This window comes from Miscanthus floridulus, chromosome 13, assembly GCF_019320115.1.
Source record: "Miscanthus floridulus cultivar M001 chromosome 13, ASM1932011v1, whole genome shotgun sequence".
Taxonomy (NCBI): domain Eukaryota; kingdom Viridiplantae; phylum Streptophyta; class Magnoliopsida; order Poales; family Poaceae; genus Miscanthus; species Miscanthus floridulus.
In genome coordinates, this window is record NC_089592.1 from 54,506,636 (window position 1) to 54,578,724 (window position 72,089).

The 72,089-nt window shown below is 43.4% G+C and overlaps 1 protein-coding gene, 1 non-coding gene and 1 pseudogene across 3 annotated transcripts; all 3 read left to right on the forward strand.

The window, feature by feature from the left end:
* The window catches only part of LOC136500384 (sulfate transporter 1.3-like), a 10,699-nt pseudogene extending 5,695 nt beyond the window's left edge, over positions 1–5,004 (forward strand).
* A 23,204-nt stretch (positions 5,005–28,208) lies between these two features.
* Positions 28,209–31,691, forward strand: LOC136500980 (uncharacterized). Of its 2 annotated transcripts, XM_066496470.1 has the most exons (10): positions 28,209–28,683; positions 28,757–28,895; positions 29,083–29,204; positions 29,558–29,761; positions 29,862–29,921; positions 30,314–30,452; positions 30,562–30,680; positions 30,839–30,903; positions 30,993–31,063; positions 31,191–31,326. In XM_066496470.1, the coding sequence occupies exons 1-9, from the start codon at positions 28,252–28,254 to the stop codon at positions 31,021–31,023; spliced, it is 1,311 nt and encodes a 436-aa protein (XP_066352567.1). In that variant the 5' UTR covers positions 28,209–28,251; the 3' UTR covers positions 31,024–31,063; positions 31,191–31,326. The 2 variants fall into 2 exon arrangements, with proteins under 2 accessions (XP_066352567.1, XP_066352566.1); XM_066496469.1 differs by having other exon boundaries at positions 30,839–31,063; positions 31,191–31,691.
* A 694-nt stretch (positions 31,692–32,385) lies between these two features.
* Positions 32,386–32,471, forward strand: TRNAY-GUA (transfer RNA tyrosine (anticodon GUA)). Its single transcript is given in 2 exon segments — positions 32,386–32,422; positions 32,436–32,471. It is a non-coding gene; the product is annotated as a tRNA-Tyr (tRNA).
* Positions 32,472–72,089: the final 39,618 nt, after the last annotated feature.

Sequence of the window (72,089 nt, forward strand, 5' to 3'; positions counted from 1 at the left end):
AGTCGATCACTCACCAACGTTGCCGACCACGACACTGTCGTTGCCGAGCACACACTATGGCTAAAGGTAGAAGAAGGGAGGAAGAACAGAGCACACACAAGCAACAGCGTTGGCCGGAGCTCTGTAAAGGAGATGGTAAAACTGAACTTGCTCTCTTTACTGAGTTGCAGTGGCAAACTATATATAGAACTTTACCCATCTAGTCCTAATACAACTGTCATGCTGTTACACTGACTAGATGTGACTGCAGTGCCGACTTTCGCGTCTGCCCCTGCTGCTGCAACAGTGCGGTAGGTGAGCCGTTCGGTGCCTGCCATGCAGCGGCTACAGTACCACAGCAGGGAGCCTTTTCGGTACCGCCTTCCCCTACCGTGCGTTCACACAGGGAAACAACAGATTACTTAACACTTACATCTCCTCTACCTTAAAGACCGATTAACATTTTTTTAAGTTGCCATGGAACTGACTTAGTGTTGCTCGTCTCTGGATTTTTACCAAACTTGGATTTGTTTTCAATATAAACAGTCAACCATCGCTACTGTCTTCAAGTTTGAAAAAATATATGTGAAGGCAAAGCTGCGAACCACTGTAATTGTCCCTGAAAGGTACTTTCATAAAAGTATAATTGCACTCGTAGGTTTTATAATTATATGTAGTTCTTGAAACGAGTAGATCAAGTTTTGACCGGGTCATTCTCAACTGCACCTGACTTTCTTTAACTGGACAGAGTGTTCCAAAGTAGTTTGCTTGGTAGTTCTGGGGCTATGGAGCACGTAATAGAATCCTTTGTCTATAATGACAGTGCCAAACTATAGCTTTAACTGATGCCTCGAATTCATTTCAGTACATCACGCAGTAAAGTAAATCTGGATTCCTCTTCTTCTTTTCTGATTAAAGAAAAAACATTTCTGTTCGACTTTTTTTTTCGCGAATGTGTCCTTGTGACCGTGTTTCATTAATTAGAAGCAGAGTTACGGCAAGTTACAACGTTCCAAGTAATCCATAGATTAGTGTGTAAGGAAGGAACCGAAACAAACACACGAGAAGCTAGCTGATCTTTAAACTAATTTACATCAAAGATTTGCGACGAGCTAGCTAGAACTAAAGGCAACAGACTTGGGATAAGCCGGAAACCTGCCAGAACCCAGAGGTTGGCTTCTTCGATGATGGCGTTGAAGACCACGCCAAACCTGCCAGAACCCAAAGGTTGGCTTCTTCGATGATGGCGTTGAAGACCACGCTCGGCGCAGCGGCTTCGTTACTGAAAGTCCTGGAGTTTCTCTCCTTCCACATTTCTGTTCGACTGGTCCAAGTTTGTTCACTTTATCGCGCCTCATCAATTCGTCCGAAGTATATGCTGTTCCTTGTTCCAGTTTCTTGTCCTTCTCCCTTTCGTTTTCAATAATATTCAATTCAGATTGCTCTTATCGTCTCAGTCACCTATAACTTCCACTCTCTTATATTTGTAAGCTTAATTTGCTTAATTTTCAGGTTAATTAGAAGCTCTTTCAGTATCCAAAGATGGTTCATCATGAGCCAGATGAGGCGACTGCAGATGAAACCAGCATCTCTACACAGCCTCCCTCATATAATCCATCCCAAGCACCAACGGTGTACAAGGTCGGGTATCCTCAGAAGAAGAACCTCGCCCACAGAGTTAGCCAACACACTGAGGGAGACGTTCTTCCATGACAACCCACTAAAGCAGTACAAGGACCAATCTGGGTCCACAAAGCTCAAGATGGGTTTGCAGTTCTTGTTTCCAGTCTTTGATTGGGGCAGGACCTACAACTTGAACAAGTTCAAAGGAGATCTGATTGCCGGATTGACAATTGCAAGTCTCTGCATTCCTCAGGTATCATGGTTGACTGCTATCACCTACTATGAATTAACTGCTTACAGTGCCTGACACCGAGTCTTGGACTAAATAGGATATTGGCTATTCCAAGCTCGCTTATTTGGATCCGCAGTATGGGCTTTGTAAGTTTCATTGTGTTTCTTGATTGATGTCTTATCAATGCCATTCTAATCATCTTTATCTTTGTAATTCGGTTTCAGACTCCAGCTTCATCCCCCCATTGATATATGCTGCAATGGGTAGCTCAAGGGATATAGCAATCGGGCCAGTTGCAGTGGTATCTCTTCTACTAGGTTCACTTCTACAAAATGAGGTTGACCATGAAAAGAATAAGGAGGAATACTTGCGTCTTGCTTTTACGGCGACCTTCTTTGCTGGGATCACTCAAGCAGCCCTAGGATTTCTGAGGTATGGCGGTACAGTATTTTTTAAGCAAGAAAAATGTAGGTCCATCGATCTTAAAATTACTGTGTTTTTCAGGCTAGGTTTTCTCATTGACTTCTTGTCGCGTGCTGCAATTGTTGGATTCATGGGGGGAGCAGCCATCACTATTGCTCTGCAGCAGCTCAAATACTTGTTGGGTATCAGGAACTTCACAAAGGAAACTGATATAGTTTCTGTCATGGAGTCTGTTTGGGGTTCCGTTCATCATGGAGTACTTATCTTGAACTTAACACTCTATGAGGAAATAATTTATTGTCATACTGACTACTATATGGTTATCTGATAAGGCGTGGTTTTGTATATATGCAGTGGAACTGGCAGACAGTTGTTATTGGCTTCACATTCCTTGCTCTTCTTCTGTTTGCTAAGTACATTGTGAGCATCCTTATTATTTTTCCAGACAATTTTGCTTTAATAGTTATTTTTTGGGGAAACCGTATAACCTAATAATGGTTTTTCATGTACACAGGGAAAAAGGAATAAGAAGTATTTCTGGGTGCCAGCTATTGCTCCTATAACTTCGGTTATTCTTGCCACCCTTTTTGTATACCTTTTTCGTGCTGACAAACAAGGTGTTCAGATAGTAAGTACTCAATTTAGTGCTGTCAAGGCTCGATTATTTTTGTCATAACCTCAACCTCCACAACAATACAGGCCCTAAGACCCAGCTCAAATGCATCATGTTTTAACTAGTGAATCATTTTGTGGCACTTGATGAAAACAGGTAAACAAAATAAAAAAGGGCATCAACCCATCATCTGTGCACAAGATTTATTACACTGGTCCATTTGTCGCAAAAGGGTTCAAGATCGGTGTTGTTTCTGGCATGATCGGTTTAACAGTATGTATGCTATGCAAACCATCTGTCTTGTGATCATCTTGTCCTTCATGTTCATTTTCCGGTTGACTGCACATCAACCTTTATGCTAACACCTTATCAGGAAGCCATGGCCATTGGAAGGACGTTTGCTGCCATGAAGGACTACCAGATAGATGGAAACAAAGAGATGGTAGCACTTGGAACGATGAACATCGTAGGCTCAATGACATCTTGCTATATCTCAACAGGTAAACTTTTCTGAACGAAGTTACAGTGATTCTTCCAAAAAAAAACCCGAAACACATTTGCTGCAACTATTTCAGGTTCTTTCTCTCGTTCGGCGGTCAATTTCATGGCGGGATGCCGAACGCCGGTATCTAATGTGATTATGTCAATGGTTGTGCTTCTTACATTGTTGGTCATCACACCACTGTTCAAGTACACCCCAAATGCGATCCTGGGTTCAATCATAATTTCTGCCGTGATCGGCCTTGTGGATTATGAAGCAGCAATTCTCATTTGGAAAGTTGACAAAATGGATTTCATCGCGTGCATGGGAGCATTCTTCGGTGTGGTTTTCAAATCTGTTGAGATAGGTCTCTTGATTGCTGTAAGGACCCATACTTGGTTTGCTATCGAATGGTTGGGACAGAGGAATGGGTGAAACTTACATGACATTTTCGATATTCACAGGTGTCAATCTCGTTTGCCAAAATACTTGTTCAAGTAACAAGGCCAAGGACTTCGCTGCTCGGAAACCTTCAAGGCACCACAATTTACAGGAACACCGAGCAGTATCCACATGCAAGGCATGTTCCTGGGGGTGGTAATAGTGAGGGTTGATTCTGCTATTTATTTCTCCAACTCCAACTATGTCCGAGAGAGGTACAGATATATACATCCACCGTGCGTTGCATGCATGTGTAGCTTCATATATTATCCTCATGCTGTGCGCTCCATTTCAGAATTCTTAGGTGGTTGTCAGATGAAGAAGACAAAGTCAACGCAGAGGGGCTGCCTAAAATCAATTTCTTGGTAGTAGAGATGTCACGTAAGTGGAAATCTTCTGTTAATCAGATATCATGAGAGTTCGTAGCTGTGATTTCTACTGATGGAAGCCAATGCAATTTTTTTCCTGCAGCTGTTATAGATATTGATACGAGTGGTATCCATGCCCTTGAAGACCTGTACAAGAATCTTCATAAGAGAGGCATTCAGGTACATAAACTGAAACTAAAATTGGATCGTGGTACTTGAGATGGCACTTAAAAGGAACAAAATATCACATTTGGAGGAAGATTCAAAAAATGCTACTCAAGAAAACCTGAGAACCTGACAACAAACACAAATGTGCCTTTGATTTTAATTAATATGTTTGTGTTTGTGGATGTGGCAGCTTCTCTTATCAAACCCTGGCTCTGCCGTGATTGAAAAGCTCCACTCATCCAAACTCACCGAGCACGTCGGAAACAATCACATCTTCCTCACGGTTGCAGACGCCGTGCGTTTCTGCACTTCCAAGTCGATGCAAGAGCCTTGAACTGAAACGGATTTACGTCCGGAATATGTTCTCTAGTATATGCGTCATGTACGATGTATTCATGTAATGAGTATATATATGTAAGATTACGAATGATAGGAATAGTTTTTGAAGGCGGTGCTCACTGTTGCTTAACGCAAAAGCTAGTGAGCGATAGTGTTTCAAATGAACGTTGTTTTACAGACAAGAGGATATAGGATCAATCATCAACGTATAGCTTTGATCAATGTACAACCAAAGGAAACATAGAACAAAACTGAATTTGACACGAGGCAGACACTCCCTTGAGTGTTGAGTCCTTCCTGTATTTTGAAAAGAAAGAAGAGATACTAATTACACAAATACTCCATCTGGTCCTTTTTACATGGTATAGTCTTCAAATTTCACTTTGACTACTCATATTTTATGATTATAAACTTATGATTATTGGGTAGTACATTCGACTATAAATCTAATAGTATCAAGTTTGTATTATACTTGTTAAATTATTGGCCAAATTATTAGTTAAAATTAGAAAGTTTAACTCTTGACATATGCAAAATATCTTGTAAACAGGACGGGAGCCAGTAACTGATACTGCGCTATTGTTGTTTCAGCTTTTTTTCTACATGTCTGATCATGATTCCATAAGATGATGTGAGTACAACGCCAGTCATAGGGACTGGATGGCCTTTATGTTTATGTTTTTATGGGTGTTTTCTTAGGCTGTGTTTGGTGGTGCGGCTGGGAGGCTCCGGCGCTGATAGCAGAGCCAGGAGACGCCTCCACACTGTAGGAGCCGGAGCCCTTTTATCAACTGGCACAGTGATCTACAGTGTATACAGTGCGCAGCAGGGTGTGGGGAGCCGGAGCCGGAGCTTGCAAGTGCCTTATGTCTAACATGGTGATGTGAGGTGCACCAGAAATTAGGGATGACAACGTACCCACTTAACATGTACTCCATTTGTACCAAAATAAGTGCACTTTTACGATCAGAAACCCTTGTGCCCGAGCGTCCAACCCTCCAAAAAATATCGGATGGACTCTGCAGGCTCATGCGTCCCATGGACAACCACTCATTCCCTAATTAATTCATATCCACTTATTTCTCAGCCTCCATCGACACTGCCTTTTGCTCTGTCTCTTCTTCGAACTCCTTACTCCTCTCATCCTCACCGGGCGAATGGCACAACGAGCTCAGCCATCCCCATCCTCCTCTCACACTCATCAGGCATGAGTCGCTGTCATTCCTGTCGCCTAATGGGATTGCTTCGACTGCAGGCGGTGGCAGCTATCTGAATGTTGCACCACTACTATGGTTCTGCCCGCCCGCACCAACTGCGTGTCGCCGCCGTGGGATGCATCCGCTGCGCCTCCCTCGGTAGGGCAGCCAGACCATTCAGAGGCATTCTCAGACATCGTGCTGGGCTACATCAACCGCATGCTCATGGCTGAGGACATCGATGATAGGTTTGAGCACTACCTGGAGCACCCCGCGTTGTTCACTCCGTTGCTGACCTCCTCTCTATGTATCTCTCTATCTATCTCTCAGCGGACTACACTCGAGCACCGCTTGTTGGCTACTGCAGTCCGCAATTCCCCACCAGGTGGGCCATGGCTGTCATCGATGTCATGTTTCAAGTGTTTCAGGTGTTTTACATGTATGTTTCAAATGTTTCATCTAAATGTTGTAATGGCTATAAACACATGTTGCAAGTATATGTTTCAGGTGTTTTAGACGTATGATTCAAGTGTTTCATCTGGATGTTGCAAGCGTATGTTTTAAGTGTTTCAGGTGTTTCATACGTATGTTGCAAGTGTTTTTATCTGGATATTGCAAAAATAGATCTGGATGTTTGCAAGTGTTTTTCAAATGTTTCAAATGTTGCAAAAATATGTTTGCAATGGCTTTTAAATGTTTTTCAGGTATTTTTGCAGGTGTTTAAACATATACTGCAAGTGTTTCAGCTGTTTTGGACACATGTTGCAAATATTTCATTTGGATGTTGTAAAAGTAGATATGGTATTGCATATGTTGCAATAGGACCCACCTGCTGCAGCCGCTGGAGCGCCGTCGAGCGGGCGCATACATCTAGGTGGGGGAGCAGAGGGGCGCGAGCGTTCCCCGCTTGGGGTCAGGTGGCGTGGGTCCCACTGGGCGTGCGAAACGGGGGTGCAGGCACGGGCGTCCATTCAAACATCCGGACGCTAACACTATTGTTCTACGATTACTAATGTCATAGCAAAATTACATAAATGCTCTTATCAAAAGTTATAGAAACATGTAATGATTGCGCCTTGGAAATGGTGTGAAAGTAGCAAAAGGTAGTACTTGATGTCTAAAAATATATTTATTGTGGAACTTATTTTGAATGCTAGAAGCACATTTATTTTGGAAGTGAAAGAGTAAAATTTCATACTGCACCCGTACCCACGAGTACTTTTGCGTTAGTACCTAAGTACTTGCGCCCGTTACATTGTTTTTTGAAAAGGTCAGCAGGGAAGTCCCCTACCTATTTTTTTTTATTTTCATTAATAAAGAAAAAAGAATGTACAGGGAGCCATATGTACAAGAAGAAAGAAGGAAGACAAAAAAAGAGAAATACAAGGTGACCAGGCCCAAAATACAAAAAAAAGGTAATGTGAGGTACATGCATGCTTCATAAAACTAGAAGGGGAATTTTGCTCAGGGACACTAAAGAATGGCGTTATTTGCCGTCGGACACCGCCAACTCGCTTATTGGCTCAGTACCATTATGAATCACGGTTTATTTGGCAGAAGACACCGCAGTCATTACTTTACTCTTTTCTGTCATTTTGGAGAGAGAATTTTGAAAATGACGCTTGATGCCCCTGGTTGAACCAGACTGCGTCGGTCAAAGGCACACATCCCCTTTGTTAAACCCTAACCCCTTCGCACTCAGCCACAGGTGCCGCCGCATCTCTTACCGCATCCACGAAGCTTCGACGACGACCTAGCTTCCGCCGCCTCCTTCGGCACGGCTCACGCCCGTGGTTTGATGGACGTCTGAGGATAGTGTCGTTGAGAAAAGTGAAGCGCTTGCGGCCAAGTGTAGATTCCCCTTCAAAGGGGCTCAATCTAGCATGGGTTCCTGAAGGGTACGCCCTGTTCTTCCCTTTTCTCTCGTTTCCTTTTTCCCCGTTTGCTTGTTATGGTTGGATTTGTCTTGCTCATCTTAGTATTTGTTGGGCCGAATCTAGGGATTTCATGGTTTCTTGTTGTCCATTTTTTAGGATGGACATTAGTACCGCCTGCCGAATTGATGTGCGGGCTACTTCGAATCTTAATCCTCTTACAGCTGATTTCCAACTAGTGGTTGATAGGGACACTACGAATTTGAAGGATCTTACTAACGATGTAGCAGCTAAGGTCGCTTGTGGAGCTAATCAGGGCTTGAATCTATGTTTTTACAACAAGCCGAGAAAATGTTACTCCACTCTTAGTACTGACTCCATGCTGATGGATGCTATTGACATGCATTGGGATCTAAGGAAGCTGGTTGTGTATGTGGGGGTGTATGACACGGTTGCAGTTGCATATAGTCAGAGTGTTTCTGCTGATGAGGCAGTACCTGCTCTTGAACCCCCTGTTCAAGCAGGTGACCATGATGATGCAGAGCCAGATCCTTGTGATGATGTTTGTGATGGTGGCACTGATACTGATGGAGAGATGAAAAGTGTTCCAAGGTCAAAGAAGAAAAGAAAGGAGGTAGCTGATGATGATGTGTCTTGGGAAGAAGATGAAGAAGAATATGTGGGGGTGAATGATGAAAACCATTACATGTCTGGCCTTAATGATGATAATGCAGGTCCATATGTTGATGCTTATGACTCTGACGATAGTGGTAAGGATGATCTTTATGTTGATGATGAAGCTAGTTGTGAAGTTTTTGAACATGTCACTGACTTAGAAAAACCCAACCATAGCTTGTGGGGTCACATTTGAGGATGGGGATACCTTTAAGAGAGCAATTAGGCAATTTGCAGTACTAAATAAGTTTGAAATTGAAGCTCTTTACAGTGAGTCAACAAGGTACAGAGGGATCTGCAAGGGTTCAAAAAGCAAGAAGAAGAGGTTGTAAGTGGAGGATTCATGCATCTCAGCTGCAAGATGGCAAAACTTGGCAGGTATGCTATTGAATCATTTTTGTTATTGAACTGATAGGATGGGTTACTAAATGTGAATTTTGTGAATATGTTTGTTTTTGTTGTTTAACTGCTTTGCAGATAAAGAAGATGTATGTAACACCCTGGTGTTAAGCCTACATTTAGGCACTGCAAATCATGCATAGCATGCATCATAAAGCATATTAGTCATACATGCCTAATCATGTAAATAACAATTGAAACACTGTTTCGAAACATATGAAACGTGTTGTGAAACCTAAATATTGCATACCTTTGTTAGAATTGTTTTGCCCTGATTTTGTTTGCTCGGTTAGTAAAACATGTTTGGATATCATGGTAAATCATCTAAAGATGTTTAGTTCAATTTTTGGAGCAAGGTCTGTATTCAAATTAATTCAAAATTTGGCTTCAAAATAAATTCCCAAAAATTAGGGTTTTGAGTTAGATTTGGACTTTGAATTTACAATTCAAAATCTAGAAAGAATTTGGCTTTGGTCATAAAAGCAAAGTTGTAGAGAATTAAATTCTAAACAACTTTTATTTTTGGTACATTTCAAAAGAGGTCATTTTCTTGCTCAAAATAATATTTGAAAAATGGCATTTAAAAATTCCTTGAAAAATTTTATTTGGAAAAGGATTTTTTTCTTCGCGGGCCGCCGCCTCGCTTCTGGCCCGTCTGCTGAAGCCGGCCCAGCGCGCCAGCAAAGCCGCCCGCAGCAGCGCGCCTCCCGCGCCAGCCCATCGCACCTCGGCCCAGCCCAGCCCCGCGCGCTGGCTCCTTCTCCCGCGCGCCGTGTGAGTCACCGCGCCACGCCACGACCGCGGCAGAGAACTTCCGCCGTGTGGCGACCATGTGCCGGCGTTGCCCGCCGCGCGGCAGCCGCGGCCTGACCCCACACCCACGCGCCCGCCTTCAACTGCCGGTGCCCGTGCGCTCGCTCACTCCCACCCACGCTGCCTTCCCTCTTCTCCCGAGCCGAGAGCCCCAAGCTCCGCCCTCGCCGCGCCCGCAGCTCCGCCGGCGTCGAGCTCCCGCACCACTGCGCCATTCTCCGATTCCTCGCGCCAGCAACTCCAGCCTCGCCTAGCTACCCTACCGCGCTCGCCTTCACCTCGCACATCCCGTGCGCTCGCCAGCTCGCACTGCCATGGCCAGAGATGGCCGCCGGCCGCTGGCCGAGCCGCGCCGCCGCGCCAGCGCGCACACCGGCGAGGCACTCTGCCTTAGCCAGCCAGCCGGGCCGGCCAGGCCAAGCGGCCGTGGGCCGAAGCCCTGCCAGGCCGCCGCGCTCCCCTTTTCGCTCGGGCCACGCAGGCCGGTTGTGGCCATGGGCCAGCTGTTTCCCGCGGGCCGGCCCAGCATTGTTTAAGTGATTTGTTTTCATTTATTCTTTATTATTTGAAATCTGAAATGGTTTGAAAAATGTTTGGGTGCCCAAATTTGATCCAAATTTGTTGAAACAAATTTTGCTAGGTTCCTTATCATCAGATCTACTTGGGAAAATTATTGCATGTCATTTTTGGGATACTTTTCCGTAGGATTTTATTTAATCATGTATATTGCTGATAACTTGAAAAATGTGTAGAAAAATCTATAGGATCCAGAAAAATATGATTCCAAGTTTGTTAATCTTTTTATGTCATGTACTTCCTAGGAAAAATATGTTTCATGCATGTGCTGTGGGAAAAATTTGAGGTGTAGTTCAAGTACCTTTAATGGCTGATTTTTGTTATTTTTGCTAGAGAGCAAACTTTGTATAAAACATGCATGTGATAATTTTTGGACAGTCATTATATGCTATGAAGAACCTAGGAAAAATATTAGTTCTGTTGTTTGACACTTTTCATAGTACAAAGTAATTTCATGCTCATTTTTATGCTATAGCTTGTCATTTTTGTGTAGGATAGTTTACTTATCCAAATGCCATGAAATTTTTATGGTAGTTTGTTTAGGATAGTATTATGCTACTGTAATTTTCTCAGAGTTTTAGGAGCATCAGAAATATATGTTGCTATTCAAACCTATTATTAATTAGGGTTTAAGCAAGTGTTGCTTTAAGTGTGATTAAGAAATTAGTAAAGCTTTGGTGTATCTTTGAAGCATTTCATAAGATAGGTTGACTTAACATATTAGTAGTAGAAGAGAATGCAGTAGATGACATGTGCTTGTAGTATAGTTTCTTGGATGATGTTGACTACCTTGCATTTAAACATATCCATTGCATTCATCTCCTTAGATGCACCGTTTGCATAATCACTTACGCGCATTGCATCATACAGGATCGCAAACCGAGAACCCAGTCGTCATACCCGAGGAGCCCGAGGAGCAGCTTGAGGTGCAGCAGCAGGAAGTGCCAGAAGCCGACGAGGAGGATGTTGAAGAACTTCCGGAGTGCCCCGATCACCGTCCGAGCTCTTTCGAGAGAGGCAAGCCCCGGAGCATTTTTCTCCCGGTTTGCGATTATTTAATTAAATGCTTTACTTTAATTGATGCATTACGTTCAGGAGTTGTTTGCAACCGTTGCTGCATTATACCTTGTCTACCTTTGTTATACTATATCCTTGTTACCCTGGTATCCGCAGTCAAGTCAATGCTTAGCTGGCTTAGACCGGTAGAAGTCAGGTGATTTCTTGTCACCTGCGAGCTATAGGTGGTTACCTGGATCTGCTTGGATGACTATGAAGTCATGGTATAACTAAGTGTTAAATGAAGTTGAGATCGAACGGAGACTTGTAGAGTTTTGGACTGTAGTGTTTTCCGTCTATGTCGATTAAGGACCGACCGTTGTTGGGCCTCGAGTCATGTTGAACGCATGCCTTACATTTAGCTGGTCGGATAAAGTATCTTCCGATCGCGAAGCTGGGAGATTTTTTGGGCCGAGTAGATTGCCCGCAACGCACTGTGCCAGAGCAGGTGTGGTAGGACACGGGGGCGGGATGATAAGACCAAAGTGCAGTCGGTCGGCCCCCGGGTACATGTGGTTCCTGGCAAACTCGAGATTCCTGGAAAGTTGACTCGGTAATCAATATCTCACTTTAGCGGGTGAGTAAGGTTTGTGTAAGGAATAAATCACCAGCTGATTTGGAATCGATTCGAATCGCCATCGCTCCTGGATAGTGAGCACTTGACTTGAGTTACTTCATCGTAGTAAATGTTTATGGAACACTTGGACAGTTATAATGAATATGATAGTATGGAAGTTGTTTAATGATCATTGGTTATCATTATCTGCTTAATCACATGTTTACTCTAGTATAGGTGCAAATCTAGTCGACAGGTTAATAATAATTAACTTGGCAATAATGTTTTTAGAAAGGTTCTTGAAATGCTAAAAATGCTTCTTTTTGCAAATGAGTCAGCTACCCTACTATAAAGCCCTTCATAATCCTTGGTGTCATTTATTTTTGGTTATGTCGGGTAAGTCTAGCTGAGTACCTTCTCGTACTCAGGGTTTTATTCCCACTTGTTGCAGATGGGCAGATGTATTACGGCTACTGTATCAACTGCCTTTATCCTGCGATGGGTGATGCTTAGGACCATGGGCATGGTCATTCCTTACGTCTCATCTGATGCTTTTGTTTGAGATGATCATTCGCTGGTACTATATTTAAACTCCGCGTGAGTGTGTGTGTGGTTTGAACAAATGACTTCCGCTACTTTTATTCGAACTGGTTTGTAATAACTATGTTTAAACTCTGATGTATCTGTGATGCGAACTTTTATGTAAGTTGTGATGGTGACCGCTAAACTTATTACGATCATGGCTGGGACACGAGTTGGTTTGAAATCCTTCGTGATTTCATGGACTATCGGGTTATACGGGCTTAAGTTTGTTCAATCGTCTGCTCTGGTGGATGATTTTCTTACTTAATTTCGTATAATTGGTCGGTTTTGTCACAGCTGGTATCAGAGCATGGTTTAGCGTGTTACTGTTCACAAGTGTATTTAAAACAAAAAGGCATTTGGAAAACGTGATTTTTAAAACTATAAAGTGTGCCAGTGATCATATCCTTTATGCCCAGTTAAGGACCTTAGGTGGCTTAATTAAGTACTGACTGGGGTTCTTGCATCATATTTCTCTTTCGTCGCTCATACGGCGTGCTATTGTATGAGTGCCACTTGTTTGAGTGGTAATGTATGGATCATTTGCCTCTACGCCTCGGTAAGTGTGAGTTGTGAGAGCATGATCGGATACACCGTCGATCTAGGGTGAATGCTTATACGATGCTGGAGTAGTTACATGTTCTACACATGTTTTACAAAGGTATCTCATGAATGGGTCTTCCGTCTGTTGAGGCGATGCCGTCAGTAGGATGATGGTTCGGGTAGTTACTACCGTTGTACACGTATCTGGAGATTCATGTAGAGCGTGTAGATAAAACTTTACTGCTTTTATGCATTCATTGGGAATTGGGCTGAAATGAATCTTCTGTAGGTACATAACAATGCTATCATGTAGAACGTATTAGCTACGTATTGAGAGATCGTTGTATGCCACCGAATTCGTCGTTAGAAATTATTTATTTCCTAAGTTTGTGAGAACGTACGACACGTGCATACATCATGTTACTTGTGCATCTCATTCATCTCATGCATTCCTCCCCTTATAAATTGATTATCTCATTTTGATAAAAGATGTATCACCAAAAATATGTTTCCCCGAGGTAATAAAAGAACTTTTGCTACAGATGGCCCGCACGAAGCAGACCGCCCGTAAGTCCACTAGAGGAAGAGCACCTCGACGTCCGTTGGCCCTGAGGGAGCACCGCACCACGGACACCTTCTTGAGCGAGTTTGGCATGCCAACTTTGCTTTGGAGAGTGCTCCATGATGTGGGGTACCTAGAGGGTCAAGAGCCGATGTACTCATGGAATGAGAGCCAGTTAGCAGAGGATGGACTTGCAGTGGTGGAGATCACGGTTCCTGCTCTCGGTGATGCTCCGGATTGGGATGGTTGGCATTTGGAGTTTGAGGGTCGCACTCCAGCTAAGGGTGCAGAGGGAGCAGCCTTCCGTGTCATCAGGGACATCATGAGTAGATTTCCCAGTGAGCTTGCAGTAGCTCTGGCTGGTGCTTTTCCTAGGGATGATCCTCGTGATGCCATTTGGGTTCAGCCTCAGGGAAGCACATTGGTCAGAGGTCCAGCTGAAGGACAGGCTAGCAACAACCAGGCAATGAGTGCTATGTTCGCTGCCATCAAAGTGTATGAGGGTCTCGAGAGTACCTACTGGACTTTGACTGGCTTGCGTAGTGAGGATAAGCTCAAAGGGAAGAAGCAGAAGAAGAGACAGGCACATGCTATAGCTAGCTTGCAGGAGCAGTTGGCTGATATGAACTTACAGAGAGATCAGGCGGTTGAGAGAGGTGATAGAGCTATGTAGCGAGTGCATACGTTGACTCAAGCCAACAACAATGCAGACCGCATGATTGGACAACTGGTTCAGGAAAGGAATGAAGCCTAGAACGCAAGAAACCTTCTGCTGCAGAGGGTCAATGAGCTAGAGGAATACAACGGCTACTTGCACGAGGAGTTTCACGCGCTCTACAATGGGGTTGGCCCATATGCTCCACCAGTCGCCGCTGGCATGGACATTGACAACGACAACGAGGACGAGCCTGCAGTTTCACCTGGGGGCGATGGTGACGTCTCCGATCCTGACGATGGCCCCGAAGAGTAGGCTAGTTGCCTTGCGCTAGCATCTAGGTCTTGTCGCGATGACATTTCTTTTGTTGGCATGTAATCTATCGTATGTTGCTTCGAACGTATGAGACTTGGCATGTGGTTGGAACTTGATTTTCGAATGCGATATCTGAACGCATAAAAAGTCCAGTGTATGTATACTGGCAAATTTGGTTGTATGGACGCGATGTTTGCCGTTGAAGCAATTCGATTAAGTGCTGTTGTTTTAATTGGGATGCGATTGTTGTGCCTCTGTTTTATTGTATGAGTTTATTCTCTCCAGTAAATTCAGTACGGCATAAATTTTTCCTTCACTCGCAATTATTACAGCTTCACTCAATCGTTACTTGTTGCTGAAATATGCAGATGACAAACACTCGCCGAACTACGTATGAGGCTGCTGAGCCTGGTGCCAACGGTGCGGGGACCGGTGGTGGTGGTGGTGGTGGAAACCATGGCAACAACAATGAACCTCCCCATGAACCGCATTTGCCACCTCCTCCCCCGTTTACCCTCGAGATGTTCCTCGCACAGCTGCTCGGGAGTCAGCGCAACGCGAAACAATCCTAGAAGAACATGGAGGATCTTCTTCGAACCATCGCCAACAACGTTCAACGTGGTAACAATCAAGGTGGTGGCATGGGAGTGAACCAATATAGCAGCTTCAAAGATTTTATGGACACTAGGCCGCCAGTATTCAAGGAAGCAATAGAGCCACTCGATGCTGAGGAATGGATCAACACGATGGAAGATAAATTCCGTGTGTTGAGGATGATGGAGGTTCTAAAAACGGAGTATGCTGCACTTCAATTGTAAGGACCGACGGGAATGTGGTGGAAGCACCATCGCACTACCTTCCCTCCAAATGCTCAGATTTCTTGGAGAGAGTTTGCTGAGGCCTTCCGTGGAGCCTATATTCCACCAGGGCTGACCGAGATGAAGTTGGGAGAGTTTCTGGCGTTGAACCAGGGCACCAAGACCGTGACGCAATACCTGCATGCCTTCAACAACTTGTGTCGCTATGCTCCTGACATGGTTGACACAGATGCTAAAAGAATAGCCAGTTTTAAGAGGGGTCTCAATCCAAAAATGATGAAGCATGTTGGTACCAACAACCGCGTCAGATTCAATGACTTCATCAGTGACTGTCTGAAGCAGGAGAAGAATAACAACGCCAGCACCGCAGCCAAGACACGCAAGAGAGCCTTTGAAGGTGGGCCATCTCAAGCTAGAGCCCCTATGGGAGGTCGTCCCCCATATCGCCCATCGGCACCTGGCGCTAGGTTTCGGCCACCTCAGCCAAGAAGTCAGAATTTCTGTGGACCTCAAAAGCCGTACAAGATAGCAATACAGCCCAACAAGGCAGCCGCAACTACGGTACAAGGCAGTTCTAAGGGAGCTGTGGGATCTGCCGGGACAGTGAGAGGACCCTGTTATAACTGTGATAAGCCCGGTCATTTCTCGAGGTTTTGTCCATACCCGCCCAAGAAGAAGCAATAGACTTATAATGCTAGAGTGCATAGTACGACAGTGGATGAAATTCCAGAGGGAGAGCCCATCACTGCTGGTAAGTTTCCTGTCAACAAAAACCCTGCAGTTGTTCTATTTGATTCTGGATCATCGCATTCTTTTATGAGTCAAGCATTTGCACAGAAACATGGACAACGATGCATAGAATTGGGTTATGGGTACCATATAAGCTCAGCAGGGGCTGATGTTTTAACCAACCAGATGGTTCGAGGGGCAACCCTTGAATTAGGTAGCAGGAAGTTCCGAGTGAACTTGATAGTTATGCCTGGGTTAGTCTTGGATGTCATTATAGGGATGAATTGGATGAAGGATTGGGGAGCAGTCATAGATACTGGAAGTCAAGTACTTACCCTTAAGGATCCCCTGGGTGAGGGTACTTTCCAAGTACCATTGCCTCGGAGAACAGACCTGATAAGTGTTACCTGTGCTACAGCAGTCATTCCTATTCATCAGATTCCGGTAGTGTGTGAATTCCTGGACGTATTACCGGATGAGCTACCTGGTCTTCCACCAGATAGGGAGATTGAGTTTGGAATTGAGCTAGTCCCCGGAACAGCTTCGATTTCAAGGAGACCCTATCAGATGCCTCCAGATGAGTTAGCTGAGCCGAAGAAGCAATTAGAAGATTTGTCAAAAAAGGGGTTTATTCGGCCAAGCAAGTCTGAATGGGGATGTCCCGCTTTGTTTGTGAAAAAGAAGAAAGAGGGCACGTTGAGAATGTGCGTAGATTACAGGCCACTCAATGCTGTGACCGTCAAGAATAAATATCCCTTGCCACATATTGATGTTCTGTTTGACCAATTATCCAAGGCCAAGGTGTTCTCAAAAATAGATTTGAGATCCGGTTATTATTAGATTAAGATTAGGCCACAGGATATACTGAAAACTGCATTTTCCACCAGATACGGGTTGTATGAGTATCTTGTCATGTCCTTTGGCTTGACAAATGCTCCTGCGTACTTTATATTTTTGATGAATACAGTTTTTATGCCAGAATTGGATAAATTTGTGGTAGTATTCATCGATGACATTCTGGTGTACTCCGAGAACGAGAAAGATCATGAAGAGCATCTGAGAACTGTCTTGACCAGACTTAGAGATCATCAATTGTATGCTAAGTTTAGCAAATGCGAATTCTGGTTGAAGGAAGTTCCTTTCCTTGGTCACATTCTGTTAGAGAATGGAGTTTCAGTCGATCCAAGTAAGGTGCAAGAAGTTATGAATTAGAAAGCACCGACCACAGTTCCTGAGATTAGAAGTTTCTTAGGACTAGCGGGTTATTACCGTCGCTTTATACCAGATTTCTCAAAGATCGCCAAACCGATGACAAGCCTCCTACAGAAGGATCACAAGTTTGTATGGACAGAGGAGTGTGAAGCAGCTTTCCACACTTTGCGGAAACTGTTGACCACTGCTCCTGTTCTAGCACAACCAGATATCAAGAAACCATTTGATGTGTTTTGCGACGCATCGAAGACTGGATTGGGTTGTGTTCTTATGCAAGAAAGGAGAGTCATAGCTTATGCATCACGTCAATTGAGAAAGCACGAGATCAACTATCCAACACATGATCTTGAACTTGCTGCAGTTGTGCACGCCCTAAAAATTTGGAGACATTATCTACTTAGTAATGTGTGCAATATTTTCACGGATCACAAGAGTCTTAAGTATATCTTTACCCAACCAGAGCTAAACATGAGACAGCGTAGATGGTTGGAATTGATAAAGGATTACAACTTGAATGTGCAATATCATCCTAGTAAAGCCAATGTAGTGGCAGATGCTTTGAGCAGAAAGTCACATTATTTAAATGTGCAGCCATTACTTGAAGATGGGTTCGATCTAATGCATCCTGCTGTGTTACATAGTATTCAGATTAGTTGCTCTTTAGAAAGTAAGATAATAGGAGGTCAGAAAACCGACAAGGGAATATTCCATATCAAAGAGAAAATAAAAGAAAAGCCGTCTCAACACTTTAAAGTGGATGAACAGGGCATGTTGTGGTTTGACAACCGTCTTGTGGTTCCCAAGGATCGAGAGCTTAGGAATAAACTCATGGATGAAGCTCACTTTTCTAAGCTATCTATCCATCCCAGAAGTAGTAAGATGTATCAAGAACTAAGATCTCGCTATTGGTGGACCAAAATGAAGAAAGAAATTACAGCATATGTTGTCAGATGTGACACATGTTGTCGAGTGAAAGCAATTCACATGAAACCTGCTGGTATGTTGCAACCCTTGTCCATTCCTAGTTGGAAGTGGGACGATATCAGTATGGATTTTATCACGGGTTTGCCCACTACCCCAAAAGGCCATGATTCGATTTGGGTAATTGTGGACCGTCTTACCAAGACCGCTCATTTCTTGCCTGTCAAAACAGATTATCGACCACCTCAATATGCCAAGAAGTATATCGTAGAAATTGTGAGGTTGCATGGTATACCAAAGACCATAGTATCTGATAGAGGCTCATAGTTCACGGCCCACTTTTGGGAACATTTACACAAAGGCTTAGGAACTAGTTTGATTCGCAGTACCGCTTATCATCCTCAGACAGATGGTCAGACTGAATGAGTAAATGCTGTTTTGGAGGATATGTTAAGAGCCTGTGTATTGTCTTCCAAGAGATCATGGGAGTCATGGTTACCGTTAGCTGAGTTCTCTTATAATAATAGTTATCAAGAAAGCATCAAGATGGCCCCATTCGAAGCTTTATATGGCAGAAAATGTAGAACACCATTGAATTGGATCGAGCCTGGTGATAGAAGGTATTATGGCATTGACTTTGTAGAAGAAGCCGAGAAGAAAGTTCATATTATTCAGCAGAATATGAAAGCGGCCCAATCACGTCAGAAAAGCTATGCAGACAGAAGAAGGAGACCTCTTATGTTTGAAGTTGGTGACTATGTTTATCTGAAAGTCACGCCAATGAAGAAGAAAAGGTTTGGAATCTAAAGAAAGCTTGCCGCGAGATTCGTAGGACCATACAAGATCTTAGAACGAAGAGGTCCGGTAGCCTACAAGTTAGAGTTACCTGAAACAATAAGTACCATTTTCCTAGTTTTCCATGTATCACATCTCAAGAAGTGTTTGCGTGTTCCGGAGGAAAGAATAGAACCTCGAGGTATTCGACTCAAATCAGATTTGGTGTATCGTGAACAACCAGTCCGAGTGTTAGACACGAAGGAACGTGCTACTCGGAATAGTGTGGTGAAAACATACAAGATACAGTGGGATCATCATGATGAGGGAGATGCAACTTGGGAAACAGGAGAGTATCTACAAAAAGCTTATGAAGATTTTTATAACAAATGGTTCGTAACCCAAATCTTGGGACGAGATTTTTATAAGGGGGGAGGGCTGTAACACCCCAGTGTTAAGCCTACATTTAGGCACTGCAAATCATGCATAGCATGCATCATAAAGCATATTAGTCATACATGCCTAATCATGTAAATAACAATTGAAATACTATTTCAAAACATATGAAACGTGTTGTGAAACCTGAATGTTGCATACCTTTGTTAGAATTGTTTTGCCCTGATTTTGTTTGCTCGGTTAGTAAAACATGTTTGGATATCATGGTAAATCATCTAAAGATGTTTAGTTCAATTTTTGGAGCAAGGTCTGTATTCAAATTAATTCAAAATTTGGCTTCAAAATAAATTCCCAAAAATTAGGGTTTTGAGTTAGATTTGGACTTTGAATTTACAATTCAAAATCTAGAAAGAATTTGGCTTTGGTCATAAAAGCAAAGTTGTAGAGAATTAAATTCTAAACAACTTTCATTTTTGGTACATTTTCAAAAGAGGTCATTTTCTTGCTCAAAATAATATTTGAAAAATGGCATTTAAAAATTCCTTGAAAAATTTTATTTGGAAAAGGATTTTTTTTCTTCGCGGGCCGCCGCCTCGCTTCTGGCCCGTCTGCTGAAGCCGGCCCAGCGCGCCAGCAAAGCCGCCCGCAGCAGCGCGCCTCCCGCGCCAGCCCATCGCGCCTCGGCCCAATCCAGCCCCGCGCGCTGGCTCCTTCTCCCATGCGCCGCGTCAGTCACCGCGCCACGCCACGACCGCGGCAGAGAACTTCCGCCGCGTGGCGACCATGTGCCGGCGTTGCCCGCCGCGTGGCAGCCGCGGCCTAACCCCGCGCCCACGCGCCCGCCTTCAACTGCCGGTGCCCGTGCGCTCGCTCACTCCCACCCGCGCTGCCTTCCCTCTTCTCCCGAGCCGAGAGCCCCAAGCTCCGCCCTCGCCACGCCCGCAGCTCCGCCGGCGTCGAGCTCCCGCACCACTGCGCCATTCTCCGATTCCTCGCGCCAGCAACTCCAGCCTCGCCTAGCTACCCTACCATGCTCGCCTTCACCTCGCACATCCCATGCGCTCGCCAGCTCGCACTGCCATGGCCGGAGATGGCCGTCGGCCGCTGGCCGAGCCGCGCCGCCGTGCCAGCGCGCACACCGGCGAGGCACTCTGCCTCAGCCAGCCAGCCGGGCCGGCCAAGCCAAGCGGCCGTGGGCCGAAGCCCTGCCAGGTTGCTGCGCTCTCCTTTTCACTTGGGCCGCGCAGGCCGGTTGTGGCCATGGGCCAGCTGTTTCCCGCGGGCCGGCCCAGCATTGTTTAAGTGATTTGTTTTCATTTATTCTTTATTATTTGAAATCTGAAATGGTTTGAAAAATGTTTGGGTGCCCAAATTTGATCCAAATTTGTTGAAACAAATTTTGCTAGGTTCCTTATCATCAGATCTACTTGGGAAAATTATTGCATGTCATTTTTGGGATACTTTTCCGTAGGATTTTATTTAATCATGTATATTGCTGATAACTTGAAAAATGTGTAGAAAAATCTATAGGCTTCAGAAAAATATGATTCCAAGTTTGTTAATCTTTTTATGTCATGTACTTCCTAGGAAAAATATGTTTCATGCATGTGCTGTGGGAAAATTTTGAGGTGTAGTTCAAGTACCTTTAATGGCTGATTTTTGTTATTTTTGCTAGAGAGCAAACTTTGTATAAAACATGCATGTGATAATTTTTGGACAGTCATTATATGCTATGAAGAACCTAGGAAAAATATTAGTTCTGTTGTTTGACACTTTTCATAGTACAAAGTAATTTCATGCTCATTTTTATGCTATAGCTTGTCATTTTTGTGTAGGATAGTTTACTTATCCAAATGCCATGAAATTTTTATGGTAGTTTGTTTAGGATAGTATTATGCTACTGTAATTTTCTCAGATTTTTAGGAGCATCAGAAATATATGTTGCTATTCAAACCTATTATTAATTAGGGTTTAAGCAAGTGTTGCTTTAAGTGTGATTAAGAAATTAGTAAAGCTTTGGTGTATCTTTGAAGCATTTCATAAGATAGGTTGACTTAACATATTAGTAGTAGAAGAGAATGCAGTAGATGACATGTGCTTGTAGTATAGTTTCTTGGATGATGTTGACTACCTTGCATTTAAACATATCCATTGCATTCATCTCCTTAGATGCACCGTTTGCATAATCACTTACGCGCATTGCATCATACAGGATCGCAAACCGAGAACCCAGTCGTCATACCCGAGGAGCCCGAGGAGCAGCTCGAGGTGCAGCAGCAGGAAGTGCCAGAAGCCGACGAGGAGGACGTTGAAGAACTTCGGAGTGCCCCGATCACCGTCCGAGCTCTTTCGAGAGAGGCAAGCCCTGGAGCATTTTTCTCCCGGTTTGCGATTATTTAATTAAATGCTTTACTTTAATTGATGCATTATGTTCAGGAGTTGTTTGCAACCGTTGCTGCATTATACCTTGTCTACCTTTGTTATACTATATCCTTGTTACCCTAGTATCCGTAGTCAAGTCAATGCTTAGCTGGCTTAGACCGGTAGAAGTCAGGTGATTTCCTGTCACCTGTGAGCTATAGGTGGTTACCTGGATCTGCTTGGATGACTATGAAGTCATGGTATAACTAAGTGTTAAATGAAGTTGAGACCGGACGGAGACTTGTAGAGTTTTGGACTGTAGTGTTTTCTGTCTGTGTCGATTAAGGACCGACCGTTGTTGGGCCTCGAGTCATGTTGAACGCATGCCTTACATTTAGCTGGTCGGATAAAGTACCTTCCGACCGTGAAGCTGGGAGATTTTTTAGGCCGAGTAGATTGCCCGCAATGCACTGTGCCGGAGCAGGTGTGGTAGGACACGGGGGTGGGATGATAAGACCAAAGTGCAGTCGGTCGGCCCCCGGGTACATGTGGTTCCTAGCAAACTCGAGATTCCTGGAAAGTTGACTCGGTAATCAATATCTCACTTTAGCGGGTGAGTGAGGTTTGTGTAAGGAATAAATCACCAGCTGGTTAGGAATCGATTCGAATCGCCATCGCTCCTGGATAGTGAGCACTTGACTTGAGTTACTTCATCGTAGTAAATGTTTTGGAACACTTGGACAATTATAATGAATATGACAGTATGGAAGTTGTTTAATGATCATTGGTTATCATTATCTGCTTAATCACATGTTTACTCTAGTATAGGTGCAAATCTAGTCGATAGGTTAATAATAATTAACTTGGCAATAATGTTTTTAGAAAGGTTCTTGAATTGCTAAAAATGCTTCTTTTTGCAAATGAGTCAGCTACCCTACTATAAAGCCCTTCATAATCCTTGGTGTCATTTATTTTTGGTTATGTCGGGTAAGTCTAGCTGAGTACCTTCTCGTACTCAGGGTTTTATTCCCACTTATTGCAGATGGACAGATGTATTACGGCTACTGTATCAACTGCCTTTATCCTGCGATGGGTGATGCTTAGGACCATGGGCATGGTCATTCCTTACGTCTCATCTGATGCTTTTGTTGGAGATGATCATTCGCTGGCACTATATTTAAACTCCGCGTGAGTGTGTGTGTGGTTTGAACAAATGACTTCTGCTACTTTTATTTGAACTGGTTTGTAATAACTATGTTTAAACTCTGATGTATCTGTGATGCGAACTTTTATGTAAGTTGTGATGGTGACTGCTAAACTTATTACGATCATGGCTGGGACACGAGTTGGTTTGAAATCCTTCGTGATTTCACGGACTACCGGGTTATACGGGCTTAAGTTTGTTCAATCATCTGCTCTGGTGGATGATTTTCTTACTTAATTTCGTATAATTGGTCGGTTCTGTCACAATGTATGAGAAGCATACTTGTCCAAGCACATCCAAACTACATCAAAATTATATGACTCAGATGCACCTCCTCCTGCAGCAGCTAAGCCCAAAAGAAGCAAGGGAAAGAAAAGCAAGCCAGCTTCTACAGTTCTACCCAGTAGTCTCAGGTTGGAGGAAGCACTGCATGTGCTGTAGCAGCACCTTCTAGCCCTACAGCCAACACTAGAAGGTACCTATACCTATTTGCCTTATTGCCTTGACATAACTATGATATCCAAAGACTACATACTAACATTTTAGTTCTGTACCTGTAGCCACAAAAGGATGTTGGCCATGATAGATGGAAGTTCATCCCCTCCCAAGAAGATCAAGGTGACGACCAAGAGGACACCAAAGAGGAAGAACACTACTGGCATGGCAGCCAAGAAGAAACTAGTCATGGATAAGCACAAGTAGTTTAAGTACTGAAGTGTCCAAAACAATTGCTTTTGTTGACATGTGATGTCATGTGACACTGGATTTGTGCTGTTTAAGGTGTACTGTGACATGTGAAGGCATGTACCTTCAAGATGTTATGTTAATTACTGTCAGCTACCTCTAAGATTATCATGCTTTAAGATGTTATGTCTATTGTCTTTGCTTTGCTCAGTGTTACTTGGTTGACAATGCACATAGTGATATTGAAGGATAACAGCTCATGTCATATCTCTGAGTTCACATGTCAACCCATTACATTACAATGCATCATGTGCCTACAACAGTTACATAAGGACTAAGATAAATGCACACCAACACATTGCTTGCCTTACTTGCAAATCAAAACCATCAGAACCAACGCTACAACTACCAAGTTTGCCACACCAAGAATAAGCAGACGCTCTCCAATCCTATCCATCTTGGCTTCAGTTTGAGATGGAGCCTTCAGTTTTGCCTCCACATCATTCAGAGAGGCGATTGCGCTTTGCAACAAACCAGTGAAGGTCTGAACACCTTCTACGGCTGCTATCAACATGTCATGGCCATCCTTCGCCTTGACTGCACCCACTGAAACCTCTGCACTTCTAAACCGACTGCAATAGCGAGGAAGGTGGCCTCCAACCACCAAGTACTCGACATAGTCTTCTTCAAACATGTACACCTTGCATGCAAAATCAATCTGCAAAAGCTGAATTCCAAATCTCAAACCACCATTGCAAACAAAATTGGAGATCCACGGAACTAGAATCACTTACATGCTCTAGCAGAGGGCACTTGTAGAACCTCTTCCCCTTGCTGCCTGTCTTCTGCGACACCCGATCGATGAGCTTCATCCCGCACTTGGAGCAGGAAACCAAGGGCAAGAACCTAGATGCATCCCTGAAGGGGTCAAGCTCAGGAGTGGGGGCAGACGGCGCCGCAGAGTGCGAACTGGATGCCATCGCCAGATCAAGGGATCTAGGGTTCCAGCACCACTTGGTTTGGGAGTGGGAAAGAAGGAGAAGGGGAACGGCTGGGGATGTCTGGAGGAGGAAGACGACCGGTGGGTCGGACAACCTGGTTCAACCGAACCATATTGGCAGAGCCCAACCGAGCTAGGGGCAACTTTGTCCATCCACTGCTTGTTCTCTCTCCCAAACGATAGAAAAGATTAAAATAATGGCCGCGGTGTCTTCTGAAAAAAACAACGATTCATAATGGTACTCAGCAAATACACGAGTTGGCGGCGTCCGGCAGCAAATAAAGCCTTTCTTCAGTGTCCCTGAGCAAAATTTCCCAAACTAGAATAGATGCAATTTTCTTAACGTAATGTGAGGTGCACCAAAAATTAGGGATGGCAGCATACCCACTTAACATGTAAAATTGTACCTGGAGTAATGTATGCGCCCGTACCCGGGTACTCAGCATCCATGAGTTACATTACATTGTCACTACAATAGATGCACGCTCGATAAATACTAGAACATATGCACTTTTTTTATTTTTTATTTTAAGCATTACAGTGAAGTGACCTACATAACTCACTACAATAGATGTTCGCTTGATTGTTTCTGTGGCTTATAAGCCGACTGATGCTGTTTTGTTGTGAGAGAAAAACAATATATCATGACTAATAAACATGGCTGATACGATCAAACGAATTGGACGAGAATCTTATACCAATACCCGCACCATACTCGTCGGGTACAATAATTGGGTGCTCACACCCATAGGTAGGACTGCCACCCATACCGAGATGAAAGTCTGTATTCATTTTTAACTTTACACAAAAAGGCAGGGGGGTTTATTAAAAACGGGTGAAGCAACTATAAGCCAGTTTGGTAAGTCGAAACTAAACTCCAAGCAACATGTTTTTCTGTAATTTTTTTTATAGTGCTCCCCACCACCTCAATTTGAGACAATTGAAAAAATGGGACTCAAAATATTGGTCGTTTACAGATTTAACACTGGACTCACATTCATAGACATAGATAGACCCATTTATCATCCACCCAAGTGTCAACATGATCAAAGAGTCAATCTTTAGAGTCCCAAATATCCAATTTTCTCCCTCTGTTTTTGTATTAAAATTTTAAAATACAGAAGCAAGATTGGACCAACAAACCTTGTTTTTTTTCTTCTCTTATACCAGAGACGATGTACCATTGTCTATGGAAGATTGGAAGTTGAGAGATCAGCTGTACTGAGTAGTAAAATATTGTGGCATCAGATTTTAAGAAAACATCTACAGTGCGAGAAAATTGCTATTATAGGACGCGGAACAAAGGGCTTCGCTATTATAGGACTTCAATCGTCGACTTCGCTAAAACGACATTTGAAACATTGGCACTTTGTTTTACATGACATTTGGTCCTTTTAATCACTTTTCTCATTTCAAATACATGTATTTTGTCGTGGGATGACCGTATTGCCCTTTAGTCGTCATATTCACGTAAGAGTGGGCAGGCAGGTGCGTGGGCTGCCTGCTGCCGCCGCCGCCGCCTGGCCTGCCTGGCTGGCAGGCTTGCCGCCGCCACCGCCTGGGCATGAAAATACAGAGTAGATTTGAGCAGCAAGAACGATCTGTCCTCGTCTGTCCTCACAGAATCCAATAGGCATCTAGCAAGGCCGTGCATCGCAACAAGAACCTCACATGTTTCATGAGGGCGACAAAAGAACCACATTCTACACACTACTACCAAGAAATGGGTGCCCGCATTTTAAATTCTCATTTGAAATACTGCCCATTAACTCATGCCACTGTGCAGGGACGGATCCAAGATTAGGCTATAAGACTAGGGCCATTACATTAGCATTAGTGCTAATTGTGCATTTGCTATAGGAAAAATTATAATTTGTCTACTGTAATTAAGAGCTAGGGCCATCAGCTATTCAGATCTCAATTATTTGCTTGCATGAAATGGACCAGCCGCCAGCGACAACGAAACTCAGATCGACATAGTAGTAGTAGGTTTACACAAGGCCCAACTGGGAGCGCTCAGTCTGTAAATTTGAGCAATTTTCTAAAAATGAATATCTCGAAGCTAATCTAAGTGGTCAGTAAAATCAACTGATACTTTAATAAAAGATCAGACAACTTGCGCTGAAAAATCTGTTTCCCCAGTCCAATACATATCACCCATCTGGTATGACTACCTGAATTCTGCAGAACATGTAATCGTATCAACTAAATCTGTTTCCACTTGACTAGACTTGCGCTGAAAAATCCCCACCATGGAAAAGGAAAATGACAAACAATCCCTAAAGTCACTTCTCACTTAAACCAGTGCCAGACACAGGACGAACCAGGTACTTCCCACATCCGCCGGTCAGCAGACTATCCCATCAGGAAAAGAAAAAGCAAATGAAAAGCAAAGTCAGGAACCAAGCTAAATGATTTACACTTCGTAAACAAATAGTCAATAAGTGTTCTTGGAGACTCCACCAACTAATTTTACTATGCTATCATCACCTTATAATAAAAAGCAAAGTCAGGAACCAAGCAGAAGCCGACACGTTAGAATTATATATATTTAGCCCGTGTTTAGTTGGTGGAAAGCTGGAAATTTGGCTACTGTAGCACTTTCGTTTTTATTTGGCAATTAGTGTTCAATCATGGACTAATTAGGCTCCAAACGTTCGTCTCGCAATTTTCAACCAAACTGTGCAATTAGTTTTTTTTCGTCTACATTTAATGCTCCATGCACGTATCGCAAGATTCGATGTGATGGGTACTGTAGCACTTTTTGGGGAAACTTTTCGCGAACTAAACAAGGGCTTACACAGATTGGAATTAGACTCGAGTGCTAGACGTGTCAGGCGAGTGCTGGACTTGTCAGGCGAGTGCTAGCTAGCTAGGTCAGCAACATTGGACTAATCGATCTCGTGCTAGACGTGTCAGGCAAGTGCTGGACGTCCTAGGCGAGTGCTAGCTAGAATCTGACAGCAACATTGGACTAATCGATCTCGTGCTAGACGTGTCAGGCAAGTGCTGGACGTCCCAGAGGCGAGTGCTAGCTAGCTAGGTCAGCAACATTGGACTAATCGATCTCTCTCGAAACACAGCAAAAAAAGACAGAAACAGACCTGGATGGCCGTCGCGTCGCTCTGGTCGACCGGCCTGTCCCCCGCCATCGCGACCACGGCCTGATCGGCGACGGGGCTGACGGGCTGCTGCTGCGTGTGCTGCAGGTCCTCGGCCTACTGTGGCTTCCTAGGCGGCGTTGGGAGGAGGGGAAAAAAGGAACGGCGGCGTCGGTGCTTAGGGCGGCGTCGGGAAAGGAGGAACATCGGTTGATGAATTGGTACGATCAATCTACGATATAAAAGCAGAAGGGTAGAAGGGTCACAAGAAGGCTAAAATACATGTATTTTGATTAATAAAGGGAAAAAATATGTCAAATGTCATCTAGAATAAGAAGCCAACGTTTCAAGGGTCATTTTAACGAAGTCGACGATTGAAGTCCTATAATAGCGAAGCCCATTGTTTCGCGTCCTATAATAGCAATTTTCTCCTACAGTGCTACTAAGTACGGATATGAGCCGTGGATTCGGGATCCGACGGTGGTGGTGACCAGCAGCTGGAGCTGGCTGCCCGCCCGTACGGCTCTTCTGCTCATCCCCATCCCCAATCGAAACGGCTCGCTGCTTGCTCATCTCAATCCGATGGCCCGCGCCGCCGCTCGCCTCCTCCCCATCCTCCTCCCATGGCGGCGCCCTCCCTCGCCTCGCCTCCTCCGCCGGGGCTTCCTAAACCCTTGCAGCCCCAGAACCCTGGCCACGCGCGCCGACACCCTCGTTCTCCCTGGGGACGAGCGCTCGCCCTCGCCCTCGCGCCTCCCAGACCAGCTGCGGCCGGACTACGGCGGCGGAGGCGCGGGCGGCGCTCCCGGGACCATCGCGGCTATCGTCACCTCACTCGGCGGCGGCCCGGCAGCGGTGGGGATCGTGCGGCTCTCCGGCCCCGATGCCGTCGCCGTCGCCGACCGCGTTTTCCGCCCGGCCGGGGCCCGGAGGGCGTCGGCGCCGTGGCAACCGCGCAGCCACTTCGTGGAGTACGGACTCGCGCTCAACGCGGACGGAAGCGTTATTGACGAGGTACGCGGCGCGGCTGTGCTTCATTGCTTCTCTATCTATACGTAGCTGCGAACTGACCTTGCGGGTTCTGAAGGTTTTGGTGGTGCCAATGCTCGCCCCGAGGTCGTACACGCGGGAGGATGTGGTGGAGCTCCAGTGCCATGGCAACGACCTCTGCTTGCGCCGTGTGCTCAGGGCTTGCTTGGAAGCTGGAGCCAGGCTTGCTGATCCTGGTAAATTGCTTGTTGTTTACCCGGTAGAATTCACATTGTTGTCGTGCCTCGCCTTTCAGTCAGTCAAAGAGAGGGAGTACCATCAGTCGGATTCTTAGCTGCTGGAACCAGATGACTAGTGAAGGACGTGTGTTGCACTGTTGTTTACCCTTGACGAATTCTCACCAGATGTGCATCTTCTTCATAGGCGAGTTCACCCTTCGTGCATTCCTGAATGGGAGGTTGGACTTGGCCCAAGCAGAGAATGTGTCTAGGCTTATTTCAGCAAAGTCAGCAGCTGCGGCAGACTCAGCTTTGGCTGGCATTCAGGTATTTTACAGGCTTAAATTGTGGGCACAATTGCTTTCTCTTATTATGAAGCCATTCAGAAAAATGGGTACGGTATAAATAGGCATTCCAGATATGTTGTGGTTAGGGTTTGTGACCCTGGGGCTTGCCTTTTGGCTGGCCTGAGGTGTGTTGTATGGGTTCTTTCCCATTGTTTCTTCTTAATATAATGATGCACAGCTCTCGTGCATTTTTCAAGAAAAAATATTAAACACCTTTGATACTGAAAGAAGTTAATTTGTTTCAGCTTCTTTGAGAAACCTGTAGACACTGTAGGCTCGATGAAAGAGCTAAGTGCTTCAAAACAGGTCTGAATTTGACATGTTTCAATGTAGGGAGGCTTTTCTACCCTAGTAAAGTCATTGAGATCGAGGTGCATTGAGCTGCTAACAGAAATCGAGGCTCGTCTTGATTTTGAAGATGAGATGCCTCTGTTGGACCTAGTGATGCTTGTCAGCAAAATTAATTGTATGAGGCAGGAGGTTCAGGATGCTTTGGACACTTCCAGTTATGATAAATTGTTACAATCTGGTCTACAGGTATTCTATTCAAGCTATACATTAGTAATACTCAAATATATACTTTTGTTAAAAAATAACATAGTTAAGATTCAAGAAATGCATTTAAACTATTTTGCAGATAGCAATAATTGGCCGCCCAAATGTTGGCAAGTCCAGCCTCCTTAATGCTTGGAGTAAGGTATATAGTTAGATATCCAACTTTCATGTAGGACCATCTTTCCTGTTTCGGCTTTTTGTTATGATCACTGATCCTTTTTATTCTTTGTTATACCTTCATCTGAGCAGCAACGTGAGCTGTAACTTATTTAATCTGTTTCTACTGTGAATTTACAAAAACTATACCAAATCAGCCATGGATGCCTTAAGGCTGTGCAATCTGTGTGGAGAATTAGGCTAGTGTTCAACATATTTTGTACTGAACAATCAATTATACATAATCATGCCATAGTGATTATTTTAGGAAATCTGTAGCTCTATAATTCCACATACCATATGCTTAAATAATGTTGCCTGTAGATGGATTTTTTTTTTTTTTGTGTTGATATTAGAATTTATATGTTTAGCTTGCAGAGTGAAAGGGCTATTGTTACTGAAATAGCCGGAACTACACGGGATGTAGTAGAAGCAAATGTCTCAATTCATGGTGTACCTGTTACTCTTTTGGACACTGCTGGTATAAGAGAAACTGATGATGTTGTGGAAAAAATTGGTGAGGTTTTTTCTTTTGGTCTCAGATTATACATTCAATATTTCATAGGGACTAACCTTGAAGACAATGCTGATTTTGACACCTATTTACAATTCTGATCTCTGCACAGGCGTGAAAAGATCCGAGGCTGCTGCCATGGGAGCTGATCTTATTGTCATGGCAATAAGTGCAGTTGATGGATGGACTGATGATGACACTAAACTTATGGAGCATGTTTTGATAAATAGGGTACATTTTGTTTTGCTTTCCTGTTAATTTTCCTGGTTGAATATTGCCTGGCTCACTCCTAGTATTAAAAAAAAATTGCATCTGAGAACATTTGGTCTATCCCTTGGTTAAATATACGCACTGATTACATTTTTTTTGCTTGCTTGTTTGGAGATTAGAAGTCCTCAGGTTCTGCAGTTCCGATGGTTCTTGTAATCAACAAGGTAGATTGTGCGCCATTTGTTCCCGGAGAACAGTTTGAACAATTCAGTGGCCTCTTCAGAAAACATGTACACACATGTGCAGTCACCGGTAAAGGCATTTCTGATCTGGAGAGCGCTGTAATAGAGGTCCGGGGTATTGAGCATGTACCTTCTGAGGGACGAAGGTGGACTGTAAACCAGGTAAACTTCTGTGTGTTCAACTCTTCAAAGATATTATCAATGCTCTGCTCTAAGTATTGTTTGCCCTAATGAATGTTGCATCTGAAAGATTGCTAACTGGTTTCTCGTCGTATGTTGTACTATGCAGAGGCAATTTGAACAGCTGTTGAGGACTAAAGAAGCATTCGCACGTCTAGAGTCATCAATCAACGAGCAGTTACCAATGGACTTTTGGACTGTGGACTTGAGGGAAGCTGCGCTTGCTCTTGCAACAATCAGCGGGGAGGACATCTCTGAAGAAGTTTTGAGTAGCATATTCAGCAAATTCTGCATCGGGAAATGATCCCGCGAAATGGTGCATCCAATAGTTTGGAGCTGAAGCTTTTTCCTTTGACTCAGAACAAGAACCAACATGCTGAGTGGCACTTCGAATGGTGAACAGGCGTGCTTGTTCTCTAAAGTGCCAGAAGAAGAACGTGAGGGAAGTGAAGCCCTGTCCATCTTAGTGCACACCACATAGATGCTGAGGATAGAAACATCGAGTTCCTGTCTCGGCGTCGGATATAAATCATGTATACTAGTGGAGTAGTGGTTGTTCGGAGAAACTTTTATTAGATCTAATTGAAATACGAACATACATTTTCATTCATCCGCGTTGCTGTTCTGTATGCAACTTTACCCAACTTGTGACCAGAGACCGGAGACATAAATGGGCATCGGTTGTCCTCAGCTCCTCATGCACGGATAGGTGAAAATGGTTGATGGATTGATTGAGTTGTTGGGCCGTGTGACTATTTCGCCAGGCCGTGAGAATGGGCTATGCGGCTATTTATGCAGGTTTTTGAGACATCAGGAGAGGACGCCAAGCCACCAAAAAGGTTACATTTCCCCCCTTTTGAAACAAGCAGGACATAAGACCTGCTGGTTGGCTATCAAAAGTTGTCATACTAAAAATTTAGGAAACAAAAGTTTTCAAAAGTTAGACAAAAAATATTTGTCATAAATTTAGCAAGCCAAATGTGAGAGCTTGACAATTTCAGTAGCAAATCAAATGAAAACAAAAAAGTTGGCTTGCCCAAATTTGGCCACACCAACCAATCAGGTTCATAGTGCCTCTGTCCCATCAGGAAACTATTTTAAGTTAGAAGACTATTAACCTTTATGACACCAAATAGGCACACCAGGACTATTCATGATAAATATGAAGACGTTTGCTTATACTAATATAAATGTTGGTATGCCTATGTATAAATTTGGTTAGATCTAACGTGGCTTGACTTATGGAAGGCCATTGGCTTGGAACTAAATCTACATTAAGCAACAACTTGGCAAACTAAGGTAAAACTACCTTAGCTCAGTTGGTAGAGCGGAGGACTGTAGTCGTTGCAGTATAATCCTTAGGTCGCTGGTTCGAATCCGGCAGGTCGGATTTTTTAAATATTTTTTTTCTTTTTTGCTGTTGATGGTATGACCAATCAGAAATCGACGATCAAACACAGCAGTCAGTGAAGCTCTATATTTTTTCTTTCTTTTTTGCTGTTGATGGTACGACCAATAGGAAATCGACGATCAAACACAGCAGCAGCAGTCAGTGAAGCTCGAGCGCAATTCCAGCAAGGGTCTCCCGCCAATGGCCAACAGCCATAGCCCATAGCCAGCCTATACACACCTGTTTCCTGGCCGGTATACAAGCACTGACGGATATAAGAGCAAGGCTAATAATACAGCCGGCTTGCTGGCTGTAAGGTTCCTTGTAGCCTTCTCTTAGCCCACTCATACAGTAGTTAGCTCTTTACAGTTAATACATGGCCCACTTGTCTCTCTCACAGACTTTCTTGGTTCTTGTGCCTAAGTCGGCTGTAAGCTTACAGCCCGCTTCTCCTCTCTCTCCTCCCCTCTCTCTTTCACCTCAGCATTTAGTCGGCTTACAGCCTGCTATTATACTTGCTCTAAGAAACTCACTCTGCAGATCTGTAGTTGTACTGGTGGGATCATCATATCAGACCATATCGTATTGCCTCATGGTATAGATCGTTTTTAACATACAATACAATATCCTCTCTTTTTTTTTGGAATAATCAGCAGGAGCACTGCTATATCATATAATAGAGGAGCAAGAATCCAGTTTACAGCTTAAAGGTTATTACATAGCTAAACCACTCAAACATACAATATCCTCACCTTTTAGTTTTTCTGATGACTTGTTCAACCATGCACGCACAAACTGGTCCATGCCTTCATCATGAAAAATAAACCGTGGATTTCCCAACCACAAGGCTGAAGGTCCACAAGTAAACTATACTAGCATAAACAAGTGTCATACATCAAAAGCACGGTTTAGTGCTACTATAATGCTCCTAGTGTCCTAGGTGATGGACGCTATAGCTATAGGCGAAGCTTTCACTGACCTGGCGACAGGCAATCACCCGAGTATATTATATATTTATATGTAAAAAAGCAATCAAGCTCCCAATGATGATGCCAGCCTCTTCCTGCTGCCTATCACCCCTGCATTATCAGATACACCTCTCGCTGCCCTGCCTGCCTTCCTTTTAAACAAATTCAGGTTCGCGTCGCTACCTCAGAGCTCACATCATGCCTGTTCCAAACAAATTGGTCCGATGTGCATCATTCCCCTTTTGTATATATTCATATATTGCGCTTGCGCCCTGCCCAGTTGCAGGTGTCGCTTTGGAGTGTATACCTAATGCTTATCAGAAGGTGAAAGCTACTAGTACAGTCGTCAATGGATCGCAACGTTTAGCTTTTCTTACACAATTTTGATGGAGGAGATGAGCAAATGCTGACTCGGATAGGTCCCAACTGATTAGTTCGTCAGATTCTTGTTTCGGGTATAAAGTGGTGTTAGATCTTCTGTCATGCTCGTCAGGTTTTGTAAAGTGTCATTGAAATGAACCCAATGCATCATTGCAGCACATACTGGTTGGGGTCAAGTCTATTTTTCAACCATAAACTTGCATGGTAGTATGACTTTTAACCGTCGATTATGAAATCAAGTAGCAAACACCCTCCAAACTGGATAAAGTTGGTCATCTGGTTTGTTTCAGAGGTAGTTTTCTATTTTTCTAAAAAGTAATACAAATATGCTTTAATCTCTAAAAGCACCCTCCAAATATGCTTTCAGAGGTAGATCTTCTGTCATGCTCGTCAGGTTTTGTAAAGCGTCCTTGAAACGAACCCAATGCATATCATTGCGGAACATATCGGTTGCGGTTAAGTCCATTTTTCAATCTTTAACTTGCAAGGCAGAAATCAGGTAGCAAACACCCTCCAAATATCGAAACTGGATAAAGTTAGTTGTCTGGCTGGTTCAAAAGTTTTTTTTTAATTTTTTCCTAAAAATAATAAAATCTTCTTTATAATCTCCAAAAAATCATAAATAGTTTATTTTAAATTGAAAAATATGAAGTTAGTACCAGTTTTCTTCAAAAATGTTATGTGTCCATTGGTACTCTTTTAAAATCATTTGAATCTTATTTAAATAAATAATAAGCACGACTAAACACAATAAAGCAATAGAAACATAGATAAATATGTTCCAAACAACTATTCATAGATTAAAAAATAGATAGGCAACATTTTTAGAAAATAATTGGCACTAGTTTGACATGTATTTTTTAATATAAAATATATTATTCATGGATTTTTATAGATCAAATCAGTTTTTATTATTTTTATAAAAAAGAAAAAACACCTTTGAAAACAACAAGAGGATCAAACTTATCCGGTTTTAACAATTAGAGGGCGTCCGGTATCTGAATTTAAGGTTCGAGATTGGAAATCAGACTAGTGTGCAAATTGAAAGTTGAAAAATTGACTTCCCTATCGCTTTGTGGTTGGCAATGGTAAACCTAAGTTTTTGTTATAATATAGATTTCAGAGGTGCACAGCGAAAGGTAGACATGTTTCACCCTGAAATGAAACATGCGTACCTTTCGCCGGGCACCCGGATATCAACCATAGATTAGTTCCGGTCGTTCAACAACCATCGCATAGAAAACAGTTCCAATTCCTATGTTCTTTACACGTAGTATTCCTTTCCTAGAATATAATCTACCTCTCGCCAAATATGCATTCACCGGTCATTCATGGGTCACATATATGCTAGCCAACTTGCTGCGTTCCATCTCCTTTTAGCCGCTGTCTCTGAGCAACACATATACTGATATATGCACACACTACTCGCTAGTCGCTACTACAGGACCAGGTCCGCCACTTGCAAGTCACAAAGCAACTTTCTTTCTTTTTTCCCATGCACAAAAAAGAAAAGCTTTTCCCCCTCTCGCAAGCGAACTTACATGTTGGCAAGTTGGAACCCCAAAAAAGCTCATTTTTTTGGCATGAAACACGTAGTGTTCTTCTTTCTAACTTGTTCTCTCTCTTATGGTGGCATTGAATTTGAACAAGTCCTTCACACACACACAAAAGGAATTTGAACAAGTCCACAGGTCCGCATATGAGAGAGAGACTGAGACTGAGAGTGAGAGAGTATTGGAGGCATGGGCGGATCCGAAGGGGGGTTGTTGGGGCTATAGCCCCCTAGTGAGTTTGATTTTCTCATTAGACCACGATTACTTTGGCCTCAAATCACCATTAATCTCTAGCCCTAACTCTAAATCTTTATTATTTAGTCTCCATTTATTTCCATTCTACATCCGCCACTGATTGGAGGCACGCGGAAATGTTGGCACTGAGATGAGGAGAGGAGAGCGATGAACAGTGGAGTGGAGGTGGAAAGCGCTGGGGGCAGGGATAGACAAGTGGACGGCGCTGGAGTGACGAGCGAGCGTGTGTGTGACTGATAGCCGCGGTTTGGAGGCATTTTCCGGCAAGCCACGTCAACAAGGACCACCGGCGTCCGGCGATGAGCAGAGCAGCCGCTAGCACCAGCAGTGGGTGCATCGATCGATCGCACGCAGACGCAGTGGCAAGCTAGCCTCCAAGGTGGCGAAAGCAATGTGGCACTGCTTCCAAAGATGCGCGCCCTTTCTTCTGTTGGAGATGAAAAGCTCCGCCCCTGCTCCTGTCGTTGGCGTACGCATCATGCATGGCTGTCAAGATGCCGAGCCCGAAAGGGACCCTGCAGATCTGGCATTTTTTTATAACTTTTTTAAAACTATTTTTAAAACTGACACTGTTTTTTTAACTAATACTTTTGGACGCGCCTGTTTATACGACGCGGCTAATTCATGCTGCCGCGTCATGCATGGTGGCGCGCAGGGTGCAACGGCTGCGGCGACCGCTAACATGGCAGTGTAGGATCTCTGAAACGCCTAGAGGGGGATGTGCCTGTAAAAATTCAACTCAAACCGAAGTCAAATTCACCCGTGGCACTACCGCTCTGTGAGCATGGCACTGCCGCTCGGTGAGCACGGCACTGTCGCACCTGCATGAGAGATTAGTTCACGGTTCAAAATCTACCCAACGAAATTTAGATTGTGTAAATTTCTTAGCTTCCTACAGAGTAGTAGATCATAGATCGACAGCTGAAAGTGGTAAGAACACCACACACAAGTAGATCAGCCTCAAACTCTAGAAATCACCTCAATCAACAATATATCATGCAAGTAATGTAAATCAAGCACAAGTGACACAATAATTTATCTCGTGGTTCGGCTCGCCACCAAGGCTTGCCTATCTCCACATTGTTGAGGTTAGCCACTAAGGCTTAGAGCTTTTCAACCCTTCCTCGTTCTCAAGTCAAGAGACTTAACTCTTGAAATGAGGGGTGAGTTTACTAGCTTCAAGAGAAGGTTACAAACCTTTCGGGGCTGCCACACAAGTTGGCAAGCTCCACGGACGACGCTCTAGCCGGCTAGGAGCTAAGCTCCAAGAGTAACAAACACAACCACCAGCAAAAACATGAACCAAGTGCTCTTTAGAGTTTGGAAATCAATGGAGCTGCTCTCTAATCAAGTTTGGGACCCTTTTTCCTCAAGGATTGATGGGAAATCAATGGATTTACTTGAGGGCTTGAGGTCAACAATGGAGTGAGAGAGAGAGAGAGAGAGAGAGCTCCTGCTATGTTTTCGGAAGGGCTGAAGTGAGGAAGAAGAGAGTTGATTACCGTTGGGGAGAAAGGGGAAAGGTATATATACCCCCAGCCCCCAACGGTCACTTGAATCGTAGATAGCCGTTGGGAAGGAAAAGGAAAGGTATATATACCCACAACCCTCAATGGACACCATACCCAAGAGGTCAGGCGAGACGAAGCCCGTGGCCTCGAGGTCGGGCGAGACAAACCCCATGGCCTAGAGGTCGGGTGAGACGGAGCTCGCACCCAAAGGGTTGGGTGAGATGGAGCCCGCACCCAAGGGGTCAGGCGAGCCGGAGCCCATAACCAAGGGGTCGGGAGAGCCAGAGCCTATGACCAAAGGGTCATGCGAGCCTCTCTTCAAGTGTGGCAGTGCCGCACCATGGAAGACAACAAGGGTAGTAGTGGAGTGTAGACTGTCTTGGCTGTGAATCTGAGGATGCATGTGGTTGTTTGAGCGCTTGGTAGCACATATTAGCTTAAGCATTGTGCCCCCCTTTATAGTACGGCTTTTCCTATACTCAAATTTAATATATAAAAGAATTTAAACCTCCTTTGAGTTTGAAGCCATCTACATTTGTAATTGGGGGCTTCTCCGTTTCGTGTAGCATTCTTGAATATAAATTCCCTGCTTGTCATCTCAATAAATCTCATTAGTTCTCTAATTGCGTGATCATTATCACCAAAACTCACAATTCAGGCTTGATTACACTTTCAATCTTCCTCTTTTTGATGATTGATGATAACCCAATTAGAGCTTACAAAAGTTATGAAATAAATACTGAGACTTTCGAGCCATGGGTGTAAAGCCCCCCCTAAGTATATGAATAGAGAATTGAATTCTCCAATTGGCATAAGAAGCCAAGATTCACGTTTTAGTGAAAGTGATGGGGTTCCCCCTATATCCATGCTCCTGTGGGGTGATGCATACTGTATCAGGTATGTAAAACATGATGCAAATGACAGTTTATGCACAAACTGATTTGCTGTTGCAGCTGGGTGCGTCACTGCGGCACCAGAGTGCGGCACTATCGCACTTGCTATAACAGCATAGATTAGAACAGACACCACATAGCATGTGATACATATAAAGATATACATTCTAGCACAATTGTATCATAAGCGACATCATAGATTAATATATGTCCATATCCCACACAAAGAGTCAAATAGTAGCATTATTTTATAATTTATAGTTTTTATTGGACTCTCAAACTCTTAACTAACGAAGACTACTCTAAACGGATACAAACATGACTCTAGCTGCAACAACCTTCATGGCGTCGAAAAAGTTGTTGACCCCTCTAATTTTCTCCCCCTTTGGCATCAAGCACCAAAAAGAGAAGAAAAGAAGAAAGATCAACACCTACTCATCATCTCCCTGGATGTTTGTCCAATCAGTATCATCACCTCCTATGGCAGTCCTAGTACCATCATCACCATCATCGTCGTTGGAGTCAATACGTGCACGGCCTTGACGGTGAGTAGTGGTGGTGAAGCGAGTGGAATGAGTGGAATGCCTCGACTCTTGTCTCTGACGGTATCCCTCTAGGGTCTCATCCCAATCTGCTACTTGTCCCTGCTCCTCCTCCTCCTCCTCCTCATCATCATCATCATCATCATCATCTAAATCTATGTCGAAGAGACTCAGAAGGTCATACTATGGAGGAGGTGGAATAGGAGGAAGTGGTGGAAGGTCCTTTCCATGCTGCTGACATTGCTCAAGCTATGTATCATACACTCTGTCAGCTGCATAGGTGCACTTGCCGAAGATTGCCTTCAACCACTTGCCTTCATCTTGCCTCCTTTGTGAGACCTAGAGTGGGAAGACTCAGGGATATCTACATGAGCATGAGAGCTCCCCGCTCCCTGAGTAGCTACAGCTGGCTGGATCTTCTCAATTTTATAGACGGTGTGCATCCCATCCTTCATAAAATAAAATCTAGTGACCCTCTCAATCATGAACATGAGGTAAGGGGCATTGGGCAGCCCCCTCCTCCCATCCCACACTACAAATCTCAACTCAGTCCATATGAATCTAGGGACATTGAACCTGTCCCCACCTGGAGCAAATCTAGCCAACACATTTCTCACAAAGCCATTAATATCTGAGGCTGCTCCTTTGGGTTTATGGTGTTCTTGATGAGGTTGTTGAGGATGTAATAGAAGCTATGTAGACCACTCCTCTTGCCATCTACAATCCTTCTATCTCTCCACATGTAACTGATGTCACGGATCTCAGCTCGAGGCTCATCATGAATGTAAGTGTAACCTCTATGCTCCTCCCCAAAGCCAAGAATCCAGCTGAAAGTGACAAAGTTGACTCGGTAGTGCTGACCATCAGTCATCCAGTGAATCTCATCAGAGGTCTGGTCATAGAAGTATGTGGCATGAAACTATGCAAGGACCTCCTCATTCTAGTTATACTGGAAACCAATGATGTCTGAAAGCTGGAACCTATCACAAATTTTGATTACCTTGTCAAACTTAGGCTCCTCCTTCTCCTGCATCTCATCCCAATCTATATAATGCATCTTGATGATCTTTGTTTTCTTGGATGCAAGAATGGTAGTGGAATAAAAGTTGGAATGAAACTCATTCCAGAATCTGTAATCAATGCCCAAATCCTTGCGCACTGTATAGGGATTGATCCCCCTTGCCTCTTCCACCAGCTTCCAACTCTTGGAATAGTTGACAACTGCATGCTGGCGGGCATCATCTGGAGGTCTCATGATGATCTCACCCTCAAAATCTCTCATGTATCTGCCATTAAACTAAGAGAGATGCTGTGGGGTGTCAGGAATGGCATTAGAGGTATGACCTATCATCTTCAGCCTCTCCTCATCTTCAATGTATTGCTCGCGCCTCCCCCTATCACCAAGTCCCCTTGGAGCTACACTACTGCCTACTGTTGTTGACCTCCCTCGACCACGGCGAGGTGATCCTTGTCTCTTTGCTCATTTATCTTTCTTTTCCCCCTCTGGTCATTATCTCCGTGCTCCATCTTCTCAAACGAGGATTAGAGAGGAAAGAAGGGCAACTGCTTGGGCCAAGAGCAGCAGCAGTCACCGGTGGCGTTGGAAGATGGCTAGCTACCACCACGACAGTGCCGGAGACTGGTAGCACGTGGCCAGGCAACGGCGACACAGGGGCACGAGAGGAAGAGAAGGTGCGAGCGTCGATGTCGGGTGAGAATGAGGGAGAGAGGGAGTTATTGCGGGCCTAGGTAAAGAGATAAGGTAGATGGGCCCCACAGTAAAACCGTTTAGGCCGAATCTCAATTGAGATTCAAAGTGCGACACTACTACATGCCTAGCCAGCACTGCCGCACTCCCCAAAATAGTGGGAGTTAGCTATAATCTATATGACTCTCTCTGTATAAGATATGGACACATATCACCTATATATCAAGACTAGAAACAAATAATCAATACAGACCATGATAACGATACATAAGTTTCCTTTTATAAATCATTTTCATGCACAATATAAAAATTTTCAACTCTTTTGCCTAGATACTAGTTTATCAAATAGAGGCATGCTAAAATTCAAACCACATTACAAGAATCAAGTATATTTAGCTCACTATGCAAAGCACAAAACCTTGACTCATCGAGGGGCTTTGTGAAGATATCGGCTAGTTGCTTTTCAGTGCTCACATGACGAATTTCGATATCTCCTTTTGTTTCATGGTCTCTCAAGAAATGATGACGGATGTCTATGTGCTTGGTTCTAGAGTGGCTTATAGGATTTTTTGCAAGCTTAATCGCACTCTCATTGTCACATAATAATGGGATTTTGGTAAAATGATATCCGAAATCACAAAGAGTTTGTCTCATCCAAAGTAGTTGGGCACAACATGCACCGGCCATAACATACTTGGCCTCGGCAGTGGAAAGGGCTACACAATTTTGTTTTTAGAACTCCAAGACACTAGGGATCGTCCAAGGAATTGACATGTCCCCGAAGTGTTTTTTCGATCTAGTTTGCAACCGACGTAATCGGAATCCGAATACCCAAGTAGATCAAACTGAGAGCCCTTAGGATACCACAAACCAAGGTTAGGAGTATGTTCTAAATATCTCAAGATTCTCTTAATGGCCACTAAGTGACACTTTTTTGGGTTAGCTTAAAATCTTGCACACATGCACACACTAAGCATAATATCGGGCCTAGATGCAGACAAATAAAGTAGAGGGCCGATCATGGAACGATATACCTTGGTATCTACGGCTTTCCCTTCAATGTTGAGATCAAGATGTCCATTGGTTGGTATAGGAGTTTTGATATGCATGGCATTCACCATGTCAAACTTCTTGAGCATATCATGGGTGTACTTCGTTTGACTAATAAAAGTTCCATCCTTCACTTGCTTGATTTGAAATTCGAGGAAGAACTTCAACTCACCCATCATGGACATCTCAAATCTATTCATCATGATCCTACTAAATTTCTCACAAAAAGTATGGTTAGTACTATCAAATATTATGTCATCGATATATATTTGGCACACAAATATATCTTTACCAACTTTGTGAGTGAAAAGGGTAGGGTCGGCTTTGCCTATTTCAAAGCCTTATTTAAGCAAGAATTCCTTAAGGCATTCATACCATGCTCTTGGTGCTTGCTTAAGCCCATAGAGCACCTTTTTGAGTTTGTAGACGTGGTTGGGGAACTTGGGATCTTCAAAACCTGGTGGTTGCTCAACATAGACAAGTTCTTGAATGGGGCTGTTGAGGAATGCACTCTTCACGTCCATTTGATATAGCTTGAAATTGTGATGAGTGGCATAGGCTAGAAGCATTTAGATTGCTTCAAGTCTTGCCACTAGTGCATATGTTTCCTCAAAGTTCAAGCCCTCTACTTGAGTGAAACCTTGAGCAACCAATCTTGCCTTGTTTCTTGTCACCACGCCATTCTCATCTTGCTTGTGGCAGAAGACCCACTTGGTGCCAATGATATTGGTGTTGGGTCTCTCCACCAAGGTCCACACTTGATTTCTTTTGAAATTGTTGAGCTCATCTTGCATGGCCATCACCCAATTCGGATCACCAAGTGCTTGCTCAACCTTAAGAGGTTCCAAAGAGGAAACAAATGAGTAATATTGGTAAAGGTTTGCTAAATGTGAATGAGTTGTTACCCCCTTTCAAAGACTCCCAAGGATGTTGTCAATGGGATGATCCCGTTGTATTGTTTGCCTTAGCCTTGGATGATCAATGGCCTCTTGTCCATCTTCTAGATCTTCATTATCTTATAGCTCAAATATGGGTTGTAGGTTCTGTCCTTGAATCAGAGTTAGACTTGCTACCACTGTCAGAGGGAGTGTGGCACTGCTGCTCTACTGATTTGCAGCAGGGGTCAGCTCCCCCTCAGCATCAGGTATGTCGGCGAAACTTTGTTCATCAGCAGCTTAAGGAACCTCCACTTTAGTGACTTCATCTTCTTGTGGTCTTATATCACCAATAGCCAATTGCTTGATTGATTCACATGATGGATCCTCCTTTGCTACAATACTTGAATCAACTTGCTCTAGTTGAGAGCCATTAGATTCATCAAATGTCACGTCTACCGCTATTTCAACTCTCCTCGGAGGTTTTGTTGAAAACACGATAGGCATGCTCATTTGATCCATAACCAAGAAGAAAACCTTCATCAACTTTAGATGTAAACTTAGGGATTTTGAGTTTCTTGTTAAGTATGAAATACTTACACCCAAACACTCTAAAGTAAGACACCTTAGGCTTGTTACCGGTTAGAAGCTCATATGAAGTTTTCTTCAACTTCTTGTGTAGGTAGAGGCGATTGATGGCATGGCAAGCGGTATTGATGGCGTCACACCAAAAGATGTCCGACATCTTGTACTCATCTAGCATTGTCCTTGCCATGTCAATGAGTGTACAGTTCTTCCTCTCTACTACACCATTTTGTTGAGGGGTGTATGAAGTTGAAAACTCATGCTTGATGCCCTCTTCATCAAGAAACTCCTCAACTAGAGTATTCTTGAATTCAGTCCCATTGTCGCTTCTCATTTTCTTGATGGGGAGACCAAAATCCTTTTGAGCTTTTCTAACAAAAGTCTTCACTTTGTCTCTAACTTGACACTTATCAAACAAGAAAAATACCCAAGTAAAATAGGAATAATCATCAATAATAACAAGACCATATTTGTTACCCCCAACACTTAGGTAGGCGACCGGTCCAAAGAGATCCATGTGTATGAGTTTCAATGGTTGCGTTGTGGTCATGATGCTCTTTGGTGGGTGAGATACACCAACTTGCTTTTCGGCTTGACAAGCACTACATATCCTATCTTTCTCAAAGTGAACATTTATTAGCCCAAGAATGTGTTCATCTTTTAGAAGTTTTGTCAAGTTCCTCATCCCAACATGGGCTAGTTGGCGATGCCAAAGCCAACCCATGCTAGATTTTGACACTAAACAAGTCTCAAGCTTAGCTTTACTTTTATTGAAATCAACTAAGTAAAGCTTATTCTTTAATTGACTCATAAAGACAATAGAGGAATCCTCCCTTCTAAAGACTTCCACACCCTTATCCGAAAAGAGACAATTGTAGCCCATGTCACACAATTGAGAAATGGACAACAAATTGTAACTCAATGAATCAATATGTAATACATTTGTAATTGAATGCTCAAGGGTTATAGCAACTTTACTGAGACCAATCACATCCCCCTTTGTATTGTCTCCAAAGACAATATTTTCATTTGAGCGCATCATTGGGGAATATGATGAGAACATACTCCTTTCTCTGGTCATATGATTTAGTACATCCACTATCAAGCACCCAACTTGACCCACCAGAGGAGTATGCCTACAAAACAAGTTTAGTTGCTAGATTTAGGTCCCCAATTTGACTTGGGGCCTTGCATGTTAGTCACAAGAATCTTAGGAACCCAAATAGAAGTATTCCTATATGTGTTGGCTTCCTTTCTAACATATTTGGCAACCACTTTTCCACTGTTGTTGTTCCTTAAAACAAAACATGAAGTCAAGCTTTGTTGAGGTGGTTGAAACTTTGGTTGGTAGGCATACTTGTTCATAGTGCCCTACACTGATTCCTTTGGCTTCTGCTGAACCTGTTTATGCTAGAACACCTTCTTCTTGGGCTTAGTTTGATCAGGAGTAGAATTGGTAGCCTTCCCATTTTTGCGGGGAGCGGCACAGCCAGCCTTCGCTGTGGCACTGCCGCGGTGCAGGCATTGCTTCTCTAGACTGTGGCACTGCCACTATGTGTGTAACACCCTAGGTGTTTAGGCTTCCACTAAATTGCATGTCATTTCATAAACATGTGCATTATCCATGTCATCATGCCATTATCATTGAAACATACACATGCAACATTTTAAATTGTATGTGTTTCATGCTTGATTGCTTAGAGTGGTAGTAGTGCAACATGTGAATGCAACATGAAACTCTCATACCTTGAAACATGGCAATATGGTAGTAATGTGCCAAGTATAAAATAATCACAAAAGTCATGAAACATGCGAAACATTTCATTGCAACATTGGGTAAATTGCTTGTTCTGATTGTTTCATCACATGTGATCAATTGAAATGGTATAACAATTGTGTAAAGTGGTTGATCATGGTCTAATACACCTTAACTACACATAGAGTAATTGTTTGGACATTGTTCATGTAGGTCAAAATGACAAAATTGCCTTTGAATGGAGGTTTGACTTGAAATGAACCCTAGAGTGCCACTGTTTGACTGATTCAAAAGACCAGCTTAGAGACTTTGCATGACTATGCACTCTTTACCAAAGTTGTAGCTAATTTATCAAGGAACAAAAGTTGTTTTATGGCCAACTCATGAAAATGTGTGGAACATGGTCAAACATGGCCCACAAGTCAGAATTTCAGACTGATTTCATACTTAGAAATTTTCCTAAGTCTTTATGTGTTTTGCAGTTTCGTGTACCCAACTGTTTCACCTTGTATCTCCCTAACAGAGCCAAACCAGCTCGAGCTCCAATAACAAGAGTTGTAGTTCACATATAGATGATCAACTTTATTAACTATGGCATAGTCTAGAACATCACTGGTTTAGGAGCAATTAGCCGTCCAACTCGCTCTGTCAATCACCTTCGATGATCACTGAATCGCTGTTTTCAGAAATCGGTCAGTGACCGTCATGGCCGACCGGCTCAGGCGACGTTCACTGCGTGGCATTCATGCGCTGCCAAGGTCACCACGTCATGCGTCCGCGCTCCTGAAGAGGGCCAGCGCCTGCTGAACGCGCTCGTCGCTCCATTTCTCCCTCTCGCCTTCCCCGCGCGCAGCGCCGTGTTCACAGCAGCCGCCCACCATTGCCGACCGTGCATCGCCGCTGCTGTGCGCACACGCCACCATGAAAACGCATTGCCCCGTCCACCTATAGCCTCGCCGTGATCCCCTCTGCCACCCCCACCCCTTAGCCAGGTCGATTGTGCCGTGGTAAGGACTGAATTCATCTTTCCCTTCCACCGTCGCCATGGCTGTTCTCGCCGGAAGATGACGCTCCATGTGGCTAGCTCTCCTCGCAGCCATTGCCATCCCTCCTCTAACTTGAGCTAGGTCCGGAGAACCCTATGGAAGCCCGTAGAGCCACCCGTTAGGGCTATGACACCGTAGCGTCATCGGAGCCGGCCGTGCAGCGACCGAGCGCCGCCGTGGCCATTCGCCACCCCTCCTAGTTGCATCAATAGCTGTGAATAAGGGTTCCCCTAGGTCTGCTAGGATGAGGTGAGCACGTAGACACCCTTGCTTTCACCAGAGAAGCTACCGGCGACTGAGCTTCGCCGCCGTCTCCTCCTCCTCCCCTGCTTGTCTCGCTGTCATGCGGGACCCAGGCTGTCAGCCACCGAGGCTGAGGCGGGAGCCCAGCGTGGGCCGCACCGCAGTCTTGGGCCACGCCTGTATGCTTCGCGGGCCGCTGTTCCTTCGGGCCGGCCCAACTGTGGCTGAGTTTTGTTTCCTTATTTGTTTTGTTTTATTATTTCACAGATTTGTATTGATATTCAAAAATCTGTATTTCTTAGTATATAGATCCAAATGCTATGGTTCTAATTTTGTTGAGCTCCTAGTATTGTCTAGTATTTAATAAAAATATTATATGAGCACACATTTTAGAAATTCTGGATGAATTAAATAGGACTTTGAAATGTGTTTTTGGATACATGCAAACTTGTTTGAATTTTATCTTGAGTTTCTGTGGTCCAAAAATTATGAAATTTTGTGGGTAATCTTTTATTGCTTAGTAGAAGCTCTGGTTAAAATTTAGAGCTAGTGCATGTGTAGTTTTTAAGTTATAGAAATTCCTTTTATTAATGGATGGATCTTGTGTGAATTTTTATAATTTTTCTATAGATCTAGTATAGGTAAAATTTGGTAAGTAAGGTTATTATGCTAGAATGATGCTAGAAAAAATGTGAAATCTGTTGCTTGACACTTTTCATTAGGGTTTCCTAATTACGCTCAAATTAGACATGTCATCTATTATTTTGGATACAGCAAGTTATGTTTGCCCAATGGCTTTGAAATTTTTATGGTAGTCTATGTGCAGCATGAGATAGCTACTGTATTTTTTGTAGATTTTTATGAATAGTTTTACTATATATTGCTTAAATCACCTAATTAACTAAATAAATTGGAAAAGGATATTAAATAATTTATTTAGAAGTTGGACACTATACTTTCTGATGTTTCTTAGGTATGAAAAACAAGTTGGTAAACTTGGTTTGATCAAGTTATGCTTTTGCACAATCATTAAATAATTAAGTTAGTAACCCTGTCATTCTGGAGAGATTCTAGGTTTGCTGGAAATTGATTTGGTTAACATTAGAATCAGGCTTTGCTGTTTACCATTGATTTGTAGAACATTTCATAAGCTTTCCAGAATGTCCTCATACAAGTCATTTGGATTTGTATAACTCTTGTTGTGATTTAATTACGGGAATACTTGTATGCATATGAAACTTTAAATGTTAAATTATGTATACCGTTACTATTTCTAAGTTGTGGTAATGTTCCTAGGTGTTAGGCCTTTAACCGAAGATGAGCATCTTTATCTTAGGTTATGCAAGTTAGGTAAGTTGATCTTGTTCTTCAAGTTAAGTTAGATACATGCTTAAAGTGATTTGAATAGGGCTAGTCTTACTCGGTAAACGAGTGTCCAGTGATGTTTTCGGTAAACACTTACTGTGATTCATTCATCATGAGCATTATGTCATTCCATTATGCATCCATGGTATTTATCTTTTGCATCGGCATGCAATAGGTGTACCGGAAGGAGTGACCCTGCTGGAATTCGAGGAACTAAGCGAGCAGCAGCAGCCGACACCGAAGATTCAGGAGGAGCAGCCTTCAGGAGAAGTGCCAGACGAGGTCGCCGTTGAGTGCCCGGATCACCAGTCCTTGCAACTTTGTGAAAGGCAAGCCCCGGAGCATATTAAGCCTCCTAATTTCCGAAATGCAGTTACATTATTATTATTATATATCTATATCTATATTGTTGCATTAAGTTTAGGTGTTGGATGCAAACACTTGCTGCATTGGTTATCCAATCCTTGTCCAGATATTGTTACCCTGAATCCTATGTAGCTCAGGCTCATGTAGTGCTTAGCCCTGCTTTAACACAGTAGAAGTCAGGGTGATCCCTGTCACCTACGAGATATAGGAATATACATGTGGCACGGTTGGCTATATTTGCTATCATGGAAAAGAACCAGTCTTAAATTGAAATGAAGACCGGACAGAGGCTTGCCGGTTTGCAGTGACTCCGTCTGTGTCGCTTAAGGACTGATTCTTGGAGCCTTTCCTGTTCATGTTGAACGCATGCCTCTCTCTTAGTTGGCCATGTCCGATGACCGACCGCAAAGCCGAGTAGCTCAACTCAAGCCGGGAGTCGATAAGTATAAAGTACACCTCGGAAGGGAGCCATAGGCGTGAGTCCAAGGGCAGGTGATTTAAAAGTCCTGACCGTCCTGGCAGAAGGGTAATCCCTGAGAGTGCTGGCGCTGATCGAAACCCGCGAATTTGGTTCCTAAGTTGTCCCAAAGGTGACCCACGGCTACCCTTGCTAAGTATGCCAGGGTGAGAGTTAGGAATACCCCCTCAGCTGAGTTGTAATTTGATTCGAGTCGCCGTCTCTCCCGGTTAGTGAGAACTTGATGGGCTTATCTCCAATGTAGATACACTTAATAACATAATGGTTCGGAAATGATGATATGATGATGACAGCCTTATTATACCTGCTATGGTTAATATTGTTTGCTCCTAATAAGTGAGTGCTCTAGTACAGGTGCTAATCTAGTGGATAGGTAAATAATGATAAGCTTGATGCTAAGTTTAAATTGGTTACTATAATCATAAGCTCTTTTATGCAACTGTGTCAAGCTAGCCCACCTGAAAAGCCTTGCATGATCCTTGGTGTCTTTTATTTTTGGTTTTGATGGGTAAGTCTAGCTGAGTACCTTCTCGTACTCAGGGTTTATCTCCCACCTGTTGCAGATGACCAGTTCTACTTTGGTTGCTGCAAGTACTGCCTTCTCCTAGCTGGGGATGAAGACTAGACCGTTGGGCACAGTCTCTACTAGTTCTCGTACCTGATAATGCTTTTGTGGGACATGACTCAGACTTGGTAATGTAATTGAAAACTATGATGTTTGTACCAAACTATGTTGCTTCCGCACACTCAAACTTTGTTTGTAATATTCGATTTCAACTCTGATGGATGTAATCCGAATGCTACTTGTGAAATGTTGTAACGGATGATGTGTTGTGTTGAATCACTACGATCTTGGTTTGTATGTCGAGAGTTGGTTGAAATCCTTCATGATTTCTGGACTACCGGGATTATGGGAGCTTAAGTACAGGAATTTGATCACTTCAGTGATTGTTTTTGTACTTATGTTCTTATGATTTGGTTGGTTCTGTTACAGCTGGCATCAGAGCAAGATTCAACACTAAACATGTCATTTGTGTATTTAAAACAAAAGTATTTGTGAAAATCCTTAATTAAATACTAAGCATTACCAGTGGTCATATCCCTTATGCCCAAATAAGGACTCTTAGGTGGCTTAATAAAGTACTAACTCGGGGGTTCCTGCTTGTTTCTGTTTTGTCGTCCATACGGCGTGCTATTGTATGGATGCCATCCTCTTGGCTGGTAATGTATGGATCAAAATACCTCTACGCTCTGGTAAGTGGGAGTTGTGAGAGCATGACCATCGGTCTAGGGAGAGTAGTTGTGGTTGCTCGCATACTTACATGTTCGATCATGTATCTATGAGAGTACTTAATTGTGGGTATCTCTGACGGGTAGTTGTGATACTAGAATACATGCGTCAGGGGATGTATGTATGAAAGTATTTAGTTTACTGCTTGTTCTCTATGCTTTTTGGGAAATTATTGGGCTAAAATGAATTTTTCTGCAGGTACACTAACAATGTATCGTTGTAGATCGACTAGCTACCGTGCATGAGAGAACGTATGTATGCCACCGTATATTTCGCTAGCCTTTAAATTTTTCTAGGTTTGTGAGGACATATGGATCGTGCATGCATCATGTTCAAGCATACATGGCATTTCTTGCATTATTCCCTCCCTTAAAATTTGATTGTCCCGACTAATTAAATTTTGTATCCCTTAAATGATTCTCCCCTTACGTTGCAACTTTTTGCTACAGATGGCGCGCACGAAACTCACTACTCGCAAGTCCGCTGGAGGCAGGGCGCCTCGTCACCGTTTAGCTCCTTGTGAGCCCCGTCCTGAGCCTACTAAGGTGGAAAGGCTGAGGACAGAGCTGGCCCGGGTGACTGCGGAGAGGACTACAGCTCAGCACCGTTTGGAGCAGGTAACACAGGAAAGGGACCAAGAGACCCTTGAGGTTCAGAGGTTGACAGTTGCTCACTACAACTGTGAACGTATGTTGATTCACGTGATGAACCAATGGAATGAAGCCTGGCATGAAGAGAATGTGTTGAGAGTGCGACAGGTGGAGTTAGAGCAGCAAGTGGCAGTTGCTGAGGAGTACAATGACAATCTCCATGAGGAGGTTCACCTGTTACACAATCAACTTCACCCTCTCCTGCCACCTGATGATGAGGATGAGATGGGTTCTGGTGTCATCATGGCTGAAGGTGATGATGACATGGAGGTCAATGATATGAACCCGCTAGGGTTTATGGACGATCTTTCGATGAGAAGCAGTGAGATCACTCGATTTGGTGGATGGAGATGATGTTCATGGCCCGACTACATCCTTCCAAGACCACGCCTTAGCAACCGACACACCACCTCCAAAGGCCGTCACGATCTTGTGGAGCGCGACAACCAGCCACTAGGGCTCCCGTCCTGCAAGCAATCGAAGAACTAGCAAGAACAAGGAAACAAGCACTGAATTTGCAAGATGGAATTGAAAGCCTCAAACTGAATCTTATTTTGAGTGGGGTTCCGAAGACAAGGAGACGGGCGGCTGGATCAGCACGCGCGCCTACAAGCAAGTAGCAAAGGCTAAACTTGATCTAAACAAAACCCAAGTGTTCCTGGTGGCAGCTAAGGGGTATATGACGTGTGGAGGACGACCACAAGAGAGTTTGGGTCATGCTCCAACCCTAGGACGCATCCCTACTGGACTCTAAACGATACAAGCCCATTGGGCTAACTTAAGGTGGCGCAGCACCCTGGACAGAATAGACCTCTCGGTGATTTTTGGGCTGTTGACGCCGTTTATGAGCAGGTATGAGTATGAGGTCAGATCCGTATGAAAGTAGACTTTATTAGCTTTCCAACAAGTCCAGAATCACCCCAATCCGACTCCGTATGTAACCGTGGCGACCGTCGCAAGTTGGAGGTGTGCTGCAGTCCGAATCCAGCCTACGCGAGTCCTTTTTCCCTTTCGGTCTTCTCCTTGATTCCTAATCAAAACAAGAGTGCATGTGTCTCCAAGATCTAAACAGGATGGACAAGAGCTCAAGAAGGAACTCACTTGATGATTAAGTGTTCGAGCACTGAGCACGGGTAATAGGACCAAGCAGGTGTCGGCGTGGACGGCGTGGATGTATGATCGGTGTTGATGTCCTCATCAGTCAATGGACCTAAGGACGTTCCACCGGATGAGGAGTTAGAGCCTGCTAGTGATGAAGATGGAGGAGAGATCTTCGACACTGACTCCGAGGACGATGCGTAGTTTAGCTTACTACTTAGCTAATGCGCTAGATCTAGTCTTTTGTTGATCCTCATGCATGAACGAGTAGCTTTGTAGCAAGTTAATCATTGGGATGTAATATCGAACCCTATGTTACCCTTGATGTAAGTTGGAACCACTATGGCTTGGATGTAACCTATCAAACGTATTATGCTCCACGTATGTGAGCTTTTGATGAATTTCGCCTTACGGTCTATGGATCTCGTTGTTGGTTAAGTTCATCGCATTTATATGTCAATTGATGCACTTGATGAGTGGTGTGATTGTGATGAATGATTGTGCCTCTGTTGATTATTTAAATGCATTCTCTCCGATGGAATCAGTTTAGCATAATTATACAATTCATCTACAAAAGTTTCCACATCGTCAGTGCTCATTGGCTATACCTTTTGTAGATGGCTTATAACCTTCGTCGCGGTCGTAGCATGGGAGATGAGGAACAACCACCTCCTCCACCGCCCACACCAGCTGAGCTAATGCAGACGGTCAGTGGAAAGTCAGCGCATGCTAGCTGAGGCTATGCACCAGATGGCTAACTGTGAGGATCGGCATGTCCACCAGGGACCCGAGCCGAACCAGTACAGTAGCTTTAAGGACTTCATGGACACAAAGCCTCCTATCTTTCGTGAGGCAGAAGAACCCTTACAAGCGGATGAATGGTTGAGCACGATAGAGCAAAGGTTTGGATTGCTCCGTTTGACTGAAGGTATGAAGGCTTCGTATGTAGGACACCAGCTCCAAGGCCCTATAGGCATCTGGTGGACCCATCATAGGACCACCTTCCCTGCTAACATTGAGATCGTTTGGAATCAGTTCTAGGTAGCCTTTAGGGGACACTTTATCCCTCCTGGTCTCATGGCCATTAAGCATACTGAGTTTATGAAGCTCACCCAAGGCAACAAGAGTCTCAATGAGTACCTCTAGGCATTCAACAACCTGGCAAGGTATGCTCCCGAGTTCATTGATACTGATGCCAAGAGAATAGCTAGCTTTAAGAGGGGACTTTCCCCAAAACTGATGAAGTCAATGGGCAACTGCAAGTGTGTCACCTTCAATGAGTTTATCAGTGACACTCTGACTCAGGAGAACAATGACAAGATATATGCTGCCTCTAAGAACTGTAAAAGGAACTTTGAGGCTGGTGCTTCCCAGTCCAAGGCTCTAATGGTATCTAAGACCCCGTACCGTCCAACCAATGTTAATGTCCGGTACCGCCCACCTCAGAAGAAGAACCAAGCTAAAATCGGTTTCCGCAAGGGGTATACAATTTCCTTACCGAAGAATACCTCTAGGCAGGGTAGCTCCAATGTTCCACCAGCAAACAGGCCATGCTGGAACTGTAACCAGCCTAGTCATTGGGCAAATAGATGTCCCCATCCTCCTAAGAATGCTCAAGGAAACGTCTATTAGGGGCGTGTTCACTATACTACAGTGGAGGAAATTCCTACTGGTGAAGTGGTCACCGCTGGTAAGTTCCTTGTTAATGATCACCCTGTAGTTGTGCTCTTTGATTCGGGTGCTTCACACTCCTTTATGAGTTCTACTTTTGCATCTGAGCATAATATGAATGTGATTACAATTGTCAAGGGTGGTTATTGTATTAGTGCTGCTGGAAATAATATCCTGACTAACCAAGTAGTTAAAGATGTAAAGATTAAGATTGGGGATCGAGAGTTCCATACGGGTCTTGTGGTTCTACCGGGGGTAAGAATTGATATAATCCTAGGAATGAAGTGGATGAGCGGGAATGGAGTGTTGATCGATACCTCAACCCGTGTGGTAATGTTGAGGGATCCTATGGATAAGAAGGGTTTTCTAGTGCAGTTACCTCATGATATCTCTATCCACAATACAACCAATGCTACCCTAGCCAAAGCCATTAAGGATCTACTGGTTGTCTGTGAGTTTCCAGATGTCTTTCCTGATGACTTGCCTGGATTACCTCCGGACCGTGATGTAGAATTCAAGATAGAACTCATTCCGGGTACGGCTCCTATTTCTCAAAGGCCCTATAGAATGCCGCCCAATGAGTTGGCTGAGCTGAAGAGTCAGTTGAATGAGCTATTGAAGAAAGGGTTGATTTGGCCTAGTTCTTCTCCTTGGGGTTGTCCAGCTATATTTGTGAAGAAGAAGGACGAGTCTCTACGTATGTGCATGGATTATCGCCCCCTAAACGCTGTTACTATCAAGAACAAATACCCTCTTCCTAGCATCAATATTCTATTTGATCAGCTCTCCAAGGCTAAGGTATTCTCCAAGATTGATTTGAGGTCTGGCTACCATCAGATCAAAATTCATCCTGAAGATATACCAAAGACAGCTTTCTCTACTCGTTGTGGCTTGTTCGAATACCTCGTCAGGTCATTTGGGTTGACAAATGCTCTGGCACACTTTATGTACCTGATGAATTCTGTATTCATGCCGGAATTGGACAAATTTGTCATCGTGTTCATTGATGATATCTTGGTATATTCTTTGAATGAAGAAGAGCATGCTGAACATCTGAGAATTGTTTTAACTCGATTACGTAACAACCAGCTTTATGCGAAGTTCAGCAAGTGTGAGTTCTGATTGAACAAGATACCTTTTCTAGGTCATGTATTATCTAGTGATGGAATTTCGGTTGACCCTACTAAGGTGCAAGAAGTCCTTGAGTGGAAGGCACCTACTATGGTCATAGAAGTCCGAAGTTTCCTAGGATTGGCTGGCTATTATCGTCGCTTTATCCCGGATTTCTCAAAAATCACCAAGCCCATGACTCGACTACTGCAAAAGGATGAGAAGTTTGTGTGGACTCCGAAGTGTGAAGAGGCTTTCCACACTTTGCGGACCTTACTAACCTCTGCTCCTATATTGGCATAACCTGACATCAAGAAGCCTTTTGATGTCTACTGTGACGCATGTGGCACCGGTTTGGGGTGTGTTCTTATGCAGGAGGGCCGAGTAATTGCTTATGCTTCGCGCCAGCTCCGAAAGCATGAAGTCAACTATCCTACCCATGACTTAGAGCTAGCCGCAGTTGTTCATGCCCTGAAGATTTGGAGACATTACTTGCTGGGTAATGTGTGCAACATCTATACTGACCATAAAAGCCTCAAGTACATCTTTACTCAACCCGAGTTGAACATGCGTCAACGACGATGGTTAGAATTAATCAAAGATTACAACCTTCAAGTGCACTACCACCCTGGTAAGGCAAATGTGGTTGCTGATGCCTTAAGCAGAAAGGCCCATTGCAATTCCTTGGTTAGTGAAGACTTTCATCTGGCACACCTCCTTCATCCTGTAGTACTCCACAATATCACTATGGATTGCTCTCTTAGAAGTCGAATTATCGAACTCCAGAAGACTGATGTGGGTGTGTTTCACATCAAGTGGAAAATGAAAGAGAAAGAGACCAAGCACTTTAGGGTCGATGACAAGGGAATTCTCTGGTTTAATGATAGGCTTGTGGTACCCAAAGACAAAGAACTTAGAAATCAAATTATGGCTGAAGCCCATTCTTCTAAATTGTCCATTCATCCTGGTAGCAGTAAAATGTATCAAGATCTCAAGCTGTATTACTGGTGGACCAAGATGAAGAAAGAAATCGTAGCTTACGTGGCAAGGTGTGATAACTATTGCAGAGTCAAGGCTATTCACATAAGGCCCAGACTATTGCAGCCACTCTCTATTCCTAGCTGGAAGTGGGAAGAAATTAGCATAGATTTTATTGTTGGACTACCCACTACCAAAAAGGGTTGTGATTCCATCTAGGGTTATCATAGATCGTCTAACTAAATCTGCTCACTTTATTCCGGTCAAGTCTACCTATCATGCTCACAATTATGCTGAGATTTATTTTCAACAAGTGGTACATCTCCATGGTGTACCCAAATTCATTGTTTCTGATAGAGGACCTCAGTTCGTGGCTCGCTTTTGGGAGTGCTTACATCAGCATCTTGGCACTCATCTAATCCATAGTTTTGCTTATCATCCACAAACATCAGGATAGACTGAGCGTGTTAATCAAATTCTTGAAGACATGCTTAGAGCTTGTCTTATCTCTTGCAAAGGCTCTTGGGAAGACTGGTTACCTCTCGCTGAATTCTCTTATAACAATAGTTATCAAGAAAGTATCAAAATGGCTCCTTTTGAAGCTCTTTATGGCCACAAGTGTAGAACTCCTTTGAACTGGGTGGAACCCGGAGAAAGAAGATTCTATGGTATTGATTTTGTAAAAGAAGCCGAAGAGCAAGTCCAAACTATACAGAAGAATATGACTGCCGCACAGGCTAGACAAAAGAGCTATGCTGACAAGAGAAGAAAACCTATTGAGTTTGAAGTAGGTGATCATGTTTATTTGAAGGTATCCCCTATGAAAGGAGTCAAGCGTTTGGAATTAAAAGGAAGCTTGAGCCTCGATATGTTGGACCCTACCGCATTATCGAGAAAAGTGGAAGAGTAGCATATAAGCTCGATCTACCACGTGAGATGGGAGCTATATTCCCGACATTCCATGTGTCCCAGCTGAAGAAGTGTCTTCGTATTCCTAAGGAAAGAATAGCAACAAGGAAAGTCAACTTGAAATCTAATCTTTCTTATGAGGAAAAGCCCGTGCAAGTTCTGGATACACAAGAAAGAGTGACTCGTACACGAGTGGTTAAGTTATACAAGGTAGTTTGGAGTAATCATAGTGAACGGGATGCAACCTGGGAGCGGGAAGATTATTTAAAGGAAGACTATCTAGCTTTCTATACTGATTGGTACGCTTTCCAAATCTTAGGACGAGATTTTTCTAAGGGGGGAGGGCTGTAACACCCTAGGTATTTAGGCTTCCACTAAATTGCATGTCATTTCATAAACATGTGCATTATCCATGTCATCATGCCATTATCATTGAAACATACATATGCAACATTTTAAATTGTATGTGTTTCATGCTTGATTGCTTAGAGTGGTAGTAGTGCAACATGTGAATGCAACATGAAACTCTCATACCTTGAAACATGGCAATATGGTAGTAATGTGCCAAGTATAAAATAATCACAAAAGTCATGAAACATGCGAAACATTTCATTGCAACATTGGGTAAATTGCTTGTTCTGATTGTTTCATCACATGTGATCAATTGAAATGGTATAACAATTGTGTAAAGTGGTTGATCATGGACTAATACACCTTAACTACACTTAGAGTAATTGTTTGGACATTGTTCATGTAGGTCAAAATGACAAAATTGCCTTTGAATGGAGGTTTGACTTGAAATGAACCCTAGAGTGCCACTGTTTGACTGATTCAAAAGACCAGCTTAGAGACTTTGCATGGCTGTGCACTCTTTACCAAAGTTGTAGCTAATTTATCAAGGAACAAAAGTTGTTTTATGGCCAACTCATGAAAATGTGTGGAACATGGTCAAACATGGCCCACAAGTCAGAATTTCAGACTGATTTCATACTTAGAAATTTTCCTAAGTCTTTATGTGTTTTGCAGTTTCGTGTACCCAACTGTTTCACCTTGTATCTCCCTAACAGAGCCAAACCAGCTCGAGCTCCAATAACAAGAGTTGTAGTTCACATATAGATGATCAACTTTATTAACTATGGCATAGTCTAGAACATCACGGTTTAGGAGCAATTAGCCGTCCAACTCGCTCTGTCAATCACCTTCGATGATCACTGAATCGCTGTTTTTAGAAATCGGTCAGTGACCGTCATGGCCGACCGGCTCAGGCGACGTTCACCGCGTGGCATTCATGCGCTGCCAAGGTCACCACGTCATGCGTCCGCGCTCCTGAAGAGGGCCAGCGCCTGCTGAACGCGCTCGTCGCTCCATTTCTCCCTCTCGCCTTCCCCGCGCGCAGCGCCGTGTTCACAGCAGCCGCCCACCATTGCCGACCGAGCATCGCCGCTGCTGTGCGCACACGCCACCATGAAAACGCATTGCCCCGTCCACCTATAGCCTCGCCGTGATCCCCTCTGCCACCCCCACCCCTTAGCCAGGTCGATTGTGCCGTGGTAAGGATGAATTCATCTTTCCCTTCCACCGCCGCCATGGCTGTTCTCGCCGGAGATGACGCTCCATGTGGCCAGCTCTCCTCGCACCATTGCCATCCCTCCTCTAACTTGAGCTAGGTCCGGAGAACCCTATGGAAGCCCGTAGAGCCACCCGTTAGGGCTATGACGCCGTAGCGTCATCGGAGCCGGCCGTGCAGCGACCGAGCGCCGCCGTGGCCATCGCCACCCCTCCTAGTTGCATCAATAGCTGCGAATAAGGGTTCCCCTAGGTCTGCTAGGATGAGGTGAGCACGTAGACACCCTTGCTTTCACCAGAGAAGCTACCGGCGATGAGCTTCGCCGCCGTCTCCTCCTCCTCCCCCTGCTTGTCTCGTTGTCATGCGGGACCCGGCTGTCAGCCACCGAGGCTGAGGCGGGAGCCCAGCGTGGGCCGCACCGCATCTTGGGCCACGCCTGTATGCTTCGCGGGCCGCTGTTCCTTCGGGCCGGCCCAACTGTGGCTGAGTTTTGTTTCCTTATTTGTTTTGTTTTATTATTTCACAGATTTGTATTGATATTCAAAAATCTGTATTTCTTAGTATATAGATCCAAATGCTATGGTTCTAATTTTGTTGAGCTCCTAGTATTGTCTAGTATTTAATAAAAATATTATATGAGCACACATTTTAGAAATTCTGGATGAATTAAATAGGACTTTGAAATGTGTTTTTGGATACATGCAAACTTGTTTGAATTTTATCTTGAGTTTCTGTGGTCCAAAAATTATGAAATTTTGTGGGTAATCTTTTATTGCTTAGTAGAAGCTCTGGTTAAAATTTCAGAGCTAGTGCATGTGTAGTTTTTAAGTTATAGAAATTCCTTTTATTAATGGATGGATCTTGTGTGAATTTTTATAATTTTTCTATAGATCTAGTATAGGTAAAATTTGGTAAGTAAGGTTATTATGCTAGAATGATGCTAGAAAAAATGTGAAATCTGTTGCTTGACACTTTTCATTAGGGTTTCCTAATTACGCTCAAATTAGACATGTCATCTATTATTTTGGATACAGCAAGTTATGTTTGCCCAATGGCTTTGAAATTTTTATGGTAGTCTATGTGCAGCATGAGATAGCTACTGTATTTTTTGTAGATTTTTATGAATAGTTTTACTATATATTGCTTAAATCACCTAATTAACTAAATAAATTGGAAAAGGATATTAAATAATTTATTTAGAAGTTGGCACTATACTTTCTGATGTTTCTTAGGTATGAAAAACAAGTTGGTAAACTTGGTTTGATCAAGTTATGCTTTTGCACAATCATTAAATAATTAAGTTAGTAACCCTGTCATTCTGGAGATATTCTAGGTTTGCTGGAAATTGATTTGGTTAACATTAGAATCAGGCTTTGCTGTTTACCATTGATTTGTAGAACATTTCATAAGCTTTCCAGAATGTCCTCATACAAGTCATTTGGATTTGTATAACTCTTGTTGTGATTTAATTACGGGAATACTTGTATGCATATGAAACTTTAAATGTTAAATTATGTATACCGTTACTATTTCTAAGTTGTGGTAATGTTCCTAGGTGTTAGGCCTTTAACCGAAGATGAGCATCTTTATCTTAGGTTATGCAAGTTAGGTAAGTTGATCTTGTTCTTCAAGTTAAGTTAGATACATGCTTAAAGTGATTTGAATAGGGCTAGTCTTACTCGGTAAACGAGTGTCCAGTGATGTTTTCGGTAAACACTTACTGTGATTCATTCATCATGAGCATCATGTCATTCCATATGCATCCATGGTATTTATCTTTTGCATCGGCATGCAATAGGTGTACCGGAAGGAGTGACCCTGCTGGAATTCGAGGAACCAAGCGAGCAGCAGCAGCCGACACCGAAGATTCAGGAGGAGCAGCCTTCAGGAGAAGTGCCAGACGAGGTCGCCGTTGAGTGCCCGGATCACCGTCCTTGCAACTTTGTGAAAGGCAAGCCCCGGAGCATATTAAGCCTCCTAATTTCCGAAATGCAGTTACATTATTATTATTATATATCTATATCTATATTGTTGCATTAAGTTTAGGTGTTGGATGCAAACACTTGCTGCATTGGTTATCCAATCCTTGTCCAGATATTGTTACCCTGAATCCTATGCAGCTCAGGCTCATGTAGTGCTTAGCCCTGCTTTAACACAGTAGAAGTCAGGTGATCCCTATCACCTACGAGATATAGGAATATACATGTGGCACGGTTGGCTATATTTGCTATCATGGAAAAGAACCAGTCTTAAATTGAAATGAAGACCGGACAGAGGCTTGCCGGTTTGCAGTGACTCCGTCTGTGTCGCTTAAGGACTGATTCTTGGAGCCTTTCCTGTTCATGTTGAACGCATGCCTCTCTCTTAGTTGGCCATGTCCGATGACCGACCGCAAAGCCGAGTAGCTCAACTCAAGCCGGGAGTCGATAAGTATAAAGTACACCTCGGAAGGGAGCCATAGGCGTGAGTCCAAGGGCAGGTGATTTAAAAGTCCTGACCGTCCTGGCAGAAGGGTAATCCCTGAGAGTGCTGGCGCTGATCAAACCCGCGAATTTGGTTCCTGAGTTGTCCCAAAGGTGACCCACGGCTACCCTTGCTAAGTATGCCAGGGTGAGAGTTAGGAATACCCCCTCAGCTGAGTTGTAATTTGATTCGAGTCGCCGTCTCTCCCGGTTAGTGAGAACTTGATGGGCTTATCTCCAATGTCGATACACTTAATAACATAATGGTTCGGAAATGATGATATGATGATGACAGCCTTATTATACCTGCTATGGTTAATATTGTTTGCTCCTAATAAGTGAGTGCTCTAGTACAGGTGCTAATCTAGTGGATAGGTAAATAATGATAAGCTTGATGCTAAGTTTAAATTGGTTACTATAATCATAAGCTCTTTTATGCAACTGTGTCAAGCTAGCCCACCTGAAAAGCCTTGCATGATCCTTGGTGTCTTTTATTTTTGGTTTTGATGGGTAAGTCTAGCTGAGTACCTTCTCGTACTCAGGGTTTATCTCCCACCTGTTGCAGATGACCAGTTCTACTTTGGTTGCTGCAAGTACTTGCCTTCTCCTAGCTGGGGATGAAGACTAGACCGTTGGGCACTGTCTCTACTAGTTCTCGTACCTGATAATGCTTTTGTGGGACATGACTCAGACTTGGTAATGTAATTGAAAACTATGATGTTTGTACCAAACTATGTTGCTTCCGCACACTCAAACTTGGTTTGTAATATTCGATTTCAACTCTGATGGATGTAATCCGAATGCTACTTGTGAAATGTTGTAACGGATGATGTGTTGTGTTGAATCACTACGATCTTGGTTTGTATGTCGAGAGTTGGTTGAAATCCTTCATGATTTCTGGACTACCGGGATTATGGGAGCTTAAGTACAGGAATTTGATCACTTCAGTGATTGTTTTTGTACTTATGTTCTTATGATTTGGTTGGTTCTGTTACAGCTGGCATCAGAGCAAGATTCAACACTAAACATGTCATTTGTGTATTTAAAACAAAAGTATTTGTGAAAATCCTTAATTAAATACTAAGCATTACCAGTGGTCATATCCCTTATGCCCAAATAAGGACTCTTAGGTGGCTTAATAAAGTACTAACTCGGGGGTTCCTGCTTGTTTCTGTTTTGTCGTCCATACGGCGTGCTATTGTATGGATGCCATCCTCTTGGCTGGTAATGTATGGATCAAAATACCTCTACGCTCTGGTAAGTGGGAGTTGTGAGAGCATGACCATCGGTCTAGGGAGAGTAGTTGTGGTTGCTCGCATACTTACATGTTCGATCATGTATCTATGAGAGTACTTAATTGTGGGTATCTCTGACGGGTAGCTGTGATACTAGAATACATACGTCAGGGGATGTATGTATGAAAGTATTTAGTTTACTGCTTGTTCTCTATGCTTTTTGGGAAATTATTGGGCTAAAATGAATTTTTCTGCAGGTACACTAACAATGTATCGTTGTAGATCGACTAGCTACCGTGTATGAGAGAACGTATGTATGCCACCGTATATTTCGCTAGCCTTTAAATTTTTCTAGGTTTGTGAGGACGTATGGATCGTGCATGCATCATGTTCAAGCATACATGGCATTTCTTGCATTATTCCCTCCCTTAAAATTTGATTGTCCCGACTAATTAAATTTTGTATCCCTTAAATGATTCTCCCCTTACGTTGCAACTTTTTGCTACAGATGGCGCGCACGAAACTCACTGCTCGCAAGTCCGCTGGAGGCAGGGCGCCTCGTCACTTTCGAGCCATGGGTGTAAAGCCCCCCCCTAAGTATATGAATAGAGAATTGAATTCTCCAATTGGCATAAGAAGCCAAGATTCACGTTTTAGTGAAAGTGATGGGGTTCCCCCTATATCCATGCTCCTGTGGGGTGATGCATACTGTATCAGGTATGTAAAACGTGATGCAAATGACAGTTTATGCACAAACTAATTTGCTGTTGCAGCTGGGTGCGTCACTGCGGCACCAGAGTGCGGCACTATCGCACTTGCTATAACAGCATAGATTAGAACAGACACCACATAGCATGTGATACATATAAAGATATACATTCTAGCACAATTGTATCATAAGCGACATCATAGATTAATATATGTCCATATCCCACACAAAGAGTCAAATAGTAGCATTATTTTATAATTTATAGTTTTTATTGGACTCTCAAACTCTTAACTAATGAAGACTACTCTAAACGGATACAAACATGACTCTAGCTGCAACAACCTTCATGGCGTCGAAAAAGTTGTTGACCCCTCTAATTTTCTCCCCCTTTGGCATCAAGCACCAAAAAGAGAAGAAAAGAAGAAAGATCAACACCTACTCATCATCTCCCTGGATGTTTGTCCAATCAGTATCATCACCTCCTATGGCAGTCCTAGTACCATCATCACCATCATCGTCGTTGGAGTCAATACGTGCACGGCCTTGACGGTGAGTAGTGGTGGTGAAGCGAGTGGAATGAGTGGAATGCCTCGACTCTTGTCTCTGACGGTATCCCTCTAGGGTCTCATCCCAATCTGCTACTTGTCCCTGCTCCTCCTCCTCCTCCTCCTCATCATCATCATCATCATCATCATCTAAATCTATGTCGAAGAGACTCAGAAGGTCATACTATGGAGGAGGTGGAATAGGAGGAAGTGGTGGAAGGTCCTTTCCATGCTGCTGACATTGCTCAAGCTATGTATCATACACTCTGTCAGCTGCATAGGTGCACTTGCCGAAGATTGCCTTCAACCACTTGCCTTCATCTTGCCTCCTTTGTGAGACCTAGAGTGGGAAGACTCAGGGATATCTACATGAGCATGAGAGCTCCCCGCTCCCTGAGTAGCTACAGCTGGCTGGATCTTCTCAATTTTATAGACGGTGTGCATCCCATCCTTCATAAAATAAAATCTAGTGACCCTCTCAATCATGAACATGAGGTAAGGGGCATTGGGCAGCCCCCTCCTCCCATCCCACACTACAAATCTCAACTCAGTCCATATGAATCTAGGGACATTGAACCTGTCCCCACCTGGAGCAAATCTAGCCAACACATTTCTCACAAAGCCATTAATATCTGAGGCTGCTCCTTTGGGTTTATGGTGTTCTTGATGAGGTTGTTGAGGATGTAATAGAAGCTATGTAGACCACTCCTCTTGCCATCTACAATCCTTCTATCTCTCCACATGTAACTGATGTCACGGATCTCAGCTCGAGGCTCATCATGAATGTAAGTGTAACCTCTATGCTCCTCCCCAAAGCCAAGAATCCAGCTGAAAGTGACAAAGTTGACTCGGTAGTGCTGACCATCAGTCATCCAGTGAATCTCATCAGAGGTCTGGTCATAGAAGTATGTGGCATGAAACTATGCAAGGACCTCCTCATTCTAGTTATACTGGAAACCAATGATGTCTGAAAGCTGGAACCTATCACAAATTTTGATTACCTTGTCAAACTTAGGCTCCTCCTTCTCCTGCATCTCATCCCAATCTATATAATGCATCTTGATGATCTTTATTTTCTTGGATGCAAGAATGGTAGTGGAATAAAAGTTGGAATGAAACTCATTCCAGAATCTGTAATCAATGCCCAAATCCTTGCGCACTGTATAGGGATTGATCCCCCTTGCCTCTTCCACCAGCTTCCAACTCTTGGAATAGTTGACAACTGCATGCTGGCGGGCATCATCTGGAGGTCTCATGATGATCTCACCCTCAAAATCTCTCATGTATCTGCCATTAAACTAAGAGAGATGCTGTGGGGTGTCAGGAATGGCATTAGAGGTATGACCTATCATCTTCAGCCTCTCCTCATCTTCAATGTATTGCTCGCGCCTCCCCCTATCACCAAGTCCCCTTGGAGCTACACTACTGCCTACTGTTGTTGACCTCCCTCGACCACGGCGAGGTGATCCTTGTCTCTTTGCTCATTTATCTTTCTTTTCCCCCTCTGGTCATTATCTCCGTGCTCCATCTTCTCAAACGAGGATTAGAGAGGAAAGAAGGGCAACTGCTTGGGCCAAGAGCAGCAGCAGTCACCGGTGGCGTTGGAAGATGGCTAGCTACCACCACGACAGTGCCGGAGACTGGTAGCACGTGGCCAGGCAACGGCGACACAGGGGCACGAGAGGAAGAGAAGGTGCAAGCGTCGATGTCGGGTGAGAATGAGGGAGAGAGGGAGTTATTGCGGGCCTAGGTAAAGAGATAAGGTAGATGGGCCCCACAGTAAAACCGTTTAGGCCGAATCTCAATTGAGATTCAAAGTGCGACACTACTACATGCCTAGCCAGCACTGCCGCACTCCCCAAAATAGTGGGAGTTAGCTATAATCTATATGACTCTCTCTGTATAAGATATGGACACATATCACCTATATATCAAGACTAGAAACAAATAATCAATACAGACCATGATAACGATACATAAGTTTCCTTTTATAAATCATTTTCATGCACAATATAAAAATTTTCAACTCTTTTGCCTAGATACTAGTTTATCAAATAGAGGCATGCTAAAATTCAAACCACATTACAAGAATCAAGTATATTTAGCTCACTATGCAAAGCACAAAACCTTGACTCATCGAGGGGCTTTGTGAAGATATCGGCTAGTTGCTTTTCAGTGCTCACATGACGAATTTCGATATCTCCTTTTGTTTCATGGTCTCTCAAGAAATGATGACGGATGTCTATGTGCTTGGTTCTAGAGTGGCTTATAGGATTTTTTGCAAGCTTAATCGCACTCTCATTGTCACATAATAATGGGATTTTGGTAAAATGATATCCGAAATCACAAAGAGTTTGTCTCATCCAAAGTAGTTGGGCACAACATGCACCGGCCATAACATACTTGGCCTCGGCAGTGGAAAGGGCTACACAATTTTGTTTTTAGAACTCCAAGACACTAGGGATCGTCCAAGGAATTGACATGTCCCCGAAGTGTTTTTTCGATCTAGTTTGCAACCGACGTAATCGGAATCCGAATACCCAAGTAGATCAAACTGAGAGCCCTTAGGATACCACAAACCAAGGTTAGGAGTATGTTCTAAATATCTCAAGATTCTCTTAATGGCCACTAAGTGACACTTTTTTGGGTTAGCTTAAAATCTTGCACACATGCACACACTAAGCATAATATCGGGCCTAGATGCAGACAAATAAAGTAGAGGGCCGATCATGGAACGATATACCTTGGTATCTATGGCTTTCCCTTCAATGTTGAGATCAAGATGTCCATTGGTTGGTATAGGAGTTTTGATATGCATGGCATTCACCATGTCAAACTTCTTGAGCATATCATGGGTGTACTTCGTTTGACTAATAAAAGTTCCATCCTTCACTTGCTTGATTTGAAATTCGAGGAAGAACTTCAACTCACCCATCATGGACATCTCAAATCTATTCATCATGATCCTACTAAATTTCTCACAAAAAGTATGGTTAGTACTATCAAATATTATGTCATCGATATATATTTGGCACACAAATATATCTTTACCAACTTTGTGAGTGAAAAGGGTAGGGTCGGCTTTGCCTATTTCAAAGCCTTATTTAAGCAAGAATTCCTTAAGGCATTCATACCATGCTCTTGGTGCTTGCTTAAGCCCATAGAGCACCTTTTTGAGTTTGTAGACGTGGTTGGGGAACTTGGGATCTTCAAAACCTGGTGGTTGCTCAACATAGACAAGTTCTTGAATGGGGCTGTTGAGGAATGCACTCTTCACGTCCATTTGATATAGCTTGAAATTGTGATGAGTGGCATAGGCTAGAAGCATTTAGATTGCTTCAAGTCTTGCCACTAGTGCATATGTTTCCTCAAAGTTCAAGCCCTCTACTTGAGTGAAACCTTGAGCAACCAATCTTGCCTTGTTTCTTGTCACCACGCCATTCTCATCTTGCTTGTGGCAGAAGACCCACTTGGTGCCAATGATATTGGTGTTGGGTCTCTCCACCAAGGTCCACACTTGATTTCTTTTGAAATTGTTGAGCTCATCTTGCATGGCCATCACCCAATTCGGATCACCAAGTGCTTGCTCAACCTTAAGAGGTTCCAAAGAGGAAACAAATGAGTAATATTGGTAAAGGTTTGCTAAATGTGAATGAGTTGTTACCCCCTTTCAAAGACTCCCAAGGATGTTGTCAATGGGATGATCCCGTTGTATTGTTTGCCTTAGCCTTGGATGATCAATGGCCTCTTGTCCATCTTCTAGATCTTCATTATCTTATAGCTCAAATATGGGTTGTAGGTTCTGTCCTTGAATCAGAGTTAGACTTGCTACCACTGTCAGAGGGAGTGTGGCACTGCTGCTCTACTGATTTGCAGCAGGGGTCAGCTCCCCCTCAGCATCAGGTATGTCGGCGAAACTTTGTTCATCAGCAGCTTAAGGAACCTCCACTTTAGTGACTTCATCTTCTTGTGGTCTTATATCACCAATAGCCAATTGCTTGATTGATTCACATGATGGATCCTCCTTTGCTACAATACTTGAATCAACTTGCTCCAGTTGAGAGCCATTAGATTCATCAAATGTCACGTCTACCGCTATTTCAACTCTCTCGGAGGTTTTGTTGAAAACACGATAGGCATGCTCATTTGATCCATAACCAAGAAGAAAACCTTCATCAACTTTAGATGTAAACTTAGGGATTTTGAGTTTCTTGTTAAGTATGAAATACTTACACCCAAACACTCTAAAGTAAGACACCTTAGGCTTGTTACCGGTTAGAAGCTCATATGAAGTTTTCTTCAACTTCTTGTGTAGGTAGAGGCGATTGATGGCATGGCAAGCGGTGTTGATGGCGTCACACCAAAAGATGTCCGACATCTTGTACTCATCTAGCATTGTCCTTGCCATGTCAATGAGTGTACAGTTCTTCCTCTCTACTACACCATTTTGTTGAGGGGTGTATGAAGTTGAAAACTCATGCTTGATGCCCTCTTCATCAAGAAACTCCTCAACTAGAGTATTCTTGAATTCAGTCCCATTGTCGCTTCTCATTTTCTTGATGGGGAGACCAAAATCCTTTTGAGCTTTTCTAACAAAAGTCTTCACTTTGTCTCTAACTTGACACTTATCAAACAAGAAAAATACCCAAGTAAAATAGGAATAATCATCAATAATAACAAGACCATATTTGTTACCCCCAACACTTAGGTAGGCGACCGGTCCAAAGAGATCCATGTGTATGAGTTTCAATGGTTGCGTTGTGGTCATGATGCTCTTTGGTGGGTGAGATACACCAACTTGCTTTTCGGCTTGACAAGCACTACATATCCTATCTTTCTCAAAGTGAACATTTATTAGCCCAAGAATGTGTTCATCTTTTAGAAGTTTTGTCAAGTTCCTCATCCCAACATGGGCTAGTTGGCGATGCCAAAGCCAACCCATGCTAGATTTTGACACTAAACAAGTCTCAAGCTTAGCTTTACTTTTATTGAAATCAACTAAGTAAAGCTTATTCTTTAATTGACTCATAAAGACAATAGAGGAATCCTCCCTTCTAAAGACTTCCACACCCTTATCCGAAAAGAGACAATTGTAGCCCATGTCACACAATTGAGAAATGGACAACAAATTGTAACTCAATGAATCAATATGTAATACATTTGTAATTGAATGCTCAAGGGTTATAGCAACTTTACTGAGACCAATCACATCCCCCTTTGTATTGTCTCCAAAGACAATATTTTCATTTGAGCGCATCATTGGGGAATATGATGAGAACATACTCCTTTCTCTGGTCATATGATTTGTACATCCACTATCAAGCACCCAACTTGACCCACCAGAGGAGTATGCCTACAAAACAAGTTTAGTTGCTAGATTTAGGTCCCCAATTTGACTTGGGGCCTTGCATGTTAGTCACAAGAATCTTAGGAACCCAAATAGAAGTATTCCTATATGTGTTGGCTTCCTTTCTAACATATTTGGCAACCACTTTTCCACTGTTGTTGTTCCTTAAAACAAAACATGAAGTCAAGCTTTGTTGAGGTGGTTGAAACTTTGGTTGGTAGGCATACTTGTTCATAGTGCCCTACACTGATTCCTTTGGCTTCTGCTGAACCTGTTTATGCTAGAACACCTTCTTCTTGGGCTTAGTTTGATCAGGAGTAGAATTGGTAGCCTTCCCATTTTTGCGGGGAGCGGCACAGCCAGCCTTCGCTGTGGCACTGCCGCGGTGCGGCATTGCTTCTCTAGACTGTGGCACTGCCACTATGTGTGTAACACCCTAGGTGTTTAGGCTTCCACTAAATTGCATGTCATTTCATAAACATGTGCATTATCCATGTCATCATGCCATTATCATTGAAACATACACATGCAACATTTTAAATTGTATGTGTTTCATGCTTGATTGCTTAGAGTGGTAGTAGTGCAACATGTGAATGCAACATGAAACTCTCATACCTTGAAACATGGCAATATGGTAGTAATGTGCCAAGTATAAAATAATCACAAAAGTCATGAAACATGCGAAACATTTCATTGCAACATTGGGTAAATTGCTTGTTCTGATTGTTTCATCACATGTGATCAATTGAAATGGTATAACAATTGTGTAAAGTGGTTGATCATGGTCTAATACACCTTAACTACACATAGAGTAATTGTTTGGACATTGTTCATGTAGGTCAAAATGACAAAATTGCCTTTGAATGGAGGTTTGACTTGAAATGAACCCTAGAGTGCCACTGTTTGACTGATTCAAAAGACCAGCTTAGAGACTTTGCATGACTGTGCACTCTTTACCAAAGTTGTAGCTAATTTATCAAGGAACAAAAGTTGTTTTATGGCCAACTCATGAAAATGTGTGGAACATGGTCAAACATGGCCCACAAGTCAGAATTTCAGACTGATTTCATACTTAGAAATTTTCCTAAGTCTTTATGTGTTTTGCAGTTTCGTGTACCCAACTGTTTCACCTTGTATCTCCCTAACAGAGCCAAACTAGCTCGAGCTCCAATAACAAGAGTTGTAGTTCACATATAGATGATCAACTTTGTTAACTATGGCATAGTCTAGAATGTCACGGTTTAGGAGCAATTAGCCGTCCAACTCGCTCTGTCAGTCACCTTCGATGATCACTGAATTGCTATTTTCAGAAATCGGTCAGTGACCGTCATGGCCGACCGGCTCAGGCGACGTTCGCCGCATGGCGTTCATGCGCTGCCAAGGTCACCATGTCACGCGTCCGCGCTCCTGAAGAGGGCCAGCGCCTGCTGAACGTGCTCACCGCTCCATTTCTCCCTCTCGCCTTCCCCGCGTGCAGCGCCGTGTTCATAGTAGCCGCCCACCATTGCCGATCGAGCATCGCCGCCACTGTGTGCACACGCCACCGCGAAAACGCGTTGCCCCGTCTGCCTGTAGCCTCACCGTGATCCCCTCTGCCACCCCCACCCCTCAGCCAGGTCGATTGTGCCGTGGTAAGGACGAATTCGTCATTCCTTTCCACCGCCGCCGTGGCTGTTCTCGCCGGAGATGACGCTCCATGCGGCCAGCTCTCCTCGCACCATTGCCATCCCTCCTCTAACTTGAGCTAGGTCTGGAGAACCCTACGGAAGCCCATAGAGCCACCCGTTAGGGCTGTGACGCCGTAGCGTAGTTGGAGCCGGCCGTGCAGCGACCGAGCACCGCCGTGGCCATCGTCACCCCTCCTAGTTGCGTCAATAGCTATGAATAAGGGTTCCCCTAGGTCTGCTAGGATGAGGCGAGCACATAGACACCCTTGCCTTCACCGGAGAAGCTACTGGCGACGAGCTTCGCCGCCGTCTCCTCCTCCTCCCCTGCCTATCTTGCTGTCATGCGAGACCCGGCTGTCAGCCACCGAGGCTGAGGCGGGAGCCCAGAGTGGGCCATGCCGCGTCTTGGGCCGCGCCTGTACGCTTCGCGGGCCGTTGTTCCTTCGGGCCGGCCCAACTGTGGCTGAGTTTTGTTTCCTTATTTGTTTTGTTTTATTATTTCACAGATTTGTATTGATATTCAAAAATCTATATTTCTTAGTATACAGATCCAAATGCTATGGTTCTAATTTTGTTGAGCTCCTAGTATTGTCTAGTATTTAATAAAAATATTATATGAGCACACGTTTTAGAAATTCTGGATGAATTAAATAGGACTTTGAAATGTGTTTTTGGATACATGCAAACTTGTTTGAATTTTATCTTGAGTTTCTGTGGTCCAAAAATTATGAAATTTTGTGGGTAATCTGTTATTGCTTAGTAGAAGCTCTGGTTAAAATTTCAGAGCTAGTGCATGTGTAGTTTTTAAGTTATAGAAATTCCTTTTATTAATGGATGGATCTTGTGTGAATTTTTATAATTTTTCTATAGATCCAGTATAGGTAAAATTTGGTGAGTAAGGTTCTTATGCTAGAATGATGCTAGGAAAAATGTGAAATCTATTGCTTGACACTTTTCATTAGGGTTTCCTAATTATGCTCAAATTAGACATGTCATCTGTTATTTTGGATACAGCAAGTTATGTTTGCCCAATGGCTTTAAAATTTTTATGGTAGTCTATGTGCAGCATGAGATAGCTACTATAATTTTTGTAGATTTTTATGAATAGTTTTACTATATATTAATTAAATCACCTAATTAACTAAATAAATTGGAAAAGGATATTAAATAATTTATTTAGAAGTTGGCACTATACTTTCTGATGTTTCTTAGGTATGAAAAACAAGTTGGTAAACTTGGTTTGATCAAGTTATGCTTTTGCACAATCATTAAATAATTAAGTTAGTAACCCTGTCATTCTGGAGAGATTCTAGGTTTGCTGGAAATTGATTTGGTTAACATCAGAATCAGGCTTTGCTGTTTACCATTGATTTGTAGAACATTTCATAAGCTTTCCAGAATGTCCTCATACAAGTCATTTGGATTTGTATAACTCTTGTTGTGATTTAATTACAGGAATACTTGTATGCATATGAAACTTTAAATGTTAAATTATGTATACCGTTACTATTTCTAAGTTGTGGTAATGTTCCTAGGTGTTAGGCCTTTAATCGAAGATGAGCATCTTTATCTTAGGTTATGCAAGTTAGGTAAGTTGATCTTGTTCTTTAAGTTAAGTTAGATACATGCTTAAAGTGATTTGAATAGGGCTAGTCTTACTCGGTAAACGAGTGTCCAGTGATGTTTTCGGTAAACACTTACTGTGATTCATTCATCATGAGCATCATGTCATTCCTTATGTATTCATGGTATTTATCTTTTGCATCGGCATGCAATAGGTGTATCGGAAGGAGTGACCCTGCTGGAATTCGAGGAACCGAGCGAGCAGCAGCAGCCGACACCGGAGATTCAGGAGGAGCAGCCTTCAGGAGAAGTGCCAGACGAGGTCGCCGTTGAGTGCCCGGATCACCGTCCTTGCAACTTTGTGAAAGGCAAGCCCCGGAGCATATTAAGCCTCCTAATTTCTGAAATGCAGTTACATTATTATTATTATATATCTATATCTATATTGTTGCATTAAGTTTAGGTGTTGGATGCAAACACTTGCTGCATTGGTTATCCAATCCTTGTCTAGATATTGTTACCCTGAATCCTATGTAGCTCAGGCTCGTGTAGTGCTTAGCCCTGCTTTAACACGGTAGAAGTTGGGTGATCCCTGTCACCTGCGAGATATAGGAATATACATGTGGCACGGTTGGCTATATTTGCTATCGTGGAAAAGAACCAGTCTTAAATTGAAATGAAGACCAGATGGAGGCTTGCCGGTTTGCAGTGACTCCGTCTGTGTTGCTTAAGGACTGATTTTTGGAGCCTTTCCTATTCATGTTGAACGCATGCCTCTCTCTTAGTTGGCCATGTCCGATGACCGGCCGCGAAGCCGAGTAGCTCAACTCAGGCCGGGAGTCGATAAGTATAAAGTATGCCTCGGAAGGGAGCCGTAGGTGTGAGTCTAAGGGCAGGTGATTTAAAAGTCCTGACCGTCCTGGCAGAAGGGTAATCCCTGAGAGTGCTGGCGCTGATCGAACCCACGAATTTGGTTCCTGAGTTGTCCCAAAGGTGACCCACGGCTACCCTTGCTAAGTATGCCAGGGTGAGAGTTAGGAATACCCCCTCAGCTGAGTTGTAATTCGATTCGAGTCGCCGTCTCTCCCGGTTAGTGAGAACTTGATGGGCTTATCTCCAATGTAGATACACTTAATAACATAATGGTTCGGAAATGATGATATGATGATGATAGCCTTATTATACCTGCTATGGTTAATATTGTTTGCTCCTAATAAGTGAGTGCTCTAGTACATGTGCTA

Excerpts from the sequence above, each read along its gene's own strand:
- LOC136500980 (XM_066496469.1), top strand. The coding sequence starts at position 28,252 with ATGGCCCGCGCCGCCGCTCGCCTCCTCCCCATCCTCCTCCCATGGCGG. Across the intron at positions 28,896-29,082 it reads AGCCAGGCTTGCTGATCCTG|GCGAGTTCACCCTTCGTGCA; the intron begins GTAAATTGCTTG and ends TCTTCTTCATAG. Across the intron at positions 31,064-31,190 it reads GAAGGTGGACTGTAAACCAG|AGGCAATTTGAACAGCTGTT; the intron begins GTAAACTTCTGT and ends TGTACTATGCAG.